The sequence below is a fragment of the Phoca vitulina genome, unplaced genomic scaffold (genome assembly GCF_004348235.1).
Source record: "Phoca vitulina isolate PV1807 unplaced genomic scaffold, GSC_HSeal_1.0 scaffold39, whole genome shotgun sequence".
Classification (NCBI taxonomy): Eukaryota; Metazoa; Chordata; class Mammalia; order Carnivora; family Phocidae; genus Phoca; species Phoca vitulina.
In genome coordinates this window covers 10172954-10244561 of record NW_022589742.1, presented here as the reverse complement: position 1 = coordinate 10244561, position 71608 = coordinate 10172954, and the positions used below count along the sequence as shown (strand labels likewise).

The following is a 71608-nucleotide window of genomic DNA, read 5'->3' as shown; positions in this document are numbered from 1 at the left end:
GATGAAAAGAAGTTTGAAAAAACCGAAGATGGGGGAGAATTTGAAGGAGATGCTTCTGAAAAAGATGCCAAAGAGAGTGGCCCCGAGAAGGAGGCTGAAGAAGGCTACCCCCAGAAAGAATCTGAAGAAGGCTGCCTCAAAACAGAGTCTGAGGAAGGCTGCCCCAAAAGAGAGCGTGAAGAAGACTACCCTGAGAGAGAGTCCGGAGAAGGCAGTCCTGAGAAAGAGTTCGAAGAGGGTAGTCCTAAAACAGAGTCTAAAGAGAATGGCCCCGAACGGGAATCCAAAAAGAAGAGGCTCAAAAATGATTATGAAGAGAATGGCCTTGAAAAGGAATCTGACCAAGATGGCCCCAGCAGGGAGTATGAGGAGGACGAGAGCCCCCAAAAGGAGTCTGATGAAGACGACTCGGAAAGGGAATCCGAAGAAGACTGCTCTGAAAAGCAGTTTGACGACGGCTCCGAGAAAGAATTTGAAGAGAACGGCCTCGAGAAGGATTTTGACGAGGACGGCTCCGACAGGGAGTTTGGTGAAAACATTCTCGGTAGGGAGTTTGAAGACAATGACTCTGACAAATCGGAATTTGGAGATAGCAGCTCCGAAAGAGTGTTTGAGGAGGAAGTCTCCGAGAGAGAGTTTGACGAAGAGTCCGATGACAAGGAAGAAGGGGAAGACACATACGAAAAGGTGTTTGATGACGAGTCAGACGACAAAGAGGACGAAGACTACGCAGATGAAAAGGGGCTCGAAGACGCTGACGAGAAGATGTTCGAAGACTCGGATGACAAAGAGGACGAGGAAGAAGGAGTAGAGGTAAAGGAAGATGAAGACGTGGATGAAAAGATGTTCGAAGAGGATGATTCCAATGGGAAGCTGTTCGACGACGAGGATTCCAGTGAGAAGCTGTTTGACGACTCTGACGAGAGAGGGACAGTGAGGGGCGTGGGGAATGTGAAAGACGAAGGGCCCCTCTCCACAGGCAGCAGCTTTGTCCTCAGTAGCGATGACGACGTCGAGGACATTTAATCCCTTAAACTTGCTTGGTAGGGAGCTTCCTCCATCCGCATTCTGCCCGTGCTCCAGGGTAATTGCTAGTAGTGTTACATGAACGTGTGCCTAGTGGTAGGATGCCAGCAGAATAATGCATTGAAGTTTTCACTGTTACCTGTACTTAATGATTTTAAATCTGTGTTAATTGGCCGGCCGTTCAGGTAAAACTTCATAGTATAATGCAAGTCAGCTGGGTACTTGTCCTTTGTCAGATTTGTTAAACGCATGCAGAATAATATTTTTTAAAGTATTCTGATTGAAGTTTGTGATAATTCAAAAATAAAAATAAGTTGTTAATATGCCGAAACTGAAAAATTGGACTTGCGTTACATTGCATTTTAAATTCTTGCTGTTGCTTTATTCATACTAAAGTGTGTGGTGTTTGTGAGGACTTGATAAAGCTCGTAGGAGTCTTCTTGCTTCCAGCTTCCCTTAGCACTTACATCCCCATTTCCCCTCCCTAACCCAGAACATGTTACTAAACTTACAAAGTAAATAACACTCTGGAGTTTTTCCCTGCCTAGTCCTTGCGAGCTACTTTCATTTGTTTTCTTTTCCACCCTCTTTCCACGAAAACGGACTCTGAGATGTGCGAAAGTGAACTTTCCAAGGTCCATAGCTTCCCTTACTGGAAATACGGAGGAGATTAGAATTCTCCTGTGTACTGTTTGGGCCCCTTGAGAAGCTGACTGAAGTCATGGGACCTTTCCCCAGAAAAATGTATGCACACACTACACAGCTTTTGTGTATATACACTTTTCAGAGGTTCATGGATCCTCTGGAGTTTAAGATCTACTTGTATCATGCGTACTTCGGATTTTTGTTCTAGATTCATGGTGCCTAGTACTGTGCTGAGTTGTGTAGTCCCAATAAAAATTGGAGTCTTTCTTGATTGTGCTTTCCAAATTAAGTATTGGTGAATTGACTTCTGCTGTAGCATTAAGAAGTGACTCTCGTGAATTAGAAGCATTAAAATAAACTGCATTGGTGCTTTTTCATTATACCGTCTGTAAGTGTAATCATTACCCTCTTCAGACAAAAAAAAAGAGTTCTTGTATTTCAAGCCAAAGCTGAGAATTTAGTGGTTGATGTCTGGGATTTCTTAAAATCTCGGGATTTTCACCAGAGACAAATCCATAAAAGAGCTACAGAAGGGTAAATATAGAAAAGTCGCAGACCAAACTCAGGTTCCCTTTAAAGGTAAGCCAGAAGCATTTAAACATTCCATTGATTGGAGGATTGGTTTCCTGAGGGACAGGCTGCTGCTTCTCTTCCATATGCAGTGCTTGGAACACATAACTACAACACAGACAAGCTCCAAGACCGTTAGAAGGGGGCTGTTTTCTTTCTGACTTTTTTCCCCTGCTCATTACCTTGGCTGATACGAAATACTCATGCTCTTTTTATATAAACACCCTGGAAGCGAAGGTCACAAATAGCTGTCAAATGGTAAATGATTTGGGAGGTGATATTAGCAAACAGACATCAAGAGTCATGAAGCGCACACACACACACAGTCACCCGTTTACTAAGTAGTTGGGTCTTACTGGTCCCAACGATGGAGTTTATTGTGAGGCAACAATACGTCCTGGTAGCAAAAGAAAAGAACAGTACAGGGGTGGGTTTTAAGCACAGTGATGCTCAACAATTACCTGACAAAGTCTAAGCTTGATGTTCCTTAAAACTATGTTGCTTACATAAATATCAAATGATGTATTCCACCCCAAAGGCATGAACCAGAAGGGATGCCTTCACATGGCATGAGTGCCCTGCTCTCTTGAGTCCACGAGTACCTTGCATAGGAGTAAACTCGAAACTCCATGTTAGGAGAGAGAGATCATACTGGCCTTGCAATATTCACGAGATATTTGAAGTTACTCCTGCTTTCTACAAAAGCAACTGGACAGGGCAAATTTGGAGTAATTTGTTGCGAAGGTCTCTGTTTTCCTCCTCCATTTGTGATAACCCTGGGCTCTTTCTGAAGCCCTGAGTGGCCAATTCCAGCCCATTTGGAAGCCGCTGCCTCTTCCTTTTAAGAGCGGAATCTATTTTTCTGGTATAAATTATTTGGGTGTTCTGAGGCTTGGAGAAATGGTAGGAGTTAGCTGATTTTCTGAATACGCTTTTCTCAAATAATGTGAATCTTTAAACCAAACATTTCAATGTAATGCCAAGAAGTGCTCTTAATTCGTTTGAACAAAGCCAGGGCTTGGAGAATAGGAAGGGGCGTTTAAATGTGCCCCTTGTGGGGCACCTGGGTGGCTCAGTCATTAAGCGTCTGCCTTCGGCTCAGGTCATGATCCCGGGGTCCTGGGATCGAGCCCCGCATCGGTCTCCCTGCTCCGCGGGAAGCCTGCTTCTCCCTTTCCCACTCCCCCTGCTTGTGTTCCTTCTCTCACTGTGTCTCTGTCAAATAAATAAATAAAATCTTTAAAAAAAAATAATAAATGTGCCCCTTGTGGGTATTTGCCAGTATTCTTAGAGATTATTTTTTCCTTATGGAGTCTCACATATAAAACTGCATGCCGTTTTGGTGGTGTTTTGTTTGTGTGTGTGTGTGTGTGTGTGTGTTTTAAGACAGTCACTTCATTTAATACCAGACCGCTCAGATGATTTTTGCCTCTTACCACACCTCATTTACATGACTGGCTTGTTCATCCCTAAGTAAAATACTAGCCTGGTGTAAGAAAACAAAGTTACAATTAGCCCTTTATAAAATCACAAATCGGGAACTGCAAACAGCCTAAAATCCTGGACACCAGTTATCACAGGGATCAATTGCTTGAGAGAAATACCTCGTGGTTTAAAGTTTGTCCCACAGATTTGTCTTACTTGTCATTTGAAACCGAGAGGATTCCGATGTCGTGGGCTGTCCGAAGCTTTACACGCACAGAGCTAGAACAGGGCCGCTTGTGTTTGGAGCCCAGTTCCCCGCAGAACGGCCAGGCTGCGGCGGTAAGGGGCGCCGGGCTGGGGAAGGAGAGCGAGGCCAGCGGCAGCACGAAGGTGGCTTTGCCGCCGCCAGCATTTCTACCGCTTCCTGATGCTTCTGCTGAAATAGCAACGGCGAGGTGAGAGGAGCAAGGCTCTAAGCAGACAGCATTTCTGCACACCTGTCAGAAAGGCTAAAAACAACACGAGAAACAACAGGTGTTGGCGAGGCTGTGGAGAAAAGGAACCCTTCTGCCCTGTGGGTGGGGAGGCAAGCTGGTGCTGCCACCATGGACAACAGCATGGAGGCTCCTCACAAAAGTGAAAAATAGGGCCACCTTATGACCCAACAATCGCACTACTGGGTATTGACCCAAAGAATACAGAAACACGAATTCAAAGGGATCCGTGCACCCCTATGCTTATAGCAGCATTATCTACAATAGCCAAGATATGGAAGCAGCCCAAGTGGCCATTGATTGATGAAGGGATAAAGAAGAGGTGGTATGTATATATATAGCATATATATACAATGGAATATTCTTCAGCCATAAAAAAGAATGAATCTTGCCATTTGCAATGACATGGATGGAGCTGGAGAGTGTAATGCTAATCAAAATTAGACAAAGACAAATACCATATGAGGCCACTCATGTTGGAGAAACAAAAAAATGAGCAAAAAAAAGACAAAGCAAGAAACAGACTCTTAACTATAGAGAACCGATGGTTACCAGAGGGGAGGTGGGTGTGTAGGGGGGATTAAGGAGCACACTTACCGTGATGAGCACCGGGTGATGTATGGAAGTGTTGAATCACTATATTGGAGGCCTGAAACTCATATAACACTGCATGCTAACTATACTGGAATGAAAAAAGAAAAATAAAACCTGGGGATGCCTGACTGGCTCAGTTGGGGGGGACGCATGTGACTCGATCTGGGGGGTCATGAGTTCGAGCCCCGCACTGGGTGTAAAGGTTACTAAAAAAATTTTTTTTTAATCTGCTAAAAAATAAAGCATTTTTTGATCTGCCATTTCCAACTTTTTCATAGAAAACAGACACATGAACAAATGTTCATCATCATTAGCCATCAGGGACATTCAAACCAAAACCACACTGAGATACCACCTTACACAAGTTAGAACAGCAAAAATGGACAAGGCAAGAAACAACAAATGTTGGAGAGGTTGTGGAGAAAGGGGAACCCTCTTACACTGTTGGTAGGAATGCAAGTTGGTACAGCCACTTTGGAAAACAGTGTGGAGGTGCCTCAAAAAGTTAAAAATAGAGCTACCCTATGACCCAGGAATTACACTCCTGGGTATTTACCCCAAAGACACAGATATAGTGAAAAGAAGGGCCATATGCACCCCAATGTTCATAGCAGCAATGTCCGCAATAGCCAAACTGTGGAAAGAGCCGAGATGCCCTTCAACAGATGAATGGATAAAGAAGATGTGGTCCATATATACAATGGAATACTACTCAGCCATCAGAAAGGATGAATACCCAACTTTCCCATCAAACATGGATGGGACTGGAGGAGATTATGCTAAGTGAAATAAGTCAAGCAGAGAAAGTCAATTATCATATGGTTTCACTTATTTGTGGAACATAAGGAATAGCATGGAGGACATTAGGAGAAGGAAGGGAAAAATGAAGGGGGGGGAATTGGAGGGAGAGATGAACCATGAGAGACTATGGACTCTGAGAAACAAACAGGGTTTTAGAGGGGAGGGGGGAGGGGGGATGGGTTAGCCCGGTGATGGGTATTAAGGAGGGCACGTACTGCATGGAGCACTGGGTGTTATACGAAAACAATGGATCGTGGATCACCACATCAAACACTAATGATGTATTGTATGGTGACTAACATAACATAATAGAATTAAATTTAAAAAAGAAATTAGATTTAAATAATACTGATGATAAACCTGCAGCATCAATGTCAAATTTCTAGACTCAACTATATGTCTAAAGTTGAAAATGTGATATCTTGACCTCTTTTTTTCTTAAAGTATTTTATACTGCTTTTAAGCAATGTAAGCCTTGGGGTTTTTTGTTTGTTTGTTTGTTTTTGTTTTCTTTAAGTAATCTACACCCAATGTGGGGCTCGAACTCAGGACCCCGGGGTCAAGAGTTGCATGCTCTACCATCTGAGCCACCCAGGTGCCCCGGTGTATTGGTGATTCTTAAGAAAGTATAGATTAGGGGCGCCTGGGTGGCTCAGTCGTTAAGCGTCTCCCTTCGGCTCAGGTCATGATCCCAGGATCCTGGGATCGAGCCCCACATCAGGCTCTCTGCTCCGCGGGAAGCCTGCTTCTCCCTCTCCCACTCCCCCTGCTTGTGTTCCCTCTCTCGCTGTGTCTCTCTCTGTCAAATAAATAAAATCTTTAAAAAAAAAAAAAAGAAAGTATAGATTAGGGTCTCAAAAATCTATTACCTCAATGCTTTTGATATCACTCTTCGCTGGAAATATATTGATTATCATACTGAGGTACTAGTAGTGTTAGACTATTGATTTAGTGTATTTACACTTACTATAAGCATCTGTTTAATATAATTTGGTTCAGTCAATTAGCAAGTAGAGATTAGGCTATTGTGTGCGCATTAGTATGCTAGAAGAGGTAGGGTGGTGGGGATAAAGGCAGCAGTAAGCATGGACCCTCCTCAAATGGCAGTTGTAATCTATTTGAGACAAAGCAGTCCTCCAAAATGTGGCGTTGATCCAGCAGTATCGTTTCCAGAGCTGAGAACAGTGCCTGCCACATAATAGACGCTCAACAAATAGTTGCTGAATGAACTCATTTATGCTATGGATATACTTGCATACTCTCATTCATCACCAATGAAGAAGTTCATTGGCTTCACCACTACCTTGTACCATTCTTGGTGGTTTCAGTGTTGAAGTAAACAATGCTGTTCTTCTCCCCAGTCTTCCCGCCTCAGCAGCCCAGCTGTGTAAACCAAAAATCTAGGAATCATCTTTGATTTCTTGGTCTCCTTCACCCCCCACATCCAAGCCCTGCTGGGGCTTCTAAGTCCAAATACAGCCAGAATCTGAATACTTCTCCCCATGCCCCCTCCTACCACAATAGTACGAAGCACCCTCAGCCCTCAGAGAGCTTCTGAGCTGGGCTCCCCGTTTGCACCCTTGTCCCCTTCCAGGAATTTCCTTAATTTCTAGGGCAATTAAAATTTCACTGCCTAAGATGCCCCAACAGCATTCCATTACCATGTTCCAGTAGCTCTTAGAATAGAATCCAAACTCCTTACTGTGGCCTGCCCACGCAGTTCAGTGTGGTCTTGCTGGCCCGCCCCTCCAGACTCATTGCAGTGTGACTCTCCCTAGCACACCACTCTTCAGTCACACGGGCATTAGCTGTTTCTCATCCTGATCTCAGGACCTTTGCACGTGCCTTGGCCTGGGATGCAGTTTCCCCAGCCAAGCTGCATCTTTGTCATCCTTCAGACCGCTTAAGTCTCACCTACTTAGAATTCCTGGCCATCCTATCTATGGTACCCCGCCCCTCCTCCCCAGCCAGCTCCCCCTCCATGCCTCCACGGTGGAACCCTTTTCAGAGTGATTATACACTCTAACACTATCTGGTTGATGTGTTTACTTGTCTGGTGCCCTCCTGCCCTCACCCTAGCAGTATGCGAGCTCCGTAACAGCCCGGCTTTCTCCTGGCCCCTGCTGTCTCTCCAGTGCTTACACCAGTGACTGGCACATCATAGACAAACAAATGCCTTCCCAGGGTTGGGAATAATCATCTGGAATGTGTTGTGTTCTGTGAGGAGCTCCACATTTTTTAGAGGAATGTGCAAAACTTCAAGTAGGGCAAAGGAAGGGGAGTAATTACAATTATCTATAATATTAAACCAATGAGATAAGATTTTGAAAACGCAAGGCTCACTGGTAGAGTTAATCACTATTTGGGGACATAAAGATTATATTATTACAGTTTTATTACATTCTTGTTCATTATCTTCATGGGGAACTGGCTTTGAATTATAGTAAAAGGTCTTGGTAAGACATGTTAAGCTTTCTATCACTAGGACCTCTCAGAGGGGAGCTTATGGAATCCACATTTCTGGAAATCTTACTGGATACAAAACGTCTTTCTTAAATGAATTATGTAAAATTTCCTTTGGAAAATAATTTTATTTGATTTCTAAAATGACTTCATTCGGGGTGCCTGGGTGGCTCGGTCAGTTGAGCGTCTGCCTTCGGCTCAGGTCATGATCCCAGGGTCCTGGGATCGAGCCCCGCAAGGGGCTCCCTGCTCAGCCGGGAGTCTGCTTCTCCCTCTTGCACTGCCCCCTGCTTGTGCTCTCTCTCTCTCGCTCTTTCTCTCTCTCTCAAATGAATAGATGGCATCTTTGAAAAAAAAAAATAATAAAATGACTTGATTCTCTGACTTCTTACACTCTTCTTCCCTGTCATTTATTCTCTCTACCTGCTCTGCAAACCAGAAAATTTTACCAAAATTCTGTGACTTTACAAACTTGTTTGGGTCCCTTCCAGTCTGACTAGACATGTTATCATTAACCACTAGATCTTCATCTTTGATGACAATGAAGAAATGAGAGCCAGAGATTCAGATGCAGATGCCAACACTACTGTAGGGATTTGGACCAGTTGGCAAGAACACTGTATTTCATTTATATATTTACTGATATTTCTGTTACAAATTCACTGTCTTAATACCAAGGCAGTGAACTTCATCTCCAGCCCCACCTCGATGTTGAAACCACCAGAATGATGACAGGGATAATGGTGAAGTCGGTGAACCTCTTCAAATGAATGAGTGGGAGTGTACAAGTCCATGCATGGAATACAAGAACGGGTCTACAAATCTTAGACTTTTTATATCTGAGTCCCATGCAATTGGGAGTTTGTCTATAAAACTTTCTGAAGTGGGGCGCCTGGCTGGCTCAGTTGGTGGAGCACACGACTCTTGATCGCGGGATTGAGTTCCAGCTCCACATTAGATGTAGAGATTACTTGGAAAAAAAAAAACAAAACCTTTCTGAAGTATTAGTTCATCTGCTCATTCATTCGATGAATCCAAACTACGGGCCAGACATTTTTTTAGGTCTGGGAACACAGGGATTAACAAGAGAAAATTGGGGGAGAAATAGACAATACTAATTTTTTTTAAAATTTTTTATTTATTTTTTAAATTTTATTTTATTATGTTATGTTAGTCACCATACAATACATCATTAGTTTTTGATGTGGTGATCCACGATTCATTGTTTGTGTATAACACCCAGTGCTCCATGCAGTACGTGCCCTCCTTAATACCCATCACGGGGCTAACCCATCCCCTCACCCCCCTCCCCTCTAAAACCCTCAGTTTGTTTCTCAGAGTCCATAGTCTCTCATGGTTCATCTCTCCCTCCAATTCCCCCCCGCTTCATTCTCCTAATGTCCTCCATGCTATTCCTTATGTTCCACAAATAAGTGAAACCTTATAATAATTGACTTTCTCTGCTTGACTTATTTCACTTAACATAATCTCCTCCAGTCCCATCCATGTTGATGGGAAAGTTGGGTATTCATCCTTTCTGATGGCTGAGTAATATTCCATTGTAGATATAGACCACATCTTCTTTATCCATTCATCTGTTGAAGGGCATCTCGGCTCTTTCCACAGTTTGGCTATTGCGGACATTGCTGCTATGAACATTGGGGTGCATGTGGCCCTTCTTTTCACTACATCTGTGTCTTTGGGGTAAATACCCAGGAGTGCAATTCCTGGGTCATAGGGTAGCTCTATTTTTAACTTTTTGAGGCACCTCCACACTGTTTTCCAAAGTGGCTGTACCAACTTGCATTCCCACCAACAGTGTAAGAGGGTTCCCCTTTCTCCACAACCTCTCCAACATTTGTTGTTTCTTGCCTTGTCAATTTTTGCCATTCTAACTGGTGTAAGGTGGTATCTTAGTGTGGTTTTGATTCGAATGTCCCTGATGGCTAATGATGATGAACATTTTTTCATGTGTCTGTTAGCCATTTGTATGTCTTCTTTGGAGAAGTGTCTATTCATGTCTTCTGCCCATTTTTTGACTTGATTATTTGTTTTTTGGGTGTTGAGTTTGAGAAGTTCTTTATAGATCTTAGATACCAGCCCTTTATCTGTAGTGTCATTTGCAAATATCTTCTCCCATTCTGTGGGTTGCCTCTTGGTTTTGTGGACTGTTTCCTTTGCTGTGCAGAAGTTTTTATCTTGATGAAGTCCCAAAAGTTCATTTTTGCTTTTGTCTCACTAGCCTTTGGAGATGTATCTTGAAAGAAGTTACTCAAAATGGTTGAAAGACCTCCATGTGAGGCAGGAATCCATCAAAATCCTAGAGGAGAACATAGGCAGTAACCTCTCTGACATTGGTCATATTTTTTTTAAAAAACATTTTATTTATTTGTTTGACAGAGAGAGACACAGCGAGAGAGGGGGAATGGGAGAGGGAGAAGCAGGCTTCCCACCGGGCAGTGAGCCCGACGCGGGGCTCAATCCCAGGGCTCTGGGATCATGACCTGAGCCGAAGGCAGATGCCTAACGACTGAGCCACCTACCCCTTTATCTTTAAAAGATAAATTCAGGGGCGCCTGGGTGGCTCAGTCGTTAAGCGTCTGCCTTCGGCTCAGGTCATGATCCCAGAGCGCTGGGATCGAGCCCCGCGTCGGGCTCCCTGCCCGGCGGGAAGCCTGCTTCTCCCTCTCCCCCTCCCCCTCCCCCTGCTCATGCTCTCTCTCTCTCAAATACATAAATAAATAAAACCTTTAAAAAAAGATAAATTCAGATAGTGCTGGGAACAAATCTAATCAGGGTGATTTTCTACAGATGATTTGGTAGAAGGAGAACATTCCTTAGGGTGCTAAGAAGGGTAGGTTGCTGAGGAGGTGACATTTAAGACAGCACCCAAATGATGAGAAACAACCTGCCAGGTGAAGAGCTGGGGAAGACTGTTCTGCACAGAGGGAATAACAAGCAGAAGGACTCTGAGGCACAGCTTGAGAGCCATGGAAACGGCATGGGTTTATTTGGAATGGCATGGGAGGCTATTAGAGAGTTGATATTTAATTAATTAATTAATTAATTAATTTTTATTTATTTACTTTTTAGAGGGGGAGAGGGAAGGGGCAGATGGAGAGAGAGGGAGAGAACCTTAATCGGGCTCCACTCTGGGCATGGAGCCCAATGCAGGGCTCCATCTCACAACCCTGACATCGTGACCTGAGCCGAAATCAAGAGTCGGATGCTTAACCCACTGAGCCACCCAGGTGCCCCAAGAGTAGATTTGTAAACAGAGTGGTAATGCAACCTGGTTTCTGTTTCAAAGGGATCTTTTTAACTGCTGTGTAGAGAACGAACTATAAGGACGAGTAGAAAGGAGGCTATCTTGGTAGTCCAGGCAAGTAGAGATGGTGATTTGGACTAGGGTCGTAGCTATGGAAGTGGTGAGAAATGCTTGGGTTCAGGACATATTCTGGAGGTAGGTATAGCGTGGGGGATGAGGACGTTAAGAAGTTTGGGTTTTGTAAGTACGGATGTTTCTATTATAATGATGATTCTGAAAAACTTTGAATTCTGCTAATGCGTGTGCTAGAAATAATAGGGTTTGGGGGAAATGTAGGGTTAAGGTAAACCACTTCAAAACCCATAGAACATGGTAACCAAAGCATTAAGAAGAGCAACACCAATTCCAATAATAGTAATATCTCTGCTAGAGTTACACTGCTGATGGCATTTGTGCCCTATATCCCAGCCAGTTAATCCTTTGCAGCCTTCAACCCCGGGGTCAGCTTCCTCCTCCATGAAGGGAGTCCCGGAGGGCACTCCCTTCTAATAGAGACCATTTTCATTGAAATTAAATAAATAATCCAGGACATAGGCTTTGTTATTTTTCATCATTTTAACACAGGAGAAATGCCTTTCTAGCATCTTCATCTGTACTCACAACTTTGAGAGATAGCTTCCCATAGAAAAGACCACAGCCATTATTGAAACCACTAAGCTAGCCACACTAGTAGCTGAAGGAAGGTCTCTGTAGATTTCCTGCTCTCTGCTTGGGGTCTTCCTATATTGCTAAGACCTTCTTTTTAATGGTGAGGAAATTTGCCACAGATTGCTTCAAATGTTGCCATGCTAGAAAAACAGCATGTGAACCAACACAATTTCTATGTTATACCAACGTCAGTCCCCTATCGCTTAGTCGGTAATTCCCACCAAAGAAACACACACTGTAGCGAACAGAGTGTACAAGAGAAAGTCTTTTGTGTTTTTAGGCAGAAGAGTGATGTGATCTGGTTTATGCTTCAGAAAGATCATTGTAAGGTGCCTGGCTGGCTCAATTGGTACAGCATGCATCTCTGGATCTTGGGGTCGTGAGTTCAAGCCCCACATTGGGAGTAGAAATTACTTTTTAAAAGATAAAATTAAGAAAATAAAATATAAATAAATAAATAAAAGATCACTGTGACTGGAGAGAAGGAGAACAATGGAGGAGAGGGCAGGAGTCCAGGTGACAGGTGATGGTGGTTCAGACTAGACAAATAGCAGTAGAGATGGCGAGAAGCTATTGCATTCATTCTGCATATAGTTTGGAGGTGGAGGTGACAGCATTCGCTGATGGAGCAGATATGGGGATTGAGAGCAAGAGAAGAATCAAGAATGACTTTCTAGGATTTTGTCCTGGCCAAGTGAGTGACTGCTGGAGCTCCGAGCTGTAGTAGGGAAGCCTGGGGAAGGGACAGGTTGGAGGAGGGGAGCAACCGATGGCTTCCGTCCCGGCCACATGGTTTGAGATGTCTATATGACATGTGCATGAGATGCCAAACAGGCAATTTGATATGCCTTTAAAGCTCCGGGGTTGAAGTCAGAGCTGGAGATTTAAATTTGGTGACATCAGCATAGACATGGTATTTAAAGCCAGGGGCCTGGACGAGGAGTCTGCAGCCTTCCAACATTCCTGCCATATCTGACTCTGGTTCTATTTGTCTCTTCCAACTGTTTTTTGCCTTTTAATATGTCTTGTAATTTCTTCTTGTCTTTACTTTTTTAAAAGATTTCATTTTCTTAAGTCATCTCTACACCCAATGTGGGGCTCAAACCCACAACCCCGAGATCAAGAGTTGCATGCTCCACTGACTAAGCCAGCCAGGTGCCCCTGATTCCCCCCAAAACTTAACTACTAATAGCCTCCTGTTGACTGAAAGCGTTACCAATAAAATAAAGTCGATTAACATGCATTTTGTATGGTATATATATTATAAACTGTATTCTTAAAATAAAGTAAAGCTAGAGAGAAGAAAATAACATTAAGAAAATCATAAGAAAAAAGAAAAAATCGTAAGGAAAATACAGTTCCAATAATGTACTGTATTTATTGAAAAAAATCCATGTATAAGTGGATCCATGCAGTTCAAACCCACGTGTTCAAGAGTCAACTTTCCCTTCCCCCAGGTCAGTTAGGCTCTGATAAAAACCCTAGCAACTTGCTTCTCTTGAGGGCAGACCTTGTTACGAAAAACCAGAATGCAAACAAACAAACAGAAAACCAGAATGCTCTGATGTGTTCAAAGTGGTTCGTTTCCCCCTCCCCCTGCCGGAAGCAGGAGGCGGCATTTTTCTCGACTATTGAGCCTGAGAACCTGATCAAGCTCCTAGAGCTACAACTCACAAAACTGGGGACCCACTGATGACTGGGTTCCCCTGGAGTCTTTGGTCTCTCTGGCGCCTAGCCTCCAGCAACGTGTCAATTACATGGCGGGGTTTCCTGCCCAGCGCGGCTTCCCTTGGAGCTTTGTGCTCCAGTAAGTTGTGACTCTCCGTATTTGCCTGTCTGGCTATCCAGTTTTCGGGGCAGCAGTTGGCTCTGTGAACTCACTTCTCTAGTGAATCTCTAAGAAGAGTTGTTGATTTTTCAGTTTGTTCAGCTCTCCGCTTATTAGGATGGCAAGCTTTTTACTTGCCCTGATGAGCACGGGGAATCTTTTTTTTTTTTTTTAGTGGATTATATTAAATCATGTTGTATGCTGCTGGGATGCTGCAGAAGGGAGGAAGGGATGTGCAGGAGAGGAGAGGATAATGGCCAAGCTGAAGCCCTAGAGTAGCCTATTTCAGCGGGAGGGATGCCGTCAAGTGGCCTTTGGCTGGGCAATTCCATTGATCCATGCGAGTTGTCTGGTGGCCAACATCACGTATAGCCCTGCCTTGTGTCCAGCAGTTTTCTCATCTCACCCTACCAGGCCAAAACACATTTTGTACTTTCGCTCACTTTGGGGACCGGACTAGCTTTTAAGTGGATTGTGCAGAACTGTCTGCTTAAAAGTCGCTCACTGAATAGCAGTGGAGATCGGGCACCCCCCACAGAGGCGGGCAGCAGCCCCCCATCGGTGATGGGGCATGTAGGAGCACACCCTCGGGACTCCCAGAAATACTCTGGGAGGAAGAAGCAGACCCGAAAAGGACTTAGGAGTCCTGCAAATGTACGTGATCAAGGGAGCTCAGATTATTCGAGCACGAATGTCAACGTGACCTCATTTGTGTGCAGAGCCTGATGAGGCTCTGGTGAAGTGCTCTTAGGTCGGCGCTTCTTAAGCATTAGCATGTAAGACCCAAAGGACTAGTGAACACTGAACTCCCTCCCCAGAGACTGCAATTCAGTAGGTCTGGGGTAGAGTCTGCGATTCTGCATTTCTGACAAGCTCTCAGGTGTCAGTGCTGCTGCTGGGCTTGATAAGAGTCTGGCCTGGGACCAGTGGGGCCCCAAGAAGCACAGAGTCCTTCTCTGTGGAGGAGGTCAAGAAGAGCTTCATAGGAGAGGTATGTGAGCTGCAACAATGTAGAAGTTTGGGGCATGCCATCACCAGGAGGAGTTGAAGGGCGTTTATTTATTTATATATTTATTTTTTTGTGGCGTTGGCAGCTGAAACTAAATTGGTCATGTGGCCATTGACATTGATTGTTGACACAAATGTAATGAACGCATCTGCGGTGCTGGTGACCATTCCAAGGAAATACTGATTTCAGGTAATGCAATCTTAATGTGTGTGTTAGTTTTAGTAAATAGATACGATGGGGGAAGATTTGAATGACCCTTGGTTATTTCTGAACTGTGAATTTAGATTATGGGAATCCTAATTCATTTATAACACCTTTTTTTTTAAGTATATTTTTTTGGTTTACTTTTAAATTTATTTTTATTTTCTTTTTAAATATTCTATTTATTTGAGAGAGAGAGCACTAGAGACAAAGAGAGAGCAAGCATGAGTGGGGGGCAGAGGGAGGGGAGAAGCAGGTCCCCACTGAGTAGGGAGCCCAATGTGGGGCTCTATCCCAGGATCCTGGGATCATGACCTGAGCCAAAGGCAGACGCTTAACTGACTGAGTCACCCTGGTGCCCCAAAGTGTATTTTCTTTTTTAGTAATCTCTGCACGCAATGTGGGGCTCAAACTTAACGACCCCGGGATCAAGAGTCACATGCTCTTCTGACTAAGCCAGCCAGGCGCCCCCTAAATCATTTAAAAAAGAGGAAAGGGGGAGGAACATGAATGTTTCATTTCTTACCATAAAATATAATGAATTTTTAAAAAAAATTTTAAAATATAATAAAATTTTAATAAATACTTTAGATAAATATCCACTTCACCTCCTCCAGAAAACCTTTCCTTATTCAACAGCCAAAGACTCTACCCATCAGATGAAGATAGTTTTGCTGTACCTCCTTATAGATTGAAATTCTTTAGTTTGGTTTAATTTTGTCTTGCTTTTTTTTTTTAAAGATTTTATTTATTTGTCAGAGAGAGAGAGAGAGAGCACACACAAGCAGGGGGAGCAGCAGAGGCAGAGGGAGAAGCAGGCTCCCTGGTGAGCAGGGAGCCCGATGTGGGACTCAATCCCAGGACCCCGGGATCATGACCTGAGCCGAAGGCAGACACTTAACCGACTGAGCCACCCAGGCGCCCCTAATTTTGTCTTGTTTTTAAATTAAGCAAAGACCAGCAGTGTTATCAATCTCCCTGGAGTTTCGTGCAGATGAACGGTGCTCATGTTGAAACCTCACAGTTGCCTTGCAATTACCTTGTTATAAATCTGAAATGTGTTTTTGGGTCACCTGGCTGGCTTAGTAGAGCGTGCGACTCAATCTCAGGGTCGCAAGTTCAAGCCCCATATTAGATACGGAGCCTCCTTGAAAAAATGAAACATTAAAATCAAAAATCTGCTTTTGTTAAATGCAAGTTTATTTTTGCATATCTTTTAGTATTCCTTTAAAATAGACTTCATAAAGTAGCTTTCCCGCATCGTAAATCATGTGTATTTTACATTTTGATTGATGCCGCCAAATTGCCCTCCAGAAGTGTAGAACTCACACCACCACTCAGAGCAACAGTGTGCAAACGCGTTCAGTCTCCCCTAAAAGGAGGTTTTAGGAGTGAAAGGAAAGGGGGGAAGCAGAGATAGTGACCAGCCGTGGACAACAAGTTCAAGAAGTGTTGCTGAAGAGGAACAGAGGAATGGAAGTGGAAGCAGGGGGTTGAGAAAAATGGGAGATATGTGGGCATATTTGAACCATGACGGAAACAGTAGAGATGGAGAAATAGAAGCAGGAGAGAAAGGGGATAACGGAGGGTTAAAAGCTTCTAACTTGATTCATTACCAAGTGAATTGGCTATTGTCTCCGCATCATCAATTGATTAATCCATCTGTTTCCTACTGATTTGAAATCTTAAAAATATGAAAATTTCAGGGTGCCTGGGTGGCTCAGTCGGTTAAGCGTCTGACTCTTGGTTTTGGCTCAGGTCGTGATTTCAGGGATGTGAGATCGAGCCCCGAGTTGGGCTCTGTGCTGGGCGTGGAACCTGGTTGAGATTCTCTGTCTCCCTCTCCCTCTGACCCTTCCACCCTGCTCCCTCTCTCTCTCTCTCTTAAAAAAAAAAAAAAAAGAAAGAAAAGAACTTTTCCCCGTGTACTTTACAGATTGTTCCACTGATCTTCCATGACTTGGGCTTCCAAGTTACTAAGACAGATTGCAGGTTATGTCCATTGCTAATCACCTGTCATATTTCAGCAATTATGTTACCAATTTGTAAGAACACTGTCTCACTCTCTTGATTCCTTCTTTTTCATAGCAGACTGATTTTGTTCTGTGGATGCAATATTCTCTTGGACATCTCTCCAGATACTGATTTGAATTTTTAGAACGTTTTCCACATTAACTTTTCCCTGAAAAGTCAATGGTTTTGCTTATCCACCTTAGTTTTTCGCTGCCGGGCTGTTGGTTTTGCTCAAGTGTCTGGTGATTGGCCATTCACAGGAAGGACGAGATCACTACAGTTTGGTGAGTGGTTTGGGGTCCCCTGTGGTTGTGAAGGTCACGGTTCACCTGACAGGTTTTCTCTCGGAACGTGACAGAGCTGTGCAGGGGAATGGTTGGGGGCGTGCCCACGGGAGGCTTCCCATTTATGAAACGTGCATAGGGAACAGGTTGCAGTCAGTGTCTTACCAGATGCATAGAGCTTTAGGGGATTTAACTGTTCTGCCAAGGTGTCTCTCCGTTCTTACGGCCGGTCCCCCAATTACCTGGGCACTCCCTCCTCTCTCCTCCCACAAAGTCCACGCGGGGCCCCCTCTCTGGGCACAAGATGTGCTTTATTTAGAAAGCTGTTCTCACTGGCGGTAGCCGGGGCTGAAAACTGCGGCAAGACACAGTACACAGAGTTGGAGAAAGGCCCATTTGCCTTGGCAGACCTTTAACTAACTTCTCTGCTTTCTGCTCCATGACTCACTCTAGCCCCTACTAATTCAGAGCTTTTTCTGGGGCTCTATTTGGAAGATTCGTAATCATTCCTCCAATATTCCTGTGCTAACAGGGTATGGGTTCCACATTATGATTTCCAGAAATTTCTTCTTGTTTTCTAAAGGTCACATAACAGCGGTTTAGCGCAGACTCTAGAGTCACACGGCTTGGCTTGGACAGCTTTTGGTCTCTCTGTGGCTCTATTTACTAATTGTTTTTACAGTGTTAAATTTTATTTCGTTGATATTGCCCCATTGGGCTAGCCCTAGCATCAGCAAACATTTGTTTTTTCTTCTTCTTTTTTTGTTGAAGTGTAGTTGACGTAACAATATATCAGTTTCGGGTGTACAACATTTATATACATTAACCACACAGTGTTGTTACAATATTATTAACTATATTCCCTACGCTACTTATTTTATAACTGGAAGTTTGTATCTTTTAATCCTCTTCCCCTTTTCGCCCATCCCCCCCGTTTACTCATCTTTCAATTTGGATAATAATAGTACCTATTTTGTAGACTTATTTAAATGGCTTAATACATGCAAATCGTTGAGTGCTGTGGAGAGTCCATTGGAAACACTGAATAACTATCAGCCATTACATTTCTCGGGTCTGCTAGTGAGACCTTCCCTGGTTTCCCGGCACTGCTCTGGGTTTGTTCTTCTTATTTTTATATTTCTTCTGGCATTTTAGTGGGATTTGGGAAGGAAGATGAGATGAAATACATGAACTCTGTCCATCACCTTGAACTGGACGTGAGCACTTGCATTTGAAAACGGTAAAAAGGAGCATTCTAGGTGGTTAATTTTCTACCATTTTGAATTTCACATTCTTGGTTTGCTTAGAATAGCATAGCTATAGGAAACCTTGGAGACCATCTAATAGAGTACCTTCTCTTTAAAAAGGAGCAAAGAAATGAGAAATACCTTCCCCAAGTTTGCGGATCTATTTAGAGGGACAGGTCCTTCCTTCCTAGTCCAATGTCCCTACCACTAAAGATAAGTAAGTAAGTATCTACCAGAAGCGCCAAGGTTAGAAACTTCATATATCTGTGCCCATCTTGTGCCCTTTCCTCCCTTACAACAGAACAGTCCCTCCTTCTATCCAAAGCCAATCTTTTCACCCGGACTTCACCCCATCCTCTCCTGCTTTCCTCAGCATTTTCTATTATTAGTAATACCTTCTTTTTGTAGCATATTCAACCTCTTGCTTTTAACTAGATCCTTTAATCATGTCAAAATCTATCCCTTTAAGAAAAAGGAACAACAGGGGCACGCGGCTGGCTCAGTCTGCGGAGCCTGTGACTCTTGATCTCAGGGCTGTAAGTTCGAGCCCCATGTTGGGTGTAGAGATTACTTAAAAAAAAATCTTTAAAAAAAGAAAAAAGAACAACAAAACTATTGGACCCCTCCCCCCACCCCCAGACTCTGCTCCATCGTCCTACTCCTTTTCACCTCCAAACTCCTGCAAAGTACCCTCCCCATTGTGCTTTCCTCCCCCCTCCCCCCCACCTGAATCTGCCTCTGGCCTCATCACTCCAGGACACATCCCTCATTAAGATCATGTGTGACCTCCATGCCCCTCAATCCAACAGAACATTTTCAGGCACCAGATTCTCCCAATTCTCAGCAGCACTGGACCCAGGTGACCAGCTCCTCCTTCGCGAAACCTGTTCTTCTTTGGGCTTTGGGACGCTAACACCCTCCCCTCTTTTATCCCACCTCCTTGCCCATTCCTTCTCAGTAAGGTTTGCTGGCTCGTCACGTCTACCTGGCCAGTCAATGTTGTGGTCACACAAGGCTTGGTCTTAGTTCTCTTTTCCCCCATTTTTAAAAGTAGCTCAATTCTTTATGTCTCACTCTCTACACTCCCTGGGTGAGTTAGAGCCCAAGGCTTCGATAGCCCTATATACTGTCAGCTCCCGAATTTAGATCTCCAACTCAGACCTCTCTCTCTACTCACTGACTGCTGTCACGTCTTCTTAGATGGCTCGAGGATGCCTCAAAATCAACACGTTATTTTCTCTCCTCGCAATGTTTCATAGCTCGGTGAAAGGCACACTCACTAATCGATCAAGTTATGGAACCCCCAAACCAGCATTATCCTTGGTACCCCTCATCCCCTAGGTCTGATTCAGCACCAAACCTTTGTACTTTATTTTCTGAATATGTCTTGAATCCATCTGCTTCCCTCTACATCCACCCCCTTCCCCTGCCAGCCCCCGGAGGCAGCTAGCTTCATCTCTCCCCTAGACTACTGGAGCGGCGCTCGGACTGGTCTGTGCACGTGGCCGTGGCCTTGATCCCGCAATCTGTTCTCTACACCACAGCCAGACTGATGGCTTCAGCACACATCTGCTTAGGTCACTTCCCTCCCCTTCCCCTTCCCCACGCCCCTCCACACAGACCCCCAGCAAGCCCTCTAGTAGCTTCTTTTTATTTCTAGGAAAAAGACAAAATGCCTCAATATGGCCTGCAAAGCCCGGCTGGCTCTGGCCCCGGCTCAGCTTTCTAGCTCATTCCTCATGTAGTGCTCCCTCTAGCGTCTGCAACTCCGGCACTGCTTCTTTTTCCCCAACACTCTGTTTGCCAGGCCCCTCCCACCACAGGGCCTTTGCACTAGCTATTTCCCCTCTTTGCGTGGTTAACCCTTTCTCAGCCTCTCCGACCTCAGGCTCAGCATTATTTCCGCAGGGAAGACAGTCTTCCCCGAGGAAGTCGGAGCTTCTTATCAGAGGCTCTTCTAGTACCAGACACTGACTTAGTACCATTGCCGTTGTACGTTTATTTGTGTGACTGAATAATTTCTCTCTCCCCACCACTCATTCATTCATTCATTCAACAAATGTTTACTGAGCCCCCTACTGTATACCAGGCATTATTTTAGAAGGGGCGACACACTGTAAAGAAATAAATACGCAATATGACGGCAAGCAGTGAAAAGTGCTGTGAAGAAGGGGAAGCGGGGTAATAGGGCAGAGACTATATGGGAGGCTGCTGACTTGGGTGGGACGGTTAGAGAAGGCTTTTGGGAGCGGCGGGCGGAGCACAGATGTAAATGCAACGAGAGGGCAAGTCCAGAGGGCGTGTGGGGGATGGGCATCCCAGGGAGAGGAAATGGGAGGGTCAAGACTAGAGGATGTTGACCCTATTCAAGGAACAGCTGGGAACCCTGTGGGGCTGGAGTGGAGCGAAGGGGAGGGTGGTGAGATCAGGATGGCGGGTGTGGGGGGGTGCAGGTCATTCCTTTGGGGCCTTGTAGCCCAGACATGGGAAGTGGAGCCATTAGAAGCTTTTAAACAAGGAGTGACTGGATTCTCTGCATGTTTAAAATGATCACTGGTGCTGTCTTGAGGTGAACGGATTGAAGCAGGGAGCCCCATTAGGCTCTGGAGTGGTGCTGAGGAGAAATGATGGGCTCTCAGACTAGGGCGAGCCCGGGGGAGGTGGCGAGAAAGCACAGGATGGAATGCATTTTGAAGGTAGAACTTTCGAGATTTGTTGATGGGTTTCTCCAGACCCTCCAGTGGGTTTCCTTTTCACTTCAAGCAAAAGTCAGAAGCCCCGGCAGGGCCCGTGAGGCCTGTCTCCCCTCCCTCCCTCCTTCCCCTTTGGCCATGCCGGCCTCCTTGCCCTTCTGTGGGAACAGACCAAGCCCGAGACCCCTTCTGCATTTGGCATTCCTTCGGATATCAGGAAAGCAGATACCAACATGGTTTGCTCAAATGTCACGTTACCAGAAAAGCCTTTCTCGGTGGTCCTATATGTCCCCCTTCCCTGCTTCACTTTCCCGGTCAGTTCCTCTTTGTTGTACTTACTACCATCTGACCTACGCATACACTGAACACCCGTAATATGAACACCCAGGCATATAAGCGGTGTGCGTGTTTATTCCATGAAGGCAGAGACTTGGTCTGTTTCATTCACTCTAGAACAGAACTCCCAGAACAGTGCCCGGCATACAGTAGGGGTGTACTAAAAAGTTTGTGAAATATTGTTGAAACGGAGAAATGAATGGAGCAAAGAATGGCTCCAAGGTCTGGGACCTGAATGACAGTGCCGCCGCCCGGGGTCATCGGGAAGATTTTTCAAGGTGAGCGTCGGGACCGCCGGCTCCAAGCCTCCAGCTGCAGTCCCTGAGCTGCTTCGTCCTGTCCCAGGTTCAGAGACGCACGCCCTCCCTCTGGGGCCCACGGAAGGCCGCGACACGTCCAGAAATCTAGGAGTCTGGGCTCCCTTTCTCTTCCCACGGCGAGAGAGGGAGAAAGTTGTGATGAGCCAAACAGACTTGCCCAGTTCCTGAGAGTGAAGGTGTCATCAACGTTTCAGACATTATTGACTCTGTGTGTGGTTTCCGGCAAACAACTGACCGCCTACTTTAAGAGACAATATCACTAAGTGCTTTTTTTTTAATGCAAAAAAGAAAGAAATAAAAAAGAGCTACCTATTTTCCTCATTCCTGCAGGTGCCCAACCCGAATGACTTGTTGGAGCGCATTTTCTGCATTCTTAATAGATAGCCAGCAGGAAATGCCTCTTATAGCCCGGGCTGGAGGGGTAGAACGTAGCGAGGGGAGGGTACAAAATCCCCAGCCCCAGCTTCCGCAAGCACTGAGCTGCTCCCAGGTGGGCCAGGCAACTCTGACCATCACTTCGCACCTTTGCTCAGCTGCGGCATCTTGCTGTCTCAGTTGATGGTCAGGAATTAAGGTAGGAGAAGCTGGCGATTTCTGGTGGGCGAGGAGGGATGGAGAGTCAACTGGGCAGGAATCGGGGCAGGGGGGAGCGGTGAGCATCACATGCTTTGCTCACCGCGCTACAATCTGGTCCTTTTGGGGCTTTCGTTCCAAGTGATCTCCGTGACAACCTCTCCGACACCCCACCCCACGCCCGAGGTGCTGGATAACATTCTGCAGCGGGGTGGGAACCGTGTCCTTACAAGCAGACTGTGGTAGAGTTGAGGCCCAACTGCGGGCATTGGATTCCGTGTTAGAACGTTTGTGCAGAAGTCTGGGCATCATTTTGAGGTTGAATTGGAGCGCTAGGTGTTTTTATTGTTTGTGCATTGGGGAAAGGTTGCAAGGTGCGATGTACTTCTGTGATTCTGCTATTCTAACTGCACAGCTGGTAAAGCTTGACCTTAGGGTTTTGTCTGCAAGAGGCTTTAACTACAAGCCAGGGACTGGGACAGGATCATCTTCTCCCGGAAAGTCCCCCCCACCTCCGCCTCACGGCTGTCCCCTCGGCTCCAGCTTTGCAGCGCCCCTTCTCCTAAGCCAGACCCCAGCCCGTTCACGCCTGCATCGGGAGACCCCTCGCAGAGGGCTCACTCGGGGATGGAAGTGTCCACGTGTCTGCAGAGGTGCAGTGAGATGCAGCTCTGCAAAGCTGTAGCCAATAACGGTTCTCAGAATCTCAGTATCCCCCAGAGGCACGTCCTCTCCGCTGAGGTCTGAGTGCAGCCTGGAGAATTGCTTGTGAGCTAGATCCAGAGAAGTAAGCCATGGTTCTCCTTTGAAAGGTGTGTCCGTGTGTTTGGGGAGAGGTAGCACTTGTACCCCAATCAGGATCCCGGTTGCCTAAGGTCTGATCCCTCCAAGGTGATGGGGATGAGACACGGCCTCTGACTTTCTCCCTCTCGAACCTTTCCTGGCTGTGGCCAGTGGCCTGTGGGCTCTGTGGTCCTTACCCGAGGAGACTAGGAGCATGCTCCATGGCCCTGATGTCCCAAGGGTCTGGCCGGCTGCCTTCCTTCTAGCTTCAGCGAGACTCCGCAAAGCTAGATTTGCAAGCTGTGTCAAGCCTGAGCCTAGAGCAGTGGCGACTGGCATCTCCCGGGCTAAAGTCGTGACTCTTACAAAGGTGCTAAGCAGCGCTTGCAAGTAGAGGCTCTCAGGAGAAGCCTGGAGGGAGTGGACACATGTTCTCTCTGCGCTGCCTAAAGGAAACCAGATGGCCGGCTTATGGCCTGGCTCAAGGCTCCCTAGAGATCAGAAGTCAAGGCCTCACATTTGATAAATGGGGAGACTGAAGTTCATAGAGGGGTTCTGTGAGTCCCACCGGGTAGACAGCAAGGGATGGTGGGGAAGGGACAGACATTGAAGCCAGAGAGCCCTGGGTTCAAATCCCAGCTCGCCCCCCACCTAGCTGTGTGGCATGGGCAGTTCATTTCACTTTCTGGGCCCCGATTTGCTCATCTCTAAAATGGGGACAATAGGACCTCCGTTGAGAGTTGCAAAGACTAGAGAAAATATGCACAGAGCTTCTGGCACAGGGGCGGTATTTTGTAAACCGTAGCCTTAGGAAAAGGGCTGGCTCCAACATTTATCATGACTTTATAATTTGTAACACCTCCACTTTCTTTTTTCTTTTTTGCTGTGTTTGGGAAATAGATTTGACGGATGACTGTGTAAATTTAAGGTGTTACATGTTTATATATGGTAACATGATTGCCATTATGGTGATAATTAGCACCTCTATCACCTCGCACAATTATCCTTTCTTTTTAGTAGCTGGAATAATTTAGTCCTAGTCTCCTTCAAGTTGGAGGACTGCTAACGATATTGTGCCTTAGATCTCGAGGGCTTATTTACCGCTTATAACTTTGTGCCCTGAACAACACCGGCCCGGTCCCCTCACCGCCCCCCCAGCCCCTGGTAACCATCATTTTACTCTGTTTCTAGGAGTTGGACTTTTTAAAATTCCGCGCCTAACTGATATTATAAGTACAGTTGACTCGAACTCCGTGGGTTTGAACTTACGCGAATTTTTTACAGTGCAGTGCTGTAAATGTATTTTCTCTTCCTTAGGATTTTCTTTGCATTTCTTTTCTCTAGCTTACATTATTGTAAGAATACAGCGTATCATACATATACAAAATATGTGTTAATTGACTATTTATGTTGTTGGGAAGACTTCCGGTCAACAGTAGGCTATTAGTAGGTTAAATTTTGGGGGAGTCAAGTTATATGCAGATTTTTGACTGTGTTCAAGGCCAACTGTACTTGTCTTTTCTGACTCCTCATAATGTGCTCAAGGATACCTTTGCTTTATTTCTACAACTCTGAGAATCTGAATATATAGCATGTGCTTTTTTTTTAAATCGAGGAATAACTTACCTTTAGTGAAATGCACAGATCTTAAGTGTACAATTTGATGAGTTTTGGCAGACGTGTCCATCCACGTATAACCTTCACCCTCCTCAAGGTGCAGGACATTTCCAACACCACCGGGGTTCCCCACGCCCCTTCCCAATCTCCAGCCCACAGCCAGCCACTGTTCTGATTTCTGTCCCCACAGGTTATCTGTGCCTGTCCCGTGTAAGTGGAATCCTATAATATGTGGTCTTTTGTGTCTGGCTTTTTTTTTCCACCCAACATAATGTCTTTGTGAATCATCCATGCTGCTGTGTAGATTGGTAGTTTGTTCCTTTTTATTGCTGAATGACAGTCCGTTAAATGACAGTGTCACAGCTAGTGTATTCTTCCTCTCGATGCTGGGCATTTGGCTCGTTTCCACTTTTTGGCTATTTTAAATAAAGTTGCTGTGAACCACATGCACAAGTCTTTGTGCGGACGTACGTTTTCGTTTCTCTCGGTTGTATGTGCCTAGAAGTAGGGATTGCTGGGCCACAGAGTAAGCGTGTGTTTCACCTGATAAGAACCTGCCCAACAGAGTGGTTGTTTGCGTGTCTTTTGGAACAAGGATACAATGGATTCCTTTTTCAGGTGGTGCCTGGTTATGCTTAGCATGGCTGTCAACCGGGGGAAACAGTGATGTGCTCAATGGAAGGCGTCTGTAGACAGCAGGACCCAGTTATGGCTGGGGCCAGAATGAGTCTGAAAGGAGACCTTTTAGGAAGGGTCCCCTGCTCGCTGCCAGATTCCTTCCTGACGTTTCTAGCAGGACCATGAAAGAAGAGGCTGCAGAATTCATATTCTCCAACCTCTTAATTTTAGGCAAGAGGAATCTGAATCCCAGAGAGGCCATGTGCTTCCCCCAAAATCACACAGCTGAGGAAAACCCCAGGTCCTCTGACTCCTAATTGGTCTGATTTCCTTGCATTGTGCTTTCTCTGCATGAAATGGAACTCAGGCATTCAGCCATTGTTTACTGACCTACTTATGCTAGGTGCTAGGGATAAAGAAATGAATAAGAAATGGCCCCCACCCTCAAGGACTAGAGAGGAACAGAGACTATTAAACTCTAAGCAGTTGCAGTAGATTCCAAGAATGAATAAAGGTGCCTTTAGCCAGAGCACACTGCCAAGTCTGGTCAGGTGGCCAAAGGTAAAGAAGCATCTGGACAGGGTACTTCTAGTAAAGGAAGGCCACACGGCATGTCTTGAGTGGCCACTGTATGCCTGGTCCTGGCTTTGGTGCAAGAGGACAGCCCCCTCTAAAGGAGCTCGCGGTTAGGATGCTATGATGGAAGCCAGGTTTAAGGCAACTCAGCAAACAGCTATTGAGCATAGACTCTGTCTCAGGCACTGTTCTAGGTGCGGAGGATATGGCAGTGAACAGGGTTGACAATCTGACAATCTTTCAGGAACTTTTCACCAATATTGCCATATATAGTAGTGTAGAGAATGTTGGTCTTTGAGATCTGTACTTGGTTCAGAATATATCTGTCTGGAGGCCTGAGGACTGGCGTCCTTTGTAATTGCCCGTTTCTAGTGGGGGGTGGGGGGTGGGTGTGGGACAGCATCCTAGGTAGATCAACAACAACGGCCGGAGTAGGAGAATTTGATGTGTTTTATTCTCTCTCGCATGCAAGGGGTCAAGATGGAGAGCAATGTTTATTATGAAAAGTGAGGTACCCACTGGATTGCTTAGTCAAGCTCTCCAGGGGGGCCCAGGTCTTTGTCCAGGAGCATCTACATGCAGTTTTGGGTCAATCTTCTCGCTCATTTGTTTTTGGAGGAGGAAGGCACTTCCCCAGAAGGCAAGTTGCTCTTTTGTCCTCAATGGCCTTTTTTTTTTTTTTAAACTTCCTGCTGATCTTCTACTATGTGAGTTGCCAGATAATTCTCCTGTGTGGCTCCTGGGGGCCCCTTCAGCACTTCGTTGAGCTCTGTCTTGTTCCCAGAACATCGATCAGAGGAGGCTCCTCACCTGGTCCTCAGACCAGCGCGCATGGTGGTTGAGCTTCCTGGCACCGCTCAGGAGCCCCCAAAATGCCTCTCCTCCAAACTATAGCCAAGCCACTTGGAAAAAATAGTGCCAGTAACATTTTGTGTTCGATCCGCAGCTGTCCTCTACCTGTGTTGCTCACCATGGAAGAGATGGGGAAGACTGATATCCAGCTGCAGAGACCTATAAAGACTGAGTGGAATCCCCGGTGTGTCCTCTTCACCTATTTCCAAGGGGACATCGGCAGCGTAGTGGATGAACACTTCTCCAGAGCTCTGAGCAATGTCAAGAGCCCCCAGGGATTGAGCCCCTTGAGCCAGAGCACAGACGTGATCCTGAGGAATGGTGAGCATGTTGGGAGGGAGGAGGCTGGAATTTTCGATCAAGGCTACCACGGAAAGACCTGTTCTCCCAAGCCCTTGATGCGCTGACACGTGTGTGTATTTGCAGAAGGCAAGTCACACCGTAAGTGAGAAGCTGCACCCATTTCTTTGGAAGTTTAGTGTGAAAATCAACACTGTGTGATCAAGCTAGTTCACCTATTTCGTTCTTTTCTTAACTGCATTCAATGCTGGGTTCACTGCTTAGTACACAGTTAAGAGCGCCGTGACTGTTCGCTATTATCAGCCTTCGTTATTTATTTATTTATTTTAAAGATTTTATTTATTTATTTGTCAAAGAGAGAGAGCACGAGAGCACAAGCAGGGGTGAGGCAGGCAGAGAGGGAAGCAGGCTCCCTGCTGAGCAAGGAGCCCGATGTGGGACTCGATCCCAGGACCCTGGGATCATGACCTAAGCCAAAGGCAGATGCAGATAAATAAATAAATAAATAAATAAATAAATAAATAAACAAGCATTCTGACATCTCTAAACAATTATTTCAAGATAGCTGTGTCAAAGAGTGCTCATCAAAATACCCAGGTTTGGAAAAAGCTATAAAAATTAAGCTGTCAGGGCTCTAGTAGGACTTTCACAGACCCTAGACATTTCTGACTCTATGGGCCTCTTTCTCAGTACAGCTATGAAAAAGGACATTTTGTGATTGCGTTGCTATAAACACAACTTTAATCCAGGCTGGATTCATTTTTATGTATTTGTTATTTTGTTATACTCATTTTTCTTCTAATTTTAAGAGACGTTAAAACATTTTCATGGGCTCCTAAAAAGTATCCGCGGGCCCTCGGCACTGTACTTGCCGTGCCTCATGGAGAAGTCACCCTGCCAGATGGATGGGAGTCCATCCACCATTTTGAAATGTGCAATAGACCAGGGTCTGCTTGATTTTAAGAACTCTCCGTCGTAGTTGCCCGGCACCCACGTTGAATGCCTGGGTCCCACTGGAGGATGTACATGCCTCCAAATGATTGTCCGTTTTGTGCAAAGATGCCAAGTGGGGGGCCATCTGCCTGTGGGGGGAAGATCTCCCCTCTTTTCAGGAGCCATCACTCTGGCTTTGCTCTTTGGGCCTGGTTGGGGAGTTGGTGTATATCACCTTTGCAGAATTTGCTTCTGTCCTAGAAATTATTTTTCCAGTCAGGTGATGTGATTTTCTGAGACTCTTGGGAGTTAAGTAAACATGTGGAAGGGGGCACTAAAGGAAACGATGCAGTTTGCAGTTGCAATGGGCACAGTGGGGTGGCTGGAGGGTGGGGCTGTGGTGTCCAAAAGTGTGTTGAGTAGTTCAGAGCAGGAGCAAGAATGACTGACTGAGTCATTTGGGAGAATTAACGTGTAGTAAGAGCTGAAAAATGGGATAAGTGGGTTTCAGAGGATCTAATCAGCTCCTTGGAAGAGTCAAAACCCCAAGCTCTTCATGCGTGGACTTCACATGCATGGACTTTGGCTGTTTGGCTTTGACTGAGTTCTGAACACACTGGCTTGGATTCGTTATCATCACTCCCTTGTAAGTGCCATCTACCTATAGTCCCTCATGACCTCTGTCCCGCTTGCCTGATAAAACCCAACCTGAAATAAAACCAACTCTTGGCCTCTTGCCCCATTTCATAGGAAGACTCAAAAATTACACCCATGCACCCTTCCTCTTCCTCTCCTGCTCTTTGGAACTCACTCCACTCAGGCTTTCATCCTTCTCACTCCTTAACCACTCTCATCAAGGTTAACCAGTGACCTCCACTTGCCAAACCAATGGTCTTTCCCTGACTCCATCTTTTTTTGACCTGTCAGCAACATTGGCTGCAGGTGGTTGCTCCCCCCTCTTAGAAATGCCTCTTTCACTTGGATCCCATAACATCACCTTCTCCTGGTTTTCCTCCTTCCTCCTGGGTTACTACTCCTCAGTCTCCTTTGCTGGACGTCCTCTTCTCTTCAGCTTCTAAATGTTTGGAGGCCCCAGTGTTCGGGTCTTAGACAATTTCTCTATCTACACTCACTCCCTAAGGGATCTCTTCTGTCTCTTGGTCTTAAGTACCATCTATATCAATTTCAAATGCATTACTTCCAGCCCAGACTGCATCTCAGTCCTGTCTATCCAGGTGCCTACTTGATCCCTTCACAAATGTACTAGGAATCACAAACAATGACTCTCAGACTGAGCTCTTAATTGCCTCATCGACCCGCTCTGTCCACCGTCTCCCCATCTCAATATATGGCAGCTGCATCCTTCCAGTTAACTAAGAGTCATGTTTAACTCCTCTCTTCATCCCCTACCCCATGCCCAGTCCTTTGAAACAGTGTCAGTTTTACCTTCAAAATATATCCAAGTTCTGACCACGTCTCCCCACCTCTGCTGCTATCATGTTGGTCCAGGAAGCTGTCATCTCAGCCCAGGATTTTTGCAGTAGCTTCCTGACTGGTCTCCTTGCTTCCACCTTTGCTCCCCTTCTGTCTGTTCTCAAGATAGCTGTCAGAATGATATCACTAAAAGGAAAGTCTCATCTTATATCTCTTCTGTTCAGAACCCTCCAGTAGCTTCCTGTCTCACTTGGAATCAAATACAGAAGTCTTGCGTGGGGCCCTGTTTTCATTCTGATTTCATATCCTACCACCCCCACCTCATTTCATCCAATCTAGCCTCCTACTATTTGTAGAACATGCCAAGTACAATCCTGCCTCAGGCCCTTTGCACCTCCCCACCCCCTCCCTGAATGCTCTTTCCCCAGATAACTGCATGACTTCCCCCTTTTCTCCATTCAGGTCTCCATCAGAATGTCACCTCTCCAGCCAGGCCCTCTCTGCACAATCTTTTTAAAAAATAGAAACACACCCCCCTGTCACCCTCTGTCTTCTTACACTATTTTATTTTATTTAGCATTTGTCACCACTGGGCATATTATATATTTATGTGTTTTCTTTCTTGTCTCCCCCCATTCTCTAAACTGAATTCCATGGTAGCAGGGCCTCTGTATTAATTGCTACTTCCCAAGTACCTAGCCCAAAGCCTGACACATGGAAGGTACCCAGTAAATATCGCTTGAATGAATGAAACTGTGATTCGCATCACAGGGTACTGATGTCTGCCATGGATGGAGTCACCGAAGAGAGTGCGCTGTGTGGTTTTAGAACCAGCTCCACCATTTATTGACAATGTGATCTCAGGGCACATCACTTCCTCTGTCTGTGCCTCAGCTCCCTCCTCTCTAAAGCTGAGGCTCACTTAACTATAGGAGGGGTCCATGAGGTCGTGCATGGCCACGGACACGTAGTGCCATGTAGGTGTTCGTTATGTTTGTGTGGTGGTATGAAGGCTTGACGTGTTTTCTGAGTGGCGCGAGCGGATATGGGGGCCTGCTTTCAAAGCACTAAGATCACAGAGCAGCAGGCCCCTCCTGGAAGCCTGCACGTTTTCTAGGGGCTTCTGCCATGTGACAGCTGTATGGTTTCCTATGCCTCTGACTTCATTCTATTCTGTGATTCTCCTGTGCATGAAGGGAACTTGGACGTGGCTCTGTTTCTTGCCCAAGCCAACCTTCCGAGGCCAGAGAGACAGCCATCTTCTCTGCTTACCTTCTTGGTTGCATTTACCCTGTGAGAATCTCACGGGTCCCTTGACTGTGAAGATGTCTTCCTCACAGAGTGCGGGGCAGGTGGGGCAAATGTTGGTCCAGCTGACTGAGCAAAGGGAGGTCTGTCTTCTTCCTCCAGGCCTCTTAGCACGGTTAAGAGGCAAGTTTCTCATAAGCTGTGCTGCCTCTCGGGAGGCCCCATGAAAGACCAGTCCCCCAGCGGTTCTCACAAGAGGTGTTATGTGAGAGCCCCGCAGCTTCGGAAATGGTGGGAAATCCATAAAGTGGCCTTTCATTACTGCCCGTTAGCAGCCTCTCAGGTCCTGCCGGCCAGCCCCAGGCCGCTGAGCCCTGGCTGAACCATGCCCAACAGAACAGGCTCCCATTCATGGGCTCCCGTTCCCGACTCGGCCACTTTCTAAGGGAGCTCTGTCGAGCCAAATATGCAAAGCCCGAACACAGAGGCCCATGTGGCTAGGAAATGCCATCGAATTTCCTGGCTGTTTTTCCCAAATCCAAATTATTTTTTTATTTACTTATGTATATTTTATACTGGCTGGACTTGAGAAAAGAAAACACAGGCTGAAGGCATTTTTTGAATTATCTCCCTTTTAAAAGGACACTGAGGATCTCAGAGTAGGTGACCAGAGAAGCTTCGGTAGTTGCCACTTCTGGGGGGCGGGGGGACAGGGTCCGGATGCACATCCCACGCCACTGAGCACCCAGAGGTCTTTTGTAGCGAGACTCAAAAGATCATACCTCCTCCTCTCTCCTCTCAACCATAATCCAGTAGGGGTGGGGAGGAAACACTGGTTTGTTTGTTTTGAGTGTGAATATCCATTTGAGAGAGAGTCATGCTAGTTGTTCCTGGCCCTTGTGAACGCTGACAACTCCTGGTGAGGGAGAGGAATCCGCACCAACGCAGAGTGAGCCCCCACTGGACGCCAGACACCATGGGCCAGTGACTGTAGTCACTTTGGTCCTCAAAAGCCACTGTGATTTCTGAAGGTCAAAGATAGGCAACCTGAATATGGTGTCAGAAGACAGGAGAGCGGTTACCTCCCGGGAGGTGGGCTCCCCGGGGTGGCGGCCACGTTCTGTTCCTTGATCTGGGTGTTCGTTACCTAGTTTGTGAATATTCCCCCAGCGGCACGTGGGCGCATCTTCCTGCATGCCTGTTGTATTTCCCAAAGCCACTTTACAAGGAGTATTAATGTCCTCACTTCATGGAGGAGGCAACGCAGCCCAGGTAGGGTGAAGTGTTGAGATGGGTCACACAGCCTGTGAGTGAGGCCTAGAGATTGAAACCCAGGTCCATCGGACTCTTCACTAGCCCACTGTCCTGCCTTTGCAGACCCTGACAACACCCCAGCGAGAGGGCTAATGCCCAGGAGGACTATCGCTAATACTGTTGACGATCGCTAACAATGATGGAGCACGTCCTGTGTGCGGGGCCCTTTGCTGGGGGCTCCCACATGGATGAGCTCATTGAATCCTCACACCAGCTATTGGTTAACTCGCACTGTGCCCATTATCCTGGGAAGGAAACTGAGGCTCAGAGAGCCAAGTGATTTGTCCCAAGATCCCACCACCAGTAAGGGGTGGCTATTCGAGACCAGGCCAGTTTGACTCCGATCCTTGAGCTCTCAGCCACTTGCAAATACTGCACACGTTCTGTGTTTCATCTTCATTTACATCCGGATAAAGGCTCTGGATAATCAGCAAAAGACTGGGTACCCCGGGGAGGCGACGGTAAAGGAGGGAGCGGGGCCGAGCAGGCCGCCCTAGTGCCCTGGAACAAGACCGTGTCCTGTAAGCTGTCCTGTCCCCGGTGTTGTTTCAACCTCGGCTAATACAAACAATATCCTCTTTGTTTCTGGGGTGAATGAATAAGAGGCCAGCACCACTAGCCAAGAAGGCAGAGAAGGAAAAGTCAGTGCGTACAGATCGGACAGGCCGAAGGTTGGACTGTCACGGTGCAAGATGTTCAGAGGGTGCTTGGTTTTAACTTCAGCATAAAGCAGGATTTGTATTAAAGGCAGAGACAGAGAAAGGGGAGGGGGACGAGAAGGAAGGGTGGGTGGAAGGAAAGCAGGCCATTATGGATTGGTCTTTTACAACTGTGACTCCAATTCAGTGAGTCAAATGGTTTCCTCAGTTTTTACTTAAAAAAAAAATAACTTTTTCGGGGCCCCTGGGTGGCTCAGTCGTTAAGCGTCTGCCCTCGGCTCAGGGCATGATCCCAGGGTCCTGGGATCGAGCCCCGCATCGGGCTCCCTGCTTGGCAGGGAGCCTGCTTCTCCCTCTCCCTCTGCTGTTCCCCCTGCTTGCACTCTCTCGCTCTCTCTGTCAAATAAATAAATAAAAAATCTTTTTTTTTTTTAAGATTTTATTTATTTGACAGAGAGAGACCCAGCGAGAGAGGGAACACAAGCAGGGGGAGTGGGAGAGGGAGAAGCAGGCTTTCTGCCGAGCAGGGAGCCCGATGCGGGGCTCGATCCCAGGACCCTGAGACCATGACCTGAGCTGAAGGGAGACGCTCAACGACTGAGCCACCCAGGGACCCCAATAAATAAAAAATCTTTAAAAAAATAACTTTTTCTAATCACAAAAGTACTGTTATTTTTGGAAAATTAGAAAACAAAGATAAGCATTCAGGACATAAGCACATGTGCATCTATGCAGGCATGCTAAGTTTTACAACTAACGTAACATCATTTTGCACATAAATGATCTCCCAGGATCATGGCCTGAGGCGAAGGCAGCCGCTTAACTGACTGAGCGCCCCCCAGGCACCCCCACAACATCATTTTAATGGCTCCAGAGTATCCTTTTTATAGATGTACCGAATCTATTACAATTTTTGGACATCGGGTTGTTGCTGATTTTTCGCTATATTGTAAATATCCTTTTGACTATCCTCGTAGCTACATTTTTGCACACATTGTTGATTATATCCCTAAATTGTTATAAGGGGAATGACTGGATCAAAGGATGCATTCAAATTGCCCCAAGAGATTTTATGCCCACCTGCCACCATCCAACCCCAAGAGTATCACGCAGCTCACTGCAATCTTTGCAATACCGAGAGACAGAGCTGCTAAGGGCACGAGTTTTGGAATCAGCCAGCCAGAGCGTTTGCCAACTGCATGGCCTTAGGCAAGTTTCCATAGCCACTCCAAGTCTTTATTTTGTCATCTGGGTCGCTGTGGGGATCACGTGAGCTCATGTGGGCAGAGTGCTAAGCAAAGCGCCTGGCCCATAATAAGTGCTCAGTAAACAAAACTGTTGTGGATTTGCAACCGCTCCTACTCGCCTCTGGTGTATCATTTCCTGGAAATGGACACACACTGAGCAATGGCTTCTGACAATTCTCTTCTACAACTACCGTCTACACCATCCACCCTCCACATCAGCCCTCAAGTGTTGTTGCTGCTGTGGACTCTAGTGCTCAGCCCAGGACCGCCCCCCCCCCCCCCCCCCCCCCCCCGCCACTGCCCCAGTGCTCTCTGAGGTTAGGATGGGACTGCGAGGCAGGGTCTAGATGCTCAGAGTTGGGAGCATATGGGATGGAAGCCTTTTGTATTCCTACTAAAAGGAAAATCCAGGCGGCCCCAAGTGTCCTAGAACCAAAATGTTCCTGGACTGGTCTCATTCATTCATGTAGTCTGGAGTTTGATAAAGCAGCAGTCTTTCCCGGGGCTCCCTCCCTCTCATCTCTAGAGGTAACTAAGAGTGGAGGAACTTGGGTAAGAAAGGGTCACCAGGGTCACTTCTAGCGGTGGCAACAGCCACTTGAGCCAGTCAGGACTGTGACTTAGAAATGCCTTCAGGGTTCACAGGGTAGGTGAGCGTGGTTGCTGGAAAGAGGGTCCCCCCAAATTCAGGGTCTCCACCCCATGGGTCACCAGCATCCAAGTCTGCTCTGGAAAGATGGCTTTTCCCAGGTCACCCAGGGTTCACTATGGGGTTGCTGTGAATTTGGGATTTGGGACACTGCCCCCCCCCCCCCATGCTGCCATCCAAACTGTGCTCTGGTGCACTCAGTGACCAGATGGACCTTGGACAGTGGCGCACCACCCACTCCCCGGAACATTTCGATCAGAAAATTCTGGAAGTCCTAAAAAAAAAAAAAAAGAAAAGAAAAGAAAAGAAAATTCTGGAAGGGAAGCAGTTAAAAGAAATATTCAAAAGCCACTGGGGCCCTGCCTTGCCCATTTCAAGCATTCAGCCTCTAGGTCATATGTATGAGATCTGTAAGGCCAGTTCAGATGGAAACTGCCCCCTTGTCGGGCTACACAATTTTTCTAACTTGCGCTCAGAACATGCAGTACCCTTATTGAACGTGAAGCATGCCTAGTGATTATACTAAGTCAGCTTAATCACTCTCTTTGTGCCCTGAATCTCTACCGGTCTGCAGATAATCAATTTTCAAAAGTAGCGTTCATCCCCAAGAACAAATTTTAACGTTTTCTTGCCCTTGGTTTCATTAAAAGAGGCCAACCGCTGCCCCGCACTCATTGTGAGCGATGTGAAATGGGTAGAATGTCTGTGCCACGAGGTTACAACTTCTTTTGCTCTTCTCATCTGTATTACATGAAAAGCTACGATGGGAGGGCAGGCGGGGGCCTCCGGTGTCACTGTGCAGGCCACTCAAGATGCTTTTATCTTGTACAACATGCAGGCAAGTGGAACATTCAGGAGAGCTGGGAGAGACACACGTGGGGCAGGGGAGCGGGGGGAGGGGACCAGACAGTCTCTCCAGCCCTCCAATCTTCCTTTGTCTTCACGCCCACACCCCCCTTCATTATCTTGGATAGATGAGAGGCTCTAGGTTTTAAGCACCATCTGCCAGAGCACTCTCCCTCCTCCTCTCTTGCCTGAGTGGGTGTTTCGAATGGGGAAAACATTCATCCATGTCGTGAGCTGCCCTAGACTTTCTGAACACTCAGATTCAGCTGCTATCCTAGGCACAATGAGAAGAGTATCTATGAGACCGAAGGAGACTCCATCCTCCCTTGCTAGTCCACACGAACTTTGCGAGAAGAAACTGAGTCATCGCTTGACCTTGAGCATTTTGCTTTTGCAGGAAGAGGTCCAAGCAGTGACTCACTGATCCAGCTCAGATCCCTACTTGACTAACCTGCTTTGCTAACTTGGTCCAGTCTTAGCATCCCCATGCCCCTGATCCCTCTAGAAAATGGAGTTTCAACCCCTAGACTTGTATGAGTGACTTATACCCAGGCGAGCGTTAAACCCTTTATAAAGTTCTGTGGCGTCCTTCCATTTGGTGTATTCAAACCACGAGCTATAAAATCAAGCCAACCAGCAATGACCAAACACAAATCACCTTTAATCAAGCAATTTTACTTCTAGAAAAGTTTCCTTGAGGGGCTCGTTGGACACGGGTGCAAACATGTATATGCAAAGATGTTCATCACAGTGTTGTTAATATAACTGAATACTGTGCTCGTATTCGTTGCCATGGGAGGATATCTGTGATATTTTAATGATGCAAAAGTCGCCTTAAAAATCCTATGTGATGTGAAAACCATGTGGACCTGAATAGAAACAAATCCTAGAAAGAAGTATACCTAAAAGCAGACATTGGTGGTCTCTGGATATTGTAGTCAGAGTGGGGTTTGTTTTTTGTTTTTTCTGTTTTTGTTTTTGTTTTACTTTTTCTACACTTTCTTCATGTTAAAAAATAGTCTGTAGTAACCAGAAAAAAATTAAGCTATTTCCATTTTGAAAACAATAAATACCTACCTAACATGTCTTGTAAACCTTTCCTTCCCAGATAGTGACATGCCTCCAAATCAGTGGCGTTTCTCTTCTCCGTGGACAAAGCCAGAGCCAGAAGCATCTTTTGCATATGGTGCCACCAACTGCAGCTTGAATGGGCCCAGTCTCATGACTCCGGATCAGTACCCAGTGTCCCTGGCGGGCAGCCCCTCCGTTCAGTCTGACGAGCTGTGGCATTACCCCTCCCTAGGCAGCCCCAGCTCCTCAGAGCCTGGCTACTCTCAGGCCTACTCCAGTGCGCACATGGTTCCAGAGCCCCAGCCTGATGGGAAATATGAGCCCTTCCTAAGTCTCCTCCAGCAAGACCGACACCTAGCCCATCCTCAGGAATCCGCAGTGTGGGAGGATTGCAGCTCTGCCCAGGTAGCCAGAAGCGTGGGATTGCTCTGCGACTTGCCTCCCAGCTCAGCCCACGGTAAGGAAATGCCTCCAGATACTTGGAGGACTGCCTCTGATTGGTTGCAGTTGAGAGGGAGTTGGCAATGAGATGGGGTGCTAAGGCTAATTGCTCCCTCTTCAGACATGGGGCTTCTGAGGGATGGAATGTTCTGCTTCAATGTTCCATAGATCTTCACTAAGCTTCATCAACATTCAGGGTTACATAGATAGCCAACCAGATGGACTTGGCCCCAAATGGTCACCCCAGTCTGTTGACTTGGACTTACTCTAGAAAAATGATTTAGGCTGCTGCCGAAAATCGCAGGGTCCTGCACTCACCTCGCCGTCAGCCACCAAATAATCCACTTGTAAAACAGAGAACTCTCCGACGTACCTACAAGCTCAAACTCTATCCTCTAAACAGGTTGGCAACTTGCAGTGACGCCAGGTTCCTGGGCAGAAACAAGGGCAATCTATACCAACCATCTGCTCCAAACATTAAAATTCAAAGTCGCTGTAGAAGCAGTCCCATGGCTGCCTGGAGACCGCCATGGCTCGGTCTCCCTTGGGTGCCTGCGCCTAGGCCACCACCCCTCCCCCCGAACTAAAACCCCCTTAAGGCTCATTCACTTCTTCATTCACTCATTCGCCCAACAAATATTTAATCGGTGCCAGCTAGATGCCAAATGCCTACCAAAAAACAAGACTCCCTTCTTTGTAAAAGGCTGGGGGAGAATTGGCCTGAAGTATACTTTCACCAACAGAACAACCCAATCTGCTACAAGATTTGCCTTTCATATGAAACATGGGTAATAATATATATATTTTATGGTTTCATGGGGCCAAATCCACATCCTCTGGCATTCTGTACTCTGGACAAATTTTCTTTTACAACCCCCTAGTCCATACACGTCTGTAGTTCTATGCCTGAAAGAAATTGCTAGACGTTGCCTTTACTCGGAACTAACTATACAGTACACAAAGGGCCTGTTCAGCATCCCTACCTAAGTCAGGCACTGTGTTCCAGCCTAATGTCAAAAACAAATTTCCCATTAAAATACCACTCTGTCATTTCCAGAGTTTGATTAGGAATGTACTTCAAGAGTAAATCATAAAAATGTCATGCTTGGGAAACCCATGAAAATTCCCACCCCTGAACTCTTTTTCAAAAATTTGTTCCTGCTGGATTCAGAGGAAAAATTAGGCCAACTGTGTTTGCGTATAGGCCTGTGCATACACTCAGCAGCTGGGTAGAACACAGACGGCTCAAATCCTCACCTCCCGCACATAACAACCATACAGTTCAACCCCAATTCAGCAAATATTTAGTGAACATCTACTGTACGCCAGGCACATCATGGCAAAATTATGATGCAGGCATGATCCTATTTCTGAAGCCTCTAGACACATTATCACATGTCTATCACCAAGTCTGACTACTGAAAACTTCACGCTCTCCTACTAACATGGACGTCAGTTGTACTCATTGGCCTGGTGGTCTAGGATCTGTTGGGGAAGTCCGGAACATTGCCTGTAAGATGGGAACAAGACCCCAAGGTACCTTAAAAACAGAAACTTCTCTGTTTTTGTAACATCTGATAAGAGAAAATATGCTCGGGGTTTATAAACTGAGGGGCAGGGGCTGCCTGGGTGGTGGCTCAGTGGGTGAAGCGGCTGCCTTCAGCTCAGGTCATGATCCCAGGGTCCAGGGATCGAGCCCCCGAGAGTGGGGCTCTACACTCAGCAGGGAGTCTGCTTCTCCCTCTGCTTCTGACCCTCCCCCTGCTCATGCTCTCGCTCTCTGACAAATAAATAATCTTTAAAAATAAACTGAGGGGCAGACCATTTGGAGTCCCTGGAGATTTCTAATCATGTGTTCTTCCTTTCTAGATAAGAAAATATATTTCCCCCCAGATGGTGGACCCGCCAGTGCCAACCTTGCAAGTGAAAGTAGGTATCAGTTTCTGCCTTAGGTACTTGGTCCCTACAGCTTGGGAATAAAACTTGGGGAGAAGCTCATAGTGTGAAAACCAGGCTCTTCAACTGATAAGACCCCGATTTCTATTACTTAGTATTTTCATAGCTGGAATTTGTTTCATCTTAGTCTCAAGGAGCCCATGTACTTTGTGCCTTGTAAAATATCTTGACTTTTTTTTTTTTTTTTTTTTTTTTTTACCATTTTCTTATTTTGCTATCCGAGCAGCTCTATTGCGTTCTCTTACCCGAGCTAGATTTAACCCAGATGACTCAGCAAAATGAGCAAATTCATGAGGATTAGTTTGCTTGTCCCAGATGTTTAGCTTTCAGCCTAGAACATAGGGCTACCCCAGGACTCCGAGGCCCAGGAAAATGCCACCTGAGGCTAAGGGCCAGGACTCTGGGCTCCACGCTCAATTCAAAAGTGGTGTCAGTAGGAACTGCCGAATGGGAACGATATGGGTCTGGGGGGAAAGGCATGAGGATCTTTATGGCCTGGCTTCTAATCCGGGCTCATGACTTACTAGCTTCAGAAACTTGGGCACATTTCTTAACCTCTCCACTCCTCAGTTGGCTCATTTGTGAAATGAGGATTAAGATAGGGTGGCCCCCCCCAATAGAGTTTCTATGAGGATTAAAATGAGATAATATATGTAAATGCTTAGGATCTAGAATGTTAGCTCCTTGAGGGCCAAGACTTTGAGGGGTGTATACCCACATCCCAGCATCTGCAACAGAGCCCGGCACAGAGGGGGAATACATATTTGTTGAATGGATGGATGAGGGAGTGCTGGAAACAATAGAATGGTGAAGAAAGAAATAGTAAAAATACATCGCCGACACAGTACAGATTCTTTTGTTCGAAGCCCTTGTGTAAGACAGACTAACGGACAAGCCGGAAGCACCCTTGGTGATTAATTGGCCATGCCCAAATGAGGAGATGGATTTAGGGGGCTGGTTCAAGAGCTTTAGCGTGGCTGAGTCAGGCTTCACATCAATCTCTACCCAAGAGGATGAGTTCTGCTAGCCTACTAATTAATGAAAGTCAGGATTATAAAGTCTCCTCTAAGTACTTGTTAATGGTTTGTACATTTTTTAATGTTAAGCCTTAGAATTACTGAAAACTTGATGCTTTAAACGGTTCCTTTAAAAGGCGAAAAAAATAACAGCAACATGTACGGGTGGGGACTATGAGCCGGATCCCACACATGCCGTCCTGCTCGGTGCCCACAGTGACCACCTTGTGAATTGTGTATGTGCCTTACACAACAGGTCTTCAGGGAATAGGGATTGAAGGAATGCATAAATATTCTCATTTTGTAGGTGAGGAGACGGAGTCTCGAACAGGTGACAAGACTTGCCTTAAGATCACCCAGCATCAGGTGGCAAGGGGTATTCCTCTCTTTGCTCTCAGTCTCAAAGCCGTCCTCAATCATAAATGACAATACACATTAATCCTGAGAAACAATTCCAAGTTAAATCAAGTGTACCGCAGTGAGAGTTGGCAGTTGGTAGGATCGTTTCACTGCATATGGGTTCACTGTCTAGCTGTGGCCAGGACACCGTCCTAGAATAAGGGGAGGGGATGCTGGGACAGCAGGCACAGGAACCATATTACCTTGGGCAAAGGGCAAGGGGATGGACTTCCTGAGCGGAGACTAGTTGAGGGGGAGACGGGGAGTGGGTACCCGGCTGTGCCAACCGTCCCAAGTCAGCTCTCCTGCCGCTGTGGCTCTGGACAGAGGGAGGCAGCAGGGCACGGGCACTGGGAAGGGGGCCACTTCCGGGCACCCCAGCAAAGCCCCTGCTCCTCAGCACACTGCCAGGCTCCCAGTCTCGGCTGATGGTGAGGACCATGGGGGAGCTTGGGAAATGCACAGATTCCGCGTCCTCACTTCCAGTAGATTTGGCACGGAACTCCATTGCCTCGAAACGTTTGACTCTTTGTATATTTTATATGAACCTGGTTTCAAAGTGAACTCGATGAACGTTTCAGTAGGAATTTCAGTAGTTCTGAAAGGTTTCCTGTGTGAGGCCCCAGATAAAGATTGGTCAAAGGAAGGAAGGTCGAGTCTCCTCCTGCCCCTCCAATATGGGCCCAGTCCCCTCCTTCTGGCCGAGGCAAATTACTTAACCTCCCTAAACCTCCCTCAGCAACTTTTCCTCTCCCCCCCCCCCATCCATCACGCTCTCCCGCCAAAGAGCACTCAGGAAAATCACCCCACCCAGCTGTTTCTACTTGCGACTCCTGACCTCAAACTTCAGCTGGGCACTCAGGAAGCTCATGACTCCCATACTTGCCCACTTTTCAACCCCCGGATTTGCACTCTCAGCTGATGCTCTTGCCCCAGAGTTGATGGAGAAAACAGAGGTCATCTGATTAGTACTCTTCTGACTCCTCACAAACAAACCTGCAAATCAACTTGCACCTGTGTCCTCATTCTCCTTTTGTACCCTTTCAATGTTACCATGTTCCCTCCTCCTAGCAAATGTCAGTGCCTCCACATGGCCCTTCACTGGTCTCAGTGACCTCCCCCACGAGGTTATCCTCATCCTCCCCCATCATCATTTGATCTCCTCATCTTTGTTGGATCATTCCCATTACCATACAGATAGAAGGTAAGTAGTAGAGCCATTTTTAAAGATATTTTTTAAAGATTTTATTTATTTGACAGAGACAGACAGCGAGAGAGGGAACACAAGCAGGGGGAGTGGGAGAGGGAGAAGCAGGCTTCCCGCTGAGCAGGGAGCCCGATGCGGGACTCGATCCCAGGACCCTGGGATCATGACCTGAGCCGAAGGCAGACGCTTAACGACTGAGCCACCCAGGCGCCCCCATTTTTTAAAGATTTTATTTATTTATTTGAGAGAGAGAAAGAGAGAGCAAGGGAAGGAGCAGAGGGAGAGGGACAAGCAGACTCCACGCTGAGCACGGAGCCCGACGGGGGCTCCATCCCACGACCCTGAGGGTATTTGCAAGTGAGTGACTATAACAAGGGAGCCTGGTCTCTGAGCTGCACAAAGAAGGGAAAGGAGGCCAATAGGGGAAGAGGGGTAGTGGCGGCTGACGGACTGGAGGATTAGGTTATGGAAACATGTAGTGCTAAGACTACTTAGGCCAATGACATGGGAGGTAGTGGGTGGAGAGTAGATGTTTGAAATTGAAATGGCAAGGGTGCCACCTCTGTGGGCGATGACAGAGTCTAGCCGTCTGGCCATAGGAATGGCTGGCTGAGGTAGAAGGAAGTAAAAGGTCATTAGAGATGAGGAGAACGATAAGATCCACGGAAGTGAAGCAAAATAAGAACCAGTAGCTACCTACAAGGCAGGTGCTATTTTTATCCTCATTCACAGGATGGGAAAATTGAGGTCTAGGGAGGTTAAGTAATTTGCCCAAAGTCAAGGTGAGTGAGTGCCAGAGTCCGCTTTCTCTGACTTCCAAGTCCTTGATCTTCCCTACAATGCCAATTCTACTCTACTATGTATAAAGACAGTGCCTCTTTTTAAAATATATATAAAGATTTTATTTATTTGAAAGAAAGAAAGTGTGTGTGTGTGTGTGTACGTGTTGGGGGAAGGGAGAGTGGGAGAGGGAGAGAGAGAGAATCTCAAGCAGACTCTCTGTGAGCACTGGGCTCGCTCTCACAACCCTGAGATCATGACCTGAGCCGAAACCAAGCATCGGATGCTTAACCAACTGAGCCACCCAGGCGCCCCAAAGACCTGCCTCTTTAACAAAATAGTAGCTAATATCTATTGAGCATATACGTGCCAGGCACTCTTTGAAGTGCTTTCCGTGTGTTTAATTCACTTGCTCCTTTCCAGAATCTTGGGAGGTAGGTTGCATTAGTGGCCTCGTTGAACAGATGAGAATGTGGGACTCAGATAGGCTAGGTAACTCGCCTGAGGTCACACAGCGAGGCAGCGGCCGAGTTAGGATTCAAACCGCTTCTTCCTCATCATGCTTATCCTGTTTTTCAGAAAGCCAGTCTCCAGAGCGAAGAAATGTGTTCTTTTATTGAACCTCAGTCCGAAGAAGAGAATTCCTTTTTCCAAACCTGCTCGTGATTTTCTACTGTGAATCTAGAGGGTCTAGAGCCTGCACCGTCCTTTTTCTCTTTCCGTCACTAAAGAGCATTGCGCCAGGAGCACGTTGCTGTTCCCCGTAAAATCTGACACTTCTCTTCCTTGGCACCTGTGCCCTGTGGCAGGAGTTTTCCAACTTGAGTGACTCACCGGCACATGAAATGGTTAAAAGAGCAGTTCAGGGATGGGAACCATAGAGGCCCCCCCCCTGCCTGCTTCTCCCACCTTCCCTGCACCCGCTGCCCTCCTACTTAGAAATCAGTCCCCTTACCCTCTACCAGCAGGGTCTTTCAAACCAAGACTGACCATACGGTGTCCTATGGGGTTGTCCCTTTTTGCCAACTGAATGGAGGAGATACCAGGAATGGCCTGAAGCTGTCTAGCCTTAACCCAGACTCTGGCCAGCCGCCCTCTTGCCTCTACCAAAGGCAAAATGAAAACGGGGTGGGCAAGACCCATGGAGGAAGTTGAGGCTGGGCATTCCCTGCATCCTCAGAGTCTGGAAGGAAGCTGAGAAGGTTCGGGAAGGCTCTCATGAATGAAGTCCTTTCGCTTGGAATTTTTGATTCCTCAGTTCTAAAAAAAAAAAGTGATTCCAAATGGAGTTGCTGAGGAATGTGAGAACTAACTTACTGGAAATTAGTTAGCAGACAGTCGCATCCCAGGCTGGGCCTAGACTAAGTTCTGTGCCAAGAGCATTTCTTAGTTGTGGCTCCATGAGTTTCTTCCTGCCCTCACTTTGAGGATGAGGACTCTGGCATCTGACCGCCCCCCATAGGTGTTCAGCTGGACCTTGGTGACATCTTCCAGCCTTCCACAGCGGCCCACCTGGCTTCCACAAACAATGAAGCTTTCCCCTTTAGCTCTTTCACTGTTAGTGACATCTGGGAACCGTTAGCTCTTTTCAGCACAGAGCCTTTGGGGCCACCCATGTGGATGGCCACTGAATAAATCTTAGACACGGCAGCAGGACCTCCCTACAGATTGTTCCAGATAAAATGATAAATTTCTTCAAACTCCTTCAGGTCTCTAATCTAGTAGACAGCCTTGTGGCCAGTGTGAGCTTGGTGCTTAGCCCGTGACAACCCCAGAAACCCTGCTGTCGATGTTCACCATCCACGCAGCGCCCTTCCCCCCACTCGCTCCTGTGTAATAGCTTGGAGGGTGGACAATAAAATGACTTTTTTGGGTTATGCTCTTCTCTGTTCCAAATTCTTTCACATCATGATCTCATGCCAACTTCCCAGCAACCCTGGGCCTGGCATTACCTCCATGTAATACACGTGGGTACTGAGGCTTGGTAAATGACCTGCCCAAGGTCTCCCCACCAGACTACTTATCAAGGGTTAACATTGGCCTGGCTCTTCGATCTTTGTCCTCCCATCTGCTGTGTAAATAAAGACCACAGCTCTTGCATGAGTGAATCCATGACCGTGGCAGTTTATTTATTTATTATTATTTTTTAAAGATTTTATTAGAGAGAGAGACAGCGAGAGAGGGAACACAAGCAGGGGGAGTGGGAGAGGGAGAAGCAGGCTTCCCTCAGAGCAGGGAGCCCGATGCTGGGCTCGATCCCAGGACGCTGGGATCATGACCCAAGCCGAAGACAGACACTCAACAACTGAGCCACCCAGGCGCCCCTATTTATTTTAAAGATTTTATTTGTCAGAGAGCACAAGCAGGGGGAGTGGCAGGCAGAGGGAGAAGCAGGATCCCTGCTGAGGAAGGAATCTGATGCTGGATGATGTGCTGGATGATGCGGGGCCCTGGGATCATGACCTGAGCTGAAGGCGGACGCTTAACCGACTGAGCCACCCAGGCATCCCGACCTTGGCAGTTTAATATAGTCTATGTAGTTTAACGGTCTCAAGACTACAGTTTTTCCAGTGTGTTACGTAGGTTTCCTAGATTAAATGAGAGAAAAGATACTTGGCTAATAACCGTGTCCCTCGGAGTTATTTACCTTCTAAAGCCACGTTCTTTTTTAGATGGTTGGGGAAATTCAGGGTGGGGGCTGATTCTAGCACTTGTGATGCTTAATTATACAAGTGTGTGTTTCTCTTGGCTCATGCTAGAAAGATTCATCTGTACTCAAAGATGATATGTACCATCAGGACTGAACTCTTAATATGCTATTTAGGGAAAAAGAAATGATTCCAAGAAGGCTGGCGTCTTCTGCAGCCTGGTAAAATCTGGTAACATTTCCTTGCAGATTCTGAAGCTCGCCCTTGAATAAAGCTGAAAGCCGTAATCTGTTTTCCCACTGTAATAAAGAGGGAAGACAAGGCCTCCTGCCTCTGAGAGACCCCTGCCCCTCTGACCTACACCAGTAAATCCCCACCCAGATCAACTCCTACTCAATCCTAGACTTAGACTTGTGCCTTTCTATACACATCCTTTCCTTTCCCACCTCACTTCCAAAAAAGCTAACTCGAAAAGCATTTCTTGGACTCACTTTTGGCATTTTACTCTCAGAATTACAAATTCACATACAGAGGTGGGGTAGCTGGCCCTGTGTGTTGTCTGTGGTTTCATCTACACTCCTAGTTGATAATCTTGTGAGATGCTAGTTCGGAGGTGAGGGGTGTAGAATTAGCAGATGGATCAAGGTTTGAACCTGGGAAGTCAGAGCCCAATAGGGCTAGAGTCCACAAACCTCATTCACATCTTTATCTACAATTTTGGGAAATGGGCAAGTGACCTGATTGACTGACTCACCAGCTGCCGCCCCTCCCCCACCCCAAATACATGCCCATTCCTGAACTTGACAGTTGGGAAGAATGGAAATTGCTTCAAATGGGAAACTCCTGCACTTGAATGATGCCTGTACCGAAAAAGCAAGAAAAAGGTGACAACTTCCTTTTTCTAGTAGCAAAAACCATCTTAAGAATTCCAAGTAAGAGGGGTGCCTGGCTGGCCCAGTTGGAAGAGCCTGTGATTCTTGATCTAGGGTCATGAGTTGGAGCCCCATGTTGGGTGTAGAGATTACTTAAAAAAACAATAAAATCTTTTTTTTTTTTTAAGATTTTATTTATTTATTTGACAGAGAGAGACACAGCGAGAGAGGGAACACAAGCAGGGGGAGTGGGAGAGGAAGAAGCAGGCTTCCCACGGAGCAGGGAGCCCGATGCGGGGCCCGATCCCAGGACCCTGGGATCATGACCTGAGCCAAAGGCAGACGCTCATCAACGACTGAGCCACCCAGGCGCCCAAAAAAACAATAAAATCTTAAAAAAAAAGAATTCTAAGTAAGAATGTTGTTTGCAGATCCAATTGAGACTGGTGTTGGAGCACTTTTCCATTCTACAAGTCAGCATCACAGGTATTACTGGAAATAAAGTCATCCCTCCACAAATCAATGCTAACTAGAATATAACCGTTCTCTCTCTCCCATAAACACGATTCCTGCCCTTTCCATAATGGTTTCCCTAGCTTGATATAATGAATTGAAAATAATTTAGTAAACCATTTGTATCTTCCACATGTGCAGTTAATAATGCAATAGCCCATCTCCATGCCTTTACTTGTGTAAGATTTTAAAACCTTATGTCGCTGTGAATTTTTACAGATTAGTGGGGATGAAGTAGGCTCTTGCATTTTTATAAGGCTTACAGGTTTGTCGCTATTTTTTAATAAATTTAATTAAGATTAAGTCTCAGGGGCGCCTGGGTGGCTCAGTCGTTAAGCGTCTGCCTTCGGCTCAGGTCACGATCCCAGGGTCCTGGGATCGAGCCCCGCGTCCCTCGGGCTCCCTGCTCGGCGGGAAGCCTGCTTCTCCCTCTCCCACTCCCCCTGCTTGTGTTCCCTCTCTCGCTGTCTCTTTCTCTGTCAAAAAATAAATAAAATCTTAAAAAAAAAAAGATTAAGTCTCAAAGATCTTCTCAAAGAGCAGTCTGGTTTTTTTTTTTTTCTTTTAATGATTATGCTTTGACGCAAGTTGAGTCTATTTATAGCAGTGATGGTTACTTTTTTGGTGAAAATGGTGACCCTCCACTAATCTTTACAAATGAGCAGCCTTTTTTTTTTTTTTAAAGATTTTATTTATTTATTTGAGAGAGGGAGAGGGAGAAGCAGGCCTCCCGCGGAGCAGGGAGCCCGATGTGGGGCTCGAGCCCAGGACCCTGAGAACATGACCTGAGCTGAAGTCAGACACTTAAACCGACTGAGCCACCCAGGCGCCCCTCCTTTTTTTTTCAATATTTTAAAATTTATTTTAGAGAGACAGTGTGTGTGCGAGTGGGGGGAGGGGCTGAGGGAGAGGGAGAGGGGAGCAGGGAGCCCCACAAGGGTCTCCATCTCATAACCCTGAGATCATGACCTGAGTGGAAACCAAGAGCCGGACCCTTAAGGGGCTGAGCCTTAAGGGGCTGAACCACTCAGACGCCCCTGAGCAGCCTTTTCCTAATGCTGCTGCAAACCCGGAGTGAGGACCCCCACCCCCCGCCGTGTTCCCGTCCTGACTCCGCAGCTCGCTAGTTGTCCTCTTGATTGAGGCCCCCACCCTGCCAGGTCTCCGTTTCTCTATGTGGAAAATGAGATGATCCCTAAAGTCATTTCCAGCTCTGACGGGCTACATTTTGAAACAAATGTATTTACAAGGCCTAGCAACAGTTGCCATACTGGGGCTCAAAGAAGAGGACCGGATCGGGGCGACTGAGGAGCAGAAGGGAGAAATGTGGGAGCCCCAGATTTGCCATTCGTCTGCAGGAAGTGCAGTTCACTGAGTGCCTGGTTCGAGTCTCTCTCTGTTCACCTCTGCTCCCTCCCCCCTTATACCTTTCACAGGTTGAAGCCCCCCAGAAGCTCGCCCCCCCTAACTTTAGTGCCAGCTTCCTCTTCCATTGTCAAGGATCCTTATGATTACCTTGGGCACCAAATAATCAGGATAATCTCCGTTTTAAGTGAAGCTGATTGGCAACCTTAATTCCCTCTGCACCCTTAGTTCTCCTTTGCTGTGTCGCTGGAGATAGTCACAGGGTCCGGGGATTAGGACGGGGACCTCCCTGGGGCTATTATCCTGCCCTGCTGCACCAGGGCTGGCAATCGCCTACTTATCTGATATAAATGCCCCCCCCCCCCCCCCCCCCGGCTATCATATCGGAGGACCTCTGTGTAGCAAATCCGCATGATGGAATTGACAGTTTTTCTTTTAAATGAAGTGGCCACTCCTCCAAATAGGCATACCCCTCGGCCTGGCAACCTCACCTCTAGGAATGTATCCGAGGAAAATAATTTGACAAATGCACAAAGATTTCAGTGTATAGGTGTTCAACACTGCATTGTTCATAATCGTGAAAAATCAGGAACAGCATAAATCCCCAGCCGCAGGGCATTTGTTAAACAAATGACGTTTCATCCGTCCAATATGATATAATGTACAGCCTTTAAAAACGATGCTATAGGGGCGCCTGGCTGGCTCAGTCGGTGGAGTGTGCGACTCTTCATTTCGGGGTTGTGAGTTCGAGCCCCACATGGGGTGAAGAGGTGACTTAAATAAATAAATAAACTTTAAAAAAATGATGCTGCAGATCTATAGTCATGAAAATGCATATTAAGTACAAAAACTGTCCACGCATGCACTGCACACACGCGAGTACTTAAAGCTCATTGTAAAATATATGCCTATAATTTCAAAGAGGTGTAATTGTTTATTACAGTATTAGGAGTAGCAAGAAAACTAGAAGTGGTCCCAGTTTCTGTCAAAAACAAACTGGCTAAATAAATGATAATACATCTTTACAATCGAACACTGGGGAGCAGGTACAGAGAGTTGGGTAGGCTTATGTGTGCCGAAATGGAAAGCAATATCATTAACTGAGAAAAGCAAGTTACAAAATAGCAGTTTGGTATTATCCCTTTGTGGGTTTTTTTTTGGAAAAGGAGATGTTTGTGTGTGTGTGTGTGTGTGTGAGGCAGTTGTTGCTTTGCACAGTATTACACAATTTCAGGGGTACCATTCACATCTATCATGATCTTTTTTTGAAAGATTTTATTTATTTATTTGTCAGAAAGACGCAGCAAGAGAGGGAACACAAGCAGGGGGAGTAGGAGAGGGAGAAGCAGGCTTCCCGCAGAGCAGGGAGCCCGATGCGGGGCTCGATCCGGGGACCCCGGGATCATGACCTGAGCCGAAGGCAGACGCTTAACGACTGAGCCACCCCGGCGCCACTAATCATGATCTTCTATGTGACTAAGGCTCTCTCTGAAACACAGGGGCTGTGTATGTATATGCAGGCACGCATGCGTGTATATGTATATATAGCCAGTATGTGTGCGTTTGCGCATGCGTGGAACATGCATAGATTATTAGTGGGAGAATCTCAGTCTGTCAACAGTGATTTCCTTTGCGGAGTGGGTTTGGGGAGCTGATGCGTGTGCAGTGTGTATCTGTGTGTGGTGCTGTTGGTCAGGGCCATTTTACTTTACGCGTTATACCCTTTTGTGCCGTTGGAGCTTTTTACAAGCATTTTCATACGTGTCTTACACAGAAAATTCCTGGAAAATGAACAATGGTTCTCTCTGTGGGGTGTGATCACTGGGAAGCACCAAAATTGGTTCTGTTCTTTCAAAGCTCCCCTGATAACCCAGAGCCATTCTCTTTTTGAGTCCTGTTCCTTTTGTGAGACTGGAAGAGAGTGATACACTCCCCAGGTCAGACAAAGCCTAGAGAGATGACCCAGGCCAGACCAGGCCCCTGCCTTCAGATGCATACGTTATTTAAGTGATCAAGACAAATCATTGTTTATCAGGACAATATTAATAACCTTCTTTGGGAAATACGAATTACCTGTATTCAATGATTATTTTCTTTCTTGATTAGTTACAACTCCGTAGACATAAAAATGAAAATTAAAAAAATTTTTTTTTAAAAAATGAAAATTTTAAAAACATCTATTGTCATTATGAAGTTGCTTTCATAGGCATTGCTGCATTTTTGAACCCCACAGTGACCCGTGCAATTGACAACAAGGAAACTGAGGCTTAGGGAGATATGTATACATATTGCCAAAAACGGGAGAGGGGAGGGAATGAGTGTTTAATGAGCACCTCCTATGTGCAGGTTACAGCATATAATTTACTTCATTTTATCTTTAAGACAGGTAGGTATTGTTATTCCCATCCTGCAGATGAGGAAATCGAGGCTGTCGGAGGTTCAATAATTTCTTTCAAGGCCCCTGTCTCGTTCCATTAGAGTTGCCATAACGAATTACCCCAGACTGGGCGGCTTATGAACCACAGAAATTTCTCACAGTTCTGGAGGCTGGAAGTCCAAGTTCAAGGCACAGGCAGATTTGGTGGCTTGTGAGAGCCCGCTTCCTGGGGCCATCTTTTCGCTGTGTCCTCACGGGGTGGGGGGGTGGGGAGAGGCTAGGTTGCTCTTGGGTCCCTTCTATAAGGGCACGGTTCGCATTCGTGAAGCCTCCACCCTTAGGACCAAATCATCTCCCAAAGGCCCCATCTCCAAATACCGTCACTAAATACTCAGGGATTAGGTTAAAGCCTAGAAGTTGGCGGGGGCTGGGGGGGGAGGGGAGGAGGCGGACAAAAACACAGCTGGAAACTTGGTCGAGCCTCAATTCCAAACCAGCTCCTTCCTTTCTCTCTATTAGCACCCAGGGATCTCTGCACCTTTTCCCTGGTGAGCCTGGAATTCCTTTGACATAATCCTGCAATTAAAAAAATAATAATAATTTTAACTTTTTCTTTTACAGAATCCTGCATTTAAAGGTCTCGAAACTCCTGCTCCCAGACTTCGTGAGCAAGGACGGTTGGCAAACAGGAACTCAGCTCAGAGATTTGGTTAACAAAAGATAAGGCCTCACGACTTCAGAATCATCCTTTTGTTCCCGAGGTAGTAGGCCAGGAAAAGGAGAGAGCCCTTTGTTTTTGTGATGATGACTGCTTTTTTCATGACAATTATTCATTATTCACATATTTCTGTATTATAATTTAATAAGGATGGTAAAAACACGGGCCCTTAGAGGAATATCCGCCTGCAAGTAATCCATTGGTAAACTCGGTTAGTGGAGGAGGGGAAATCGGGAGCTGTGGTTCCCCAGAAACAGAGTTTCCATTTTGCGAGATGAAAAGTTCTAGAGCTCTGTTGCACAACAAGGTGAATGTACTTGATACCCCTGAATTGTACACCTAGAAATGGCTAAGACAGTCAATTTTATGTTATATGCTTTTGACCACATTAAAAAAAAAATTTGTTTTAAAAACCCCTTAGGAAGTTCTGGGAGTTTTTAAACAACGTCCAAGGAAGAAAAAGAGCGAAGTGGTGAACACATTCTGTTCTTTGCTCTCACAGTGTGTGTTCCTTGCTCTTACTTTGTGGTTAGTGCAGACCTAGTATCTGCAGACTGCAGACCTGAATCTATCGCACTCAAGACAGGTGAGGAATCAAAGCCACAAAGCTCAGAATAATGGCAGGGTGAGGAAGCTGACCATCTCCTTGCACCTGCAACCTCTGTATGAAACAACCCTCAGAGACTCTCTTAAAGAACTGTGAACTTAAAAAAAAATTATGTATCAGCTGTATTGGGACGCACCACTAGATGGTACAAAAAACCTAGATTTCTGGTAATGATTTGCTCATGTTGTGAAGGCAACAGCAGGGTATGTAATTTGAAGTACTCCAAATCCGTTCTCTGTTAGCTTGCCTTCCTCTAGCTAATGACAAAAAAGCACTTTGGGGGAAGCCAGTTGGGATCCATTTTCAAACTTTTCCAACCCTTTGGCTGGGATTTTGTGTCTCAAAACCTAATTGCAATGGTGAGATGTCCGCTCGAACGGGCTTAACCCCAGCAGCTTCTAAAATTATTGAAATCATGAAAGAAGCCTTTCCAATTCTAGGTCGGAAGAGCTTGGTACCTTGAAAGTATACTACCATTTGTACTGAAAAGAAATACTTTGGACTTCCAGAAGAGGAAGTAGCAGGATTCCATTTACATACAGTTTAAAAACAAAAGCCGGGCAGAACAAACCTATGATGTAAAATGTCAACGTTCTTAAAGGACATAAGACTAGAATTGAAAAATGAAACCAAAAAAGATAAACCTCGGTGTTAACATGTCTGCTCATATCACTGACATTTGACTACACCCTCAAAAGCCGAAGGTCGGTCTTCAAGACTCCATCAGCTAATACCATAAGGTACAACCAGGCCGGCAGGTTCTGGAAATGCAGGTACACTTTCCTACTCGCAAACCAACGTGTTTTGTGATGCAAAAAGAACAGATAATCAATGGATGTTTAAGCCAGGCAGAAAACCCAACCAATGGGATCTTCAGTCTTAGTTCTTGTGTTGTGTTACCTGCAGCTGATCCCGTTGATCATTCTGAATAAACTGAAAAGCATCACTGCTGCTACTTCCTAAAGAAAAGAGCCAGCTTTCAGAAGGCAATCCTCATGCCTGAGTCATCTCTGTATTTTATCATGCCTCGCACGGTGCCCGACACAGGGACCTCATTCAGTGAATTGTTGTCCAATAAATAAGTGAATGAAAATAGCATTGCACAATGCTAGGCATGATAAAATACAGAGATGACTCAGGCATGCGGATTGCCTTCTGAAAGCTTTACGGATCCTTCTTGGACCCCCACTTCGCCCCCACCCAAGGCTCCCACAGCTGTCCCTTAGTGCAGGGTGCAGGTCATTCCCTGACACCCAGGCTCTGAGAGACTGAAGGCTGGAGGAAAGAATGGGTTGTCCCTCTAGAACAAGGTGGACAGGGGAGATTTCGTTCTAGCCATCAGGTCTTTGGCTTCAGACACACAGGGTTTGAGGTCCATCTCCAGCGCTTTATGACCAACTTTGGGCCATCTGAGCCTTGTTTCTTTGTCAGGGTATGTTGTGAGCATCTTATCGCTGCTGCCATGGCCCACCCTCAAGGTGAATGCATAAGTGTGTGTGCGTGTGTGTAGACTTCTTCAACTATTTGAGCAGTAAGTGCTCCGATTTCCCGCGTACTCACCGTGCACCAGGCTCCGGGCTAAGTGCTTTAGATGCATCAGCTCATTGAATCATCACAATAAGCCTACGAGTCATGAATTAGAGTCACTCTTTTGCAGAGAAAGGAAAATAAAACTCGGAGTGCTCAAGCGAGGGACCGGGCCCACGCAGCTGGGAAGCTGCAGAGCTTGGATGGAAGCCCGGTTTTGTCTGACTCCAAAGCGCATACTCTTAACCCCTACACTCAAGTGCTGTAGCATAATTAAGGGGCATTAAAATGGAACCCTGTAAAAGCCAGAGAACAAAGTAAATAAATAGAAAGCTTTTGCTTTCGCTTGAAAGGCCATTAGTCCCAGTGGCCTTTTGGTGTCAAATGGGAAAGATAATAAGGTCGGCCCATCAGTTAGTAGAAGCGGGCCCACTGCTAGCTAAAATAATTACCGTTCATTCAGCCACTTTAATGACTCCTGACCTGGGCCTGGGCGGCTTTCATTTGGCTCTCTACTTCCCTGTAGAACATCAAATTACGTGTAGATAGGCAGCCCTCTCGAAGGGACCTTTGAAAGCGCTATTTAACAACAACAACAACAACAACAACAAAAAAGCAGAACTTTCCAGTTTCCAATCTTCTAAAGCCAGGAATTCTTTCCAAACTGTGCAAGACCTTTTGTCAAACGCATTCAAGTGGACCGCTCTCCTGCCCCGCAGAGTTTTAGACTCCGTGGATGCTGTGCCGAAGTTCACACTGGGAATGGCCTCGGTGACTAAAACTGCTCCCGTTGCCCTAGTTTCAGGCCGAAATTTGCAAACTGCTTAGGTTCGGGGAAACATTTTAGTCAAACCGGGCCCGATTTCCACCCCTTTGGAGAGAGGCCAAATGCGCGCAAGGTTAGAGAGGGAAGGAGGCCCGGCCCGGATGCAGGCGGGAGGGGGCGAGGGGCGGGGGGCTGGTGGGCGGAGGGGGCCGGACTCGGGGGTCTCTGCAGCTCTCTGCTGCTCTCTGCAGGCCGGTGCTGTCGGCGCCGGGGGGGTGACGCCCCCGTGCTGCCGCCGGGGCTGCCCCTGCTGGGCCGCGAGCGCTCTCGCTCCCACCAACGCTGCCGTTTTGCAGGTGCTCTCGAGGCCAGGTAGTGAGCGAGGTGCCGTGAAGGCAGAGGTGGCAAGTTCTGCTCCTCGTCCTGGGCAAACTCGGTCTAGTGGGGAAGACAGATTCCCAAACAGAGACTTGGAATCAAGTGCGGTTCGTGCGACGAGAGCGAGCGAGCATGGAACAGGATCTCTGCGCTCTCTCGAGCCGCAGTACTGAGCCGCTACTCGGTGTCATTGCCAAGCGAGAGTCCGTGCGCAGAGCTCTCCTCCTCGTAGTACACGTCTCATCTGAGCATCACAACAAACTGGTGAGGTATGCAGAGCAAATATGAATATCCGCATTACATAGATCAGGCGACTGAGGCTCAGACAGGTTGCCCGCGTTGCCACATGGAGCATGGCTGGCTGTCAGGTTGCAGAGCTTGCCCTTGACTGTGACTTCGAACCCACTCCCTTCGCTGCAGCACACAGCTTTACGCTGCTTGCTGAGAGCTTGGAAGAGTAACAGTGAAGGCCAAGTGCTCTGGAGTCCTACCGCTCTCTAGCGTCAGGCACACTACTTCTCTTTGCCGCCTTTCCCCCCCTCTTTTTTATTATTATTATTATTTTTTAAAGATTTTATTTCTTTTTTGACACAGAGAGAGATAGTGAGAGAGGGAACACAAGCAGGGGGAGTGGGAGAGGGAGAAGCAGGCTTCCCGCCGAGCAGGGAGCCTGATGCGGGGCTCAATCCCAGGACCCTGGGACCATGACCTGAGCCAAAGGCAGACGCTTAACGACTGAGCCACCCAGGCGCCCCCCCTCTTTTAAATGGGAAGAAAAACAGCTCAGTTTTCAGTCTTCGGGGGATGATACCTTTTCCTCTTGTCTCCAAGAGTCCCTGCAGGAAGAACAGAGCTAAGGAAGCTGGAAGAACTAATTCTGCCCTAGAGAGGTGACCTCTGCCGTTCTGGGGGCAGGGGCAGGGACAGGCGGAAACTGCCAGAGGGATCAGGACGTAAGAGAGAATTGTAAAATATTCTTGTTAAAAACAATCTCAACAGGGGATGGGTGACCTGTCCATACTGCTCCGGACTCACTGGTGAAGAATTGCATGCCATTCATATCAATGACCAGGCTTAGGGCTTACGCATTAGCAGTCTGTTTCAATGATATTTTAAGAGACAAAAAATGCATGGTATACATTTTAATAATTAGAATTGGCTCTGATTAGCAGCCCATGTATCAAAGAAGGTCCTTATAATACGGACACACATATGCAGTTGGAGAATTTTATCTGGCTGGAAGGAAATGCATTTTGTAGCAAAAGGGAAAAAAAGAATTGAAAAACATTGAAAAAATTCTCAAGAGAATTTTTTAAAGTATAGAGAATTTGTCAGTGGACAAAATTCATCCTATCCACAGCTACAAAACAAGGTCAGTAGGGGTTGGTCTTGGGAATGTGGGCAAGGACTTAATTCTACAACAGCACTGAAATGGGATCTTCTCTCTATCTCAATGTTCTGGATCCCATGACAATCCCTGCTCCCCATTTGCTCTTTTCCTTAAATCTCTCTGAGGCTCCTCTTTGGCATCTTCAGGAACTCTTCTTTCCCTACCATCTCCTAAATGTTAGTGTTCCCCAGGGATTTCTCATTGGCCTACAGCTTTCACACACTACACCCTCTTCCTAAGTGCATCGTTTCCCATAATACCAATGACCACTGATGACCCAGATGATTGCTCCAGAATCCCTGTCTTCTGCCAAGACCTCTCCTGGGAGCTCCAGACTCATCACCCACCTGTCTTCTGGACATTGGTACCCAGAAGTCCCACAGGTACCAGCCCTTCCCAAATGGGTTCCTCCACCTGTTTTCTCTGCATCATTTAGTGAAGCCATCCTTAACCTAGCCAGTCAAGGTTAAGAACTTGGAAGTCATTTTTTTTTTTAATTGAGATATAATTTGCATAACCACCCTTTTCCAGTGTTTAATTCAGTACTTTTTAGCAAATTCACAGTTGTGCAACTGGCCCCACAATCTAGTTTTAGAACATTTCATCAACCCCCAAAAGATCCCTCCCCATTCCCTGCTCCTCCCACCCTTGAAAACAATGAGTCTGCTTTCTGTCTCTTTGGATTTTGCCTATTCTGGGTTTTTCATATAAATGGGATCTTACAGTGTGCGGTCTTTTGTGACTGGCTTCTCTCACTTAGCCTAATGTTTGCAAGGTTCAGCCATGTTGTAGCTTGGATCAGAATTTCATTCTGTTTTATGGACCAACAGTATTCCATTGTATGTATATACCACAGTTTATTTATCCATTCATCAGTTGAGGGACATTTGGGTTGTTTCCAAATTTTGGCCATTATGAACAATGCCACTGTGAACATCCATCTACAAATTTTTGTGTGGACATATATTTTCGGTTCTCTTGGGTGCAAACCTAGAAGTGGAATTTCTGGATCATACGGTAATCTATGTTTAGGTTTTTGAGAAACTGCCAAACCATTTTCCAAAGTGAATGTGTTGTGGTATGCCCACCAGCCTTGTATAAGGGTCAAGTTTCTTTGGGAGTCAATCTCGATTCTTCCCTCTCCCCGAGTTCACATGCAACTAATCAATCACCCAAGTCTTGCCAGTTGAACAAACTCAACATCTCTCAAAACTGTATCTTCCGCTCCAGTCCTCCTACTATTGCTTTGGTCTGTCCTACATCATCTCTCAACCCTAGCTGCATCGCAGAGTCACCTGGACAGATTTCTTTCTTTTTTTTTTTAAGATTTTATTTCCTTGACAGAGAGAGAGAGAAAGCATAAGCAGGGGGGCAAGCAGGCAGAGGGAGAGGGAGAAGCAGGCTCCCTGCTCAGTAGGGAGCCCAACTAGGGTGGATCCCAGGACCCTGGGATCATAACCTGAGCCGAAGGCAGACGCTTAACCAGCTGAGCCACCCAGGCGCCCCACCTGGACAGATTTCTAATATCCTGATGCCCGAGTTACACCCGAGGCTGGTTAATTCGGAATCTCAGGGGTTGGGAATCCAGGCATCAAGCTCTCCGGGTGATTCCAATACGTAGCCAAATAGGAGGAACGCTGCTTTCGTGGTTCCCTATTGCTCATAGGATAGAGTTCTGGCTCCTTAGCATCCAGATTCTTCACCATCTGACCCCTGTCCACCTCTTCATCTGCATCTCTTACACCATCTGACCCCTGTCCACCTCTTCATCTGCATCTCTTTACCCCTCCCGGCCTCACACGGAAAACCCCGGCCGGTTGACATTGCCAATGTCATGACTCTGACTGGGTCCTAGAGTGGCTTTAGATCCCCGGCCTAGGACTTCCTCTTATGCCCAGGATCGTAGAGACTACACCAAGGGCATTATTTGGACCCAGTAGGGGACCACCTCCACGGGTTTCTTTCCTTTCAGGCCTTTAAGAGTTTATTCCCATTATTTCACCTCTATTTGCAAAGGAGACCAAAACCCATTCTTCTTTGCAGCTTGGCCTTTTAAAATCCTCCCTTCTGGCTTTAATTTTTGGCTTGTTCTTTCCTGTGTCCAAACTGAAAGCCCAAAGTGAGAGAAACCCACGCTGCAGAGTGACTCGCTGGGGTTTGGTGCCAAAAACCTTACAACGCCCACTTTCCAATCAAGGGTGACTAAATTATGAACTAGCACCGCCCCCACCCCCTCCTTTTTAGTTCCTCACTCGCCTGCTATCACCTATTTTATAATTAGTAGTTGATTAGCATGAAAAAGATCTTCCTTTCTGAATGAGGCCTCACAATTGGGTTTTTCAACTTCTGACCCAAATTGCCGGACAATTTAGGGTTGTTGTTTGCTTGCCTGCTTGCTGGCTTTTTCTTTTCACTTGCCAAATCCTTGAAGCACATTTGGAACAAAGCAGCTTGAAAGCAGTTAGCTTGTTTCTGCACACAAACAGAAGAGCACCTAAGTTCGTCTTTCCACCAACGGTAGAAAAACTCCTTTTTCCTTTTGTAGGAAAAGATAGAGATCAACAGCCATGGAGACCAAAGTTGAAGCTTCACTTGAGGGGAACTGGATTCCGTTTTCCATGTGACACTGAGTTTGTCTTCCCAGGGCAGGACTCTACCAAATCAGGGCTCTCTCCTTTCCCGGGAGAGTGTGGATTCTACGCAGTGGGTTTTTAGGGTGCACCCGATGGATGGCTTTGAAACGTTTTCCCACCGGTTTATTACCGGCCAAGACAGAGGTAGCACTGACGCTCTGTCCCTGAGAAGGCTCCTCTCACAAAGCGTCCCACTTCCTTTGCAAAGTTTACTTATTTTGCTCATCAGCAAGAACGTGAAAATGTCTTTTTCACTTCTTTGTGATCATCTCCCCAGCTCAGCAACTTCGTGCGCCCCTGTCACTTTGATTTATTCAAATGATGAGAAATGTCAACCTATTGAGATCTGGAGGGGACCGTGGGTAGCGTCACCCAGTGCCCTGAAAAGCCAACGGATTTCAACTCTCTGAACGGATGTCAGAGAGGGGCAAAGCTGAGCCCGTGGGACCTCTTCTTGCCATGCTTCTCAGTGGAGTGCTTCAGGATGACTTGAACACACTTATTGAGGAAGCCACATGGCACCATCTTGGCCAAAAGGAAAAGAGTCACTGAGAAAACGAAGCAGAACCTGTTGGTCCCAACCACCGTCTGATCTTACTGGATGGGCAACAGCCCCAGGGGAGTGACTGGTGGAGGACTTCATGGGAGGCCCCATTAATTAGCCTGTGAGGATGGCCTCTCACGGTGCTTGGCCCCAAGGTAGGAAGCCCTCACTGCTCGTTAGTTATTGCTATGATTAATCAAAGTTCATTTCCATAGGGCACCACTAATGGCTGACCTGGCCTCAGACACACTGTGACCATTCCCGAAGTCCTCTCCTGCTGGTGGCCGGCCCGGGGCTCTGGTGTAGTCAAAACCATTACAAAAACCCTCAGGGAAACGTCTCAGTTCTCCCAGTGGGCTGGAATTCAGGGAACTCTAATGGGTCTTGAAGTAACTGGATCCGGGTCTGAGGCCCAGAAAGGCAAAAATTCTCTTTTGCTGGATGGGATTCAGTGCGAATTTCACAGGAAGACCAGACCTGTAGTACCTTGCTTGCTTCCTGAGGAAGCAAGCTGGTGGTCACCCCTCAAGGTGTCTGCCAACAGGGAGTAACATATTAGCTCAGCGTGAAGGAAGTCGGTCATGAGGCGCTATATATAACAGCTCCGACCTTGTTCTTAGCCGAGGTCAGGTTGGCTTCCTCTAGAGCCTTTGCCAAGTGGCCTTTGTTGTGAAACAGCACACTGAGCTCTCTCTTAACTTCTTTAGAGGGAGGACAAAAGGATGGATTCGCCGGGCTGGCTGCAGTGAACGTTAAGTGAGCGTCCTCCGTGCTGAGGGCTGGACGGGTCCCAGCCAAAGTCCACCCGAAATTCACAGTCTAGGTGGGGACGCAGACGGTGACAGGTTGCACCCAGCTCCTACTGGCTCAGGAGAGTTCGTAAGTGTTCAGGACTATTGGAAACCGACTGTGAAACACACCGGTATTACAAATTAACTTATATAAACTTACCATTAGATAAAATAGAATTAAAACAAAGGTAACAAGTACTCAAAGTTATCACTTCCTAACCCTTTTTTTCCTGCCTTTTATTATTCTTTGTGCTCTTGAGGTAATCTATGGCTCTTGGATCTCTCTGGTGCAAATAATATATACAGTGTAGAATATAATAATATGATACCCCATATTTCTGTGCTGCTGACTTTGTGTTGAGGGACCTCACACTGGTAGCCTGAGATGGGCCACGGCAGGAGTACTTATATCATGGAAATCAGCGATCATTAGAACGGAGGATTTTTTTTTCCTTCCAGAAAACCAGTTATTAAACATTCACCTGCGCCGCGCCAGAGACAGACCAGCACATGGGTGATTACGGTAAATCCAATGGGCCCCACAGCTATGGGATTTCAGCGTAGGAGGGGGGGAGCGTGAGGAAGTGTGACAGAAGGCTTCAGAGAGAAACCAGTGCTGAAGCAAGCCCCAGAAGGATAATTAGGAGCGAAGGCCCAGAAGCCAGACGGGGCAGAACTGTTGGAAGTGTTAAGAGGTGTTCCCTGCCCTTGGGGCCTTCTCTGTGCGGTGAGAGAGACCAATGAAGAAATAGGTGGAAGGAAATTCAGGGTCAAGGACCCTGCTGGGGACTGCGCGGGGCGGGGGGTGGGGGATGGGTGTGTGCTCTGTTAGTGGGTGGGGGAAGGAAGGCTTCCTGGAGGAGGTGATGTGATACTTTTTTTTAAAAATGATTTCTTTAATTCTTGCTGAACTATTTTGTAAAGCTTACTTTTTTTTTTTTTTTTTTTTTGTAATCGCTACACCCAGCGTGGGGCTCCTCACAACCCTGGGGCAGGAGTTGCGTGTCTGGGGCGCCTGGCTGGCTCGTGCGGCAGAGCATGTGACTCTTACTCCCGGAGTTGTAAGTTCGAGGTCCAAGTCGGGTGTGGAGATGACTGAAAAATAAAATCTTAAAAAAAAAAAAAAAAAAAAAGAGTTGCATGCTCTTCTAATTGAGCCAGCCATGTACCTCCAGGATATGATATCTTAAGCTGAGATCGAAAGATTATTAGGAGTGGCCATCTCTCTTGGAAACAGGTAGAAAAATCATGTCTTCTTACATATTAAAATGTTACCCAACATATTCTTCATAAAAGAGTAATAATTATTCTCCCACATGATGTAGGGCTTTGCTTTATATGAGCCCTGACTAAGGGCTTCCAAATTCTGCCTGAATATGGGTGTGGTGGTGGGGGGAGGGGGAGAAATTGGGGGCATTTGTTGAATTCTGACCTAAATAGGACCAAATCCCTTGTTTGGGGGAGTGATTAGTAAATCCTATACTCAAAGGTCTGGTGTTTGCTAAGCCCTTGGATTTCATGGACAATGCATAAACCACACCATTCTCTTCTCAATACTATACATTCCTATAAACACCACGGCCTGACTTCTCCAAGAAAACCTGGCCCCGGGATAAGGATGGAGTACATTCTGGCATACGTACCAGGATCAGGCCCTTTGAATTGTGAACGGGTCCCTACCTACAGAGAATCTAAGAAATGGTGTTGTCTCACTTTGGTAATAACACTTGGGGAAAATACCTACTCTCTGCATTTTGGGGCCTTAAAAAAAAAAAAAACAAAAAAACTAAAGGTCAGATTAGCAACCTAAAAATGAAACTAGAATGGAGGCGAGGCAAAGAGTGGTGTAACATTTGAGTCCCTGCTGAGAGGAGGCCGATGGAGTTATCCAAGCACCCGGATGTGAAATGCTCGCCCTCCGTGTTACCAACAGGATTAATCCCTGTGCAAATAAACTCTTGGAAAGAAACCTGGGCTCAGCTTTGGCAGAGACTGAGTTTTCATTTATTCCTTTGCGTTCTACTCAAGGTTCTCGTTTGCAGGGAAGAGAAACCCATCAAGCTAGTTCGGATAAAGGATGGGCTGGGGAATTGAATTAATTCAGAAATCTTTACTGAGCATCCACTGTGCGGCAGGTTCTGCGCTAGGAGGCCCTGATAAGCAGTGACTAAGATGGGCACAGCCCCTGCCCTCAGAGAGTGTACTGTCTAGCAGAAAAAACAAGCACCAAACTCACAATTACACACTTTATCAAGGAACCGTAAGCGCGATGTGCCCTCTGAGGGAAAGGAACCAGAGACTGTGAGATCCCATAGGATCCCAACCTAGTGGGACTGGAGGAAGGGTCAAAGAAAGCTCCCCTAAAGAAGTGACATTTATCACTTCATAATGTATATACATGTTGAATCATTATGATGTACACCTAAAACTAACATAATATTGCATGGCGACTGCACTCCAATTAAAAAAAAAGTGATATTTGAAAACACTTAGGAATTTGCTTTTAGCTGGGATAAAGGTGGCACATCTGGTCCAAAATCAGCATGAAAACTGAAAAAATTAAAACTCAGAAACAATGTAGAAAAACAATCTTCCAAATCTATTTTATTTATTTTATTTTTTGTAAGATTTTATTTGTTTATTTAACAGGGAGAGAGAGGGAGAGTGAGCGCACGAGCAGAGGGGAGGGGCAGAGGGAGAGGGAGAAGCAGGCTCCCACCAGAGCAGGGAGGCCGATGTGGGCTGGAGCCCGATGTGGGGCTCGATCCCAGGACCCCGGGATCATGACCTGAGCCGAAGGTAGACACTTAACCAACTGAGCCACCCAGGCGCCCCCACCCCACTTTTTAAAGATTTTATTTAGGGACACCTGGGCAGAGGCAGAAGCAGCCCCCCACGCCCTTGATCAAGGAACTGGATGCGCAACTCCAACCCAGGACCCCGGGATCATGACCTGAGCAGAAGGCAGACGCGTCTCCGAATGAGCCACCCAGGTGTCCCTAAATAAAATCTTTTAAAAGTGGGGTGAGGGGCACTTCGGTGGCTCAGTTGGTTAAGTGTCTGCCTTCGGCTCAGGTCATGATCCCGGGGTCCTGGGATCGAGCCCCACATCGGGCTCCCTGCTCTGCTGGGAGCCTGCTTCTCCCTCTCCCTCTGCCCTTTCCCCCTGCTCGTGCGCTCACTCTCTCTCTCTTTCGCTCTCTCTCTCTCTGACAAATAAATAAATAAATAAAAACAAATAAATAAAAAATAAATAAATAAATAAAATCTAAGATTTTATTTATCCAAATCTATTTTATACTTGCAGGATCCTCCAATCAGAATGCTCAGTTATGTTCCCAGATCTTCCATTCACCCAGGGCATTATTGTTTGGCTACTCCTGACAAAATGCCGTCTACTATGGCATCTCAAATGTGTGCATCTACAGCGCTGTACCCATCCGGCAGCCCAGAAAGGAATTTTCATTGGTGAATTGTTGGTCTCAGTCATGGCAATGATAGGACTCAAAGGCTGTGGGAGTGCTGACGGTTTAAACAGGACATTATTGGATTTTAAAATTTTAACTCTCTGGCTTCACCGACAACTGTCTTAGTCTGTTCAGGTTGCTTTAACAGAATACCCTACACTGCAGAGCAGAAATGTATTTCTCATGGTTCTGGAGACTGGGAAGTCCAAAATCAAGGCACCAGCAGATTCAGCGTCTGGTGAGAGCCCTTGTCCTGGTTTATAGATGGCCTTGTGTTGCCGGGTCCTCGCATGGTGGAAGGGGCAAGGGAGCTCTCTGGGGTCCCTTTCAGAAGGGCACTGACCCCATCCATGAGGACTCCACCTCGTGACCTCATCATCTCTCAAAGGCTTCATTTCGTAAGACCATCATCTTTGGGAGTGTGGTTTCAACATATAAATTTGGGGGTGGGGGGACACACTCAGTCTATTTCAACAGTGATTTATTTTCCCAGTGCTGTAAAGTTAGTAACACTGCTGACTTGAGTTTCATACTTCACATAGCGGGTATCATGTGCTTTTGAGAGTGCTGCTGGGTTTCCATAGTTACTTCCCATCTGAGAAGTTGGAGAGGAGGCATTTGCACTGACGCCTACCCAGGATGGCCTCATCAAACTTGCCTCTGACTAAGAACGAGTAAGAGCAACCACCTAAAGGTGCCTGAATACATCAGCAAACACTGAGTCACTGGACAGGATCCTATTTGTACCATTCTTACCAGCATCTCTCTGTCACCCCCCCCCAAGATAACTGTTGGGTAGAGAAGAGGGCCTCTTCTCTTCCCCCAGCTAGTTCTCTCTTCTAGGCATATGGCTCTTGTGGTGTAGACAACAGAGTTGTCTAGCCTAGGAAAGCCAACTGACCCAAGGTTTGTGCAAACCTCAGCACTTTCCATTTTGCAGAAACTTTTTTCAGTTACATTTGCATAAAAGAGCCTTTCCTCTTTACATTTCACTTTGAATTCTACCTTTGGCTGAACCCAAATATCAGAGTGAAACTCAGTCAAAACCACAGTGTAGACCCCAAAGAAGTAAGGGTTTACTTGAAACCTGAAGATTTTCTCAAAAGTTGTTGGGAGGGTATAGACAGAAAGGACCAGCCTTACTCAGATTTACAATAAGGACTGCAATCTCAAACCATGGGTTCTAAGGCCTTGGCTACCACTAGAGGTAGGTGGTGAAATAATAATGATGATACCACCAATAACAACCACAATCACGACGACTAGTAGCACCACTGTGCATAGGGCTTTTACAGGATGCCAGGAGGTGTCATGCTAAGCGTTTTTTTTTACTCTCATTGGCTCATGCAAACAACCATCTGGGGTAGTTATGATTATGACCCCACCTTACAGATGAGGAAACGAGGCTTACAGAAGTCAACACAAATGGCTTGCGTTCTCACAGCCTCAGTGTCAGAGCTGGGATTTGAACACACGTTTACCTTGACCGTGACTGTGTTCTAACCCAGGCCAGGTAGGGTGGGAAATATTTGAACTCATCCTCAGCTCATTTCCAAAGCAAAGGAGCAGAGTGTCATTATGTCTGGATTCCTATAAAATAATGACAAATATCACACCTCTTATATATACAATTATATATACATATATGCTCTCTAAAGTTTGGGATGCTGGCACTCTTGATAATTCTTGGTCTGACTAGACATGAAGTTGACCCTTAGGCAAGTGCTTCTTACTGTGTTAATAAAAATGTGTTTTCTTGGGACGCCTGGGTGGCTCAGTTGGTGGCTCAGGTCACGATCTCAGGGTCCTGGGATCGAGTCCCGCATTGGGCTCCTTGCTCAGCAGGAAGCCTTGTTTCTCCTTCTACCTGCTGCTCCCTCTGCTTGTGCTCTCTCTCTCTGACAAATAAATGAAATCTTTTAAAAAATGTGTTTTCTTGCCTGTCTTGAAAGCAAGGAAGGACTAGGAGGAGGCAGCCTGATAGAGGACCTCATGTTTTAGCCAGGTTAAAAAAAGAATCTTGGTTTTCCTTGGGTCGACCACACTGGGCAAAGCCGCTCACTTTGGCAATACTATTTGGGGCTGTTATACACGGGGCCAAGTTTGGATCAGGAAGGTAGGTGAGTAACAATAGCACTAATAAAGAACATATATGCAGACCTCAGTTGATGAAGGACTTCATATCCATATATGAAGTCTCTCACTTGGTCTCCAGATGTTTTTTGTACCATTTTATGTTGAAATAATTATAAATTCCTAGGAGGTTGCAAAGAAATGCACAGTGAAGTCTGAAGCAGCCTTCCCCTAGCTTCCCCTAATGTTGACATCTGATACAACTCTGGTACAATATCAAAGTCAAGAAATTGACATTAGTAAAATCCACAGAACTTATTCAAATTCTACCCGTTATACACATATACATGCACTCGAGTGTGTGTGCTCGCACGTGTGTGTGTGTATGTGTGTGTGTGTGTGGCTCTGCGCAATCTTGTCATGTGTGAAGATTTGTATAACCACCACCACAATCAAGATACTCAACTCTACCATCACCACAAACTCTCTTGTTTTACCCCAGAGCCACACCCATCCCCCCCCCCACTCGCCATCCCTGGCAACCACCAGTCTGTTCTCCATCATTATAGTTTATAGTTTTGCCATTCTGAGAATGTTATATAAATGGACTTACACAGTAGGGACTCTTTTGAGATTGGTTTTTTCTCCCTCGGCATGATTCCCTTGAGACTCACTCAAGTTGTTGCATTTATCAGGAGTGCATTCCTTTATATTGCTGAGTAGTATTCCATAGGGTGGATGCCCCCCAGTTTGTTTAACCGGTCACCCATTGAAGGACATTTGGGTACTTTTCAGTTTGGGTTATTACAAATAAAGATGCTATCAACATTTGTGTACAAGTTCTTGCATGAGAATTTAGAACCATGAAGTTGTTTGTGGTATTCCTTTATTTTTCTAATGGCTGCAGCCTCTGCCGTGATATCCTTATTTCATTCTTGATGTTGGTGATTTGTATCTTCTCTCTTTTCACCTTTTCAAACTTGCTAGTGGTTTATCAATTTTACTGAGTTTTTTTTTTTAGAACCAGCTCTTTGTTTCATTATTTTTCTCTATTGATTCCCTGTTTTCAATGTCATTAATATCTGTTCTTATCACTATTTTTTTCTTCCTTCTGCTTTCTTTGTATTTATCTTGTTCTCTTTTCTAGGTTCTTAAGAAGGTTAGATTATTGATTTGAGACTTTTTTCCTTTTCTAATATAAACATTTAGTGCTATAAATTTCCCTTTTTGCACTGCTTCAGATGCATCTCATACAAGTTGATATATTTTCATTTTTATTTAGTTCTGTGTATCTTCAAATTTCTTTTGAGACTGCCTCTTTGACTCACGGATTATTGAGTGTGTTGCTTAGTTTCCAAGTGTTTGGGGATTTCTCTTTTATCTTTCTGTTACTGCTTTCTAGTTTGATTTGGTCAGAGAACATACTCTGTATTTCAATTTTTTTAATTTGTTGAGTTTTTTTTTTTTTAATGACCCAGGACATAGTTATCTTGGTGAATGTCCCATGAGTACTTGAAAAAGAATGTGTACTCTGGGACGCCTGGGTGGCTCAGTCGGTTGGGCGTCTGCCTTCGGCTCAGGTCATGATCCCAGGGTCCTGGAATTGAGTCCCACATTGGGCTCCTTGCTCAGTGGGGAGCCTACTTCTCCCTCTCCCTCTGCCCCTCCCCCCTGCTTGTGCACTCTCTCTCAAAAAAAGAATCTTAAGAAAATCTTTAGGGTTCCATTTTATTTATTTATAATGCTTTTCAGTAATTTGCTTTGTATAGTTTTCTTAGTGGTTGCTCTGACCATTACCACACACATACATATATTATCACAGATTACTAATGTTAACATTTTACTACTTTGAGTGAAATATGGAAACCTGAATTCCATTTAGGTCCTTTTACCCTCCCTACTTTTCAGATATAATTGTCTTAAATATTTTCTCTACCTGCATTGAGCTCCAATCAGATAGTGTTATATCATTTGCTTCAGCCATAAAATATTATTAAATACACTCATGAGATGAAGGATAGTCTATAATGTTTACTTCCATGTTTACCCATTCCATGTTCTTTTTTCCTTTCTGAAGGTTGCGGCCTTCTTCTGTTATCATTTTTTTCCTCTTTAGAGATCTTCCTTCAGCTATTTTGTCACGAAAGTTTGCTAGTGGCAAATACCCTTAGTTCTCCATAATCTGAGGATGTCTTGATTTCCCCTTCATTCATGAAGGATAGTTTCAATGGATACACAGTTTGTGGTTCACAGGTCTTTTCTTTCAGGACTTGAAAACTGTTGTGCTGCTTCCTTTTGGCCTCCATGTTGTCATATGAGAAACCCACTGTAATTCAAACGGGATGTTCTCTACAGGATTATCTACAATTTTGTGGTTCTCTTTGGCTGCTTTCGAGACTTTTTCTTTGTCTTCACTTTTCAGAAGTTTCATGATGCTGTGTCCTGGTTTGAATTTGGGGGTGTGAGGGGTTTATCCTAACTGAAGTTTGCTCAGCTTCTTGAATCCATAGGTTTATATCTTTTGTCAATTCGGGGGAGTTTTCATCTATTATTACTTTGAATGTTTTTTTTTTTTTTGGTCCCAGTCTCTCTGTTTTCTCATCTTGGGACTCTTATGATATGGATGTTTTTATGTGTTTCAAGATAATTTGTAAATTCAAGAGAATTTTCAATAGATTGTTGAAGCATTTTTATGGCATCTGCTTTAAAGTCCTTGTCAGATAACGCCAACATGTGATTCATCTCGGTATTGGTATCAGTTGATTGTAATTGTTTTTTTCACTCAGATTGTCATTTTCTTGGATTTGGTATATGACAGGTGATTTTTAGGTCATTTTTTATTGTATCCTGTACATTTTGACTATTATGTTAGGACACTCTTGATTTTATTTTATTTTTTTTTTTTATTTTTTATTTTTTTAAAGATTTTATTTATTTATTTGACAGAGAGAGACACAGCGAGAGAGGGAACACAAGCAGGGGGAGTGGGAGGGGGAGAAGCAGGCTCCCCGCCGAGCAGAGAGCCCGATGTGGGGCTCGATCCCAGGACCCTGGGATCATGACCTGAGCCGAAGGCAGACACATAATGACTGAGCCACCCAGGCGCCCCTAGGACACTCTTGATTTTATTTAAATCTCCTATTTTATCATGTAGTTGCCCTGCTTAGTTTAGCGTGTAGGTCCCAGTCTACATGTGTGGGCTCACGTGCCAATGAAAAGTTAGTTTTCTGAGCCTTTAGAAGCCATCATCTTGTAGGCATCTGTTCTGGGTTTAGGCCATCTCTCAAGATTTAGAAACTCCCAAAGAAAACTGATTTTAGTGTTCCAAGCTTCTGTGAAGTCCAAGGGGTTTCTGTTCAACTAGAATTTTCCAAGACCATAGAGCTACAGCTCAGAACCCACTGTTTTGCTGATATAGCTGCCAGTATTTTAGTAAATTATATTAACCACAGAGGATTTTCTCACAATAATCGTGATCTTTTTGTGCGCTCTATTTAAAGTTGGTCTGCATATACCTTTTCCTTACTAACAGATTTTCTTACATTATTTCCTCTAAAACAGTTTTCCCTCTGGCAGCTTCATGAAATGATGGTAGTTCATTGTATATATTTATTGTAAACAAATACATTTTAACTTCAACTAAGAATTTTCAAGGATATTCTTTCTGATGGACTAAGAAGAGTAATACTATATAACTTTTCTATACTCTCATTTTTAAAAATTATTTTGCTCTCCATCATAAAGAAAGTAGTGGGTGCAATGTTCGATAGGGTAGTCAAGGAATGCCATCTCTAAAGAAGGTAACATTTTAACTGAGATGACACAAAGAGAAGGCAGCTATACAAACATCTGGGGGAATGGCCTCCAGGGCAAAGGAAACAGAAGTGCAAAGGCTCTGAGATGGGAACGTGCTAAGTGGGTTTGAGGAACAACAAAGAAATCAGTGTGGCTGCAGCAGCATGAGCAAGGGGGCAAGTAATAAGAGATGAGATCAGAGAGAATAATAGGAGTCAGTCCTAGAAGACCCTATAGACCATCGCCAGGACATTGGATTTAATTCTAAGGGATTTCATTTAGGTGGGTAGCAAGGCATGGAGGACTTTAAAAAGATTTTGAAAGACATGATCTGACTTACAGTTTAGAATGATCACTCTGGCTGTGATGTAGAGAATGAATTGGAATGGAGCCAAGAATAAAATCAGGGAGGCCAATGAGGATGCCATTACAGTGGTCCAAGCAAGGATAGCCAGTTTCTCTCAACCATACTTAACCTAGGGGGGTGGGTAATGATGAAGATGATGAGAGGTGGTCAAATTTTGATATACTTTTTAGATATAACCCACTGGCATTTTTGAGGGTTTGGATGAAAGGGATGAAGAGAATGTGAAGAATCAAGAATGACTTTTGGGTTTTTGCTTGAATGACTATTGGACTATGGTGCTATTCACTGAGATGGGGAAGGATGTGACAAGGATCAGGTTTGTGAGGATGGGGTAGAAGACAGGGAATCAAGTGTTCTTCTTTGGCCGTGTTAAATTTGAGATGTCTATTATACATCTAAAGAAGTGGTTAAGCAGGAGATAGTATATATGAATGTGGAGCTCCGAGAAGAGGTCTGGTCTGAAGATAAAAACTTTGGAGTCATGAACATGCACAGATAATATATAAAGCCATGAGATTGGATGAAATCATTTAGAAAGTGTAGGTAGATCTAAGAGTTCAAGGTCAAATTCTAGAACACGCCAACATTTATAGATGGGATTAAAGGGAAAAACCAGCAACAAAATTGAAGGAAGCAAGCAATTTGGGTAGGAAATTATGGTGTCACTGAAATCAGGAGAAGTAATTATTTCAAAAAAGAAGGAATGTTCAATCATGTTGAATGCTTAAGAGTTCGAATAACATGAGAATAACAAAGTGACTACTGAATTAAGCAATGTAGATGTCATTAATGACTTTGACAAGTGTATTTGCAGTGGAGTGGTGGAGATGAAAGCCCAATTGGACAATATTGAAGAGTGGATGGGTCAACTGATGAATGGATAAACAAAATGTGGCATATCTGTAAAATAGAGTATTATTCAGCCATGAAATATTGATCCATGCTACAACATGGATGAATCTTGAGACATTATGTTAAGTGAAAGAAGCCGGTCACAAGATACCACATATTATATGATTCTATTTATGTGAAATGTCCAGAATAATTAATTCTACAGAGACAGAAAGTAGATTAGTGGCTGCTTAGGGCTTGGTAGGATGGGAGGAGTATAGAGGGCGATAGCAAAGGGTACAGAAATCTTTTTGAAGATGAAAATGCTCCACCTCTATGAGTATACTAAAAACCATTGAAATGTACCCTTAAAATGGTGAATTGTATGTTATGTGAATTAAATCTTTAATAAAGCTCTTTTTTTTTTTAAAAGAGTGAATGGAAAATGAAAAAGAGAATATAGACTTTTTTTTGCAAAAATTATTTGCAAAAATTTTGCTTTGAGAGGGAATAGCTGGAGGGGCATATAGAATCAAAAGGGAATTTCTTTTTTAAAGATAGTAATGATTAGAGTATGTTTGTATGTTCATGGCCTTGATGCAGTAGAAAGAGAAATTGGTCATGTATTAAAGAAGGGATCCCCACAGGTATTTCCAACTACCTGCAGGATAGCTCCACCTGGAGGTCCTATTGGCTGTAACTCAAAATTTTATCCCAAATCCATTCAGTGTACTCCAACCCCGCTTGCTACAAGGCCGTGGCCCAAGCCATCAGCATTGCTCACTGGACTCTTGTAAAAGCCTCCTAACCTGGTCTCTCTGTGGCCACTCTTGGTGTTCTCAAATCCATTCTCTACCATGCAGCCAGAGTGATCTTCCTAAACTGTTGATCTGATCTCAATTCCCCTACTTAAAACCCTTCAGTGATTCCCCATTGCTCTTACAATATAGTCTGAGCTCCTTAACTTGGCCTACAAGACTCTCCAAGATCTGATCCTAAGTCTATATCGTCATCCCTGACCTTTATCACCTTTACACATTAGGCTGCAGTCATAGTGACCTTCTTTCTGTTCCTGGAATTCATCCTCATGTTTTTTCTCACCTCTGAACCTTTGCACATGGATATTCTCTCTTCTCACAACTCACTTCTCACCTCATCACCCTAGTGGCATGCCTTACTTCTACTCATCCTTTAGGACATTTTTTCTAGGTTGTCTTCTCTGACCACCTATATTAAATTAAGTCCCCCTTTTTGTATTCCCATAAGTCCCTGAGCTCTTGCTCTCATAGCGGGTGGCATACATTTTTGTATCCGTTTATCTCTCTTCCTCACGAAAGTATAAGCTCCAGGAGGACAGAATCTAGGTTTTCCTTGTTCACTGCTTCTGTTACGTTGCTAAGCCTACTGTTACGAAGTACCACAAACTGGTGGCTTAAACAGCAGAAGTTTATTGTTTCACAGTTCTGGAGACTAGAGGTCAGAGATCATGTATGGGCAGTGCT

The 71608-nt window shown here is 45.7% G+C and overlaps 2 protein-coding genes across 3 annotated transcripts in view; both read left to right on the top strand.

The window, feature by feature from the left end:
- Positions 1 to 2051, top strand: part of HTATSF1 (HIV-1 Tat specific factor 1) — a 17252-nt gene extending 15201 nt beyond the window's left edge. For both annotated transcript variants that reach the window (XM_032428301.1, XM_032428302.1), the window contains one exon: positions 1 to 2051. This exon is cut by the window's left edge and continues 216 nt beyond it. In XM_032428301.1, coding sequence (XP_032284192.1) covers positions 1 to 1026 — 1026 coding nt within the window. In that variant the 3' untranslated portion in view covers positions 1027 to 2051.
- Positions 2052 to 27063: 25012 nt separating this feature from the next.
- On the top strand, positions 27064 to 54213 carry VGLL1 (vestigial like family member 1). Its single transcript, XM_032428239.1, has 3 exons — positions 27064 to 27265; positions 36683 to 37102; positions 54089 to 54213. Exons 1-3 carry the CDS (start codon positions 27064 to 27066, stop codon positions 54211 to 54213), a joined length of 747 nt encoding a protein of 248 aa, XP_032284130.1.
- The last annotated feature ends 17395 nt before the right edge of the window (positions 54214 to 71608 follow it).

What these genes read in the sequence shown, in the direction of transcription:
- VGLL1 (XM_032428239.1), top strand. Translation starts at nt 27,064, where the DNA reads ATGGAAGAGATGGGGAAGACTGATATCCAGCTGCAGAGACCTATAAAG. An exon ending in AGACGTGATCCTGAGGAATG is followed by an intron (nt 27,266 to 36,682) that starts GTGAGCATGTTG and finishes TTTCCTTCCCAG; the next exon opens with ATAGTGACATGCCTCCAAAT. An exon ending in GCCTCCCAGCTCAGCCCACG is followed by an intron (nt 37,103 to 54,088) that starts GTAAGGAAATGC and finishes TGCTCTCTGCAG; the next exon opens with GCCGGTGCTGTCGGCGCCGG.